General features: G+C 39.8%; 2 protein-coding genes, 1 non-coding gene and 2 pseudogenes across 3 annotated transcripts; 3 read left to right on the top strand and 2 right to left on the bottom strand.

Moving 5' to 3' along the window:
• The first annotated feature begins 3107 nt into the window (after window positions 1–3107).
• Window positions 3108–4056, top strand: LOC139009854 (olfactory receptor 7A10-like; annotated as a pseudogene).
• Window positions 4057–23254: 19198 nt separating this feature from the next.
• Window positions 23255–24183, top strand: LOC139009853 (olfactory receptor 7A5-like; annotated as a pseudogene).
• Window positions 24184–37510: 13327 nt separating this feature from the next.
• LOC139011835 (U6 spliceosomal RNA) lies at window positions 37511–37617 on the top strand. Its single transcript, XR_011471665.1, has one exon. It is a non-coding gene; the product is annotated as a U6 spliceosomal RNA (small nuclear RNA).
• Window positions 37618–45071: 7454 nt separating this feature from the next.
• LOC139011472 (olfactory receptor 7A5-like) lies at window positions 45072–48701 on the bottom strand. Its single transcript, XM_070417003.1, has 2 exons — window positions 47786–48701; window positions 45072–45127 (listed from the first exon to the last, which is right to left on the bottom strand). The coding sequence occupies exons 1-2, from the start codon at window positions 48699–48701 to the stop codon at window positions 45072–45074; spliced, it is 972 nt and encodes a 323-aa protein (XP_070273104.1).
• A 16148-nt stretch (window positions 48702–64849) lies between these two features.
• On the bottom strand, window positions 64850–65773 carry LOC139009852 (olfactory receptor 7A5-like). The gene has a single exon (XM_070413968.1). It carries the CDS (start codon window positions 65771–65773, stop codon window positions 64850–64852), a length of 924 nt encoding a protein of 307 aa, XP_070270069.1.
• Between the last annotated feature and the right edge of the window lie 6316 nt (window positions 65774–72089).

Below are 72089 nucleotides of genomic sequence, written 5' to 3'. Positions count from 1 at the left end.
TATTTCAATAGATTTATTTTCTTACTAGTGAGTTTTTTGCTTTATTTGAAATGGTTTTTCCCACCTGTAAATTTTATATGTAGTTTCTGATGTTCATAACAAATCTATTGGTTATTCTTACCCTGAGTGTATATTCTCTGATATTTTCAGATGTCTGAGGGTGAGGACCAATTTCATATTCTTTCAGATTGATAGCCACTTATGTCAGCTCTCATATCACAATTCAATCTTTGTCAACTAAATTGATGTGTAACCTTCCCATATGGTAAATGTTCATATACATGAAGACTTAATTCCAGATTAATGAAAAGAACTGTAAGTCAGCACCTTCTCAGAGCATTATGCTCTTTTATTTATTTATTTATTTAATTTATTTTTTAAAATATATATTTTATTGATTTTTTACAGAGAGGAAGGGAGAGGGATAGAGAGTTAGAAACATCAATGAGAGAGAAACATCGATCAGCCGCCTCCTGCACACCTCTTACTGGGGATGTGCCCACAACCAAGGTACATGCCCTTGACCAGAATCGAACCTGGGACCTTTCAGTCCGCAGGCTGACGCTCTATCCACTGAGCCAAACCGGCTACGGCCATTATGCTCTTTTAGATCAAAGTCTTTACAATTTGATGGTTAGCCCATACTGATATTATTAAATTATTGTCATTTTATATCATGTTTCAGTTAGTATTTAATCCTCCATTTCATTTTGCTTACTATTGTTGTTTTAAAACTACTCATTTTAACCTGGTTACATTATCTCTTCATCATTTTTTCATTTTATCACTTCACATTTTTTAATTCTTTTTTATGTAAGGGCACGTCTAACCACTTACCTTTGTGAAAAATTTATGTGAACAAAGCAGGTGTAATTTCTGCTCTTTTGGGTCATTCCATAAAACAACAAAGACATAAAACAATGAAATAAATGTGTTGAAAATAATGTCCTCAGGAAGAAACATATAAAGAAAGCTATTCCATATAAATAGGTAGAATTGTCATGATGTGGGCAGGATTTGTGAAGCATGGTCTGGGGAGGTTTTTGCATGTTGGATGAAGACCTGAACCAAGAACAGAGTGGTGCACCCCGGGTGTGTCAAAAAAAAGCTGAAAACTCAAAGCCCCCAAATAAGATAGAATTGGTGCCACATAAGGAAAGGGATAAGGGGGCTAACCTCACCCACTATTGGGCCACATAAAAACAAATTGGTCAAATGACTATGAAAAAGGTACAGAAAACAAATCTTTTACTGCATTTATTTGCCAGAACCAAGACGATTTTCTTCCTCACAGTATCTTGGGGATCACCTGAGCTCATTAAATCTCTATTCCTGCTCAACCAATTCATTACCCTCCCCCATACTCTCCTATCCATTCATTGAATAGATTTCTTTATGTTTTATTAAATACAGGGCATAAAATGTCCATCAAATATGGAACCTCAAATTCATATGTTCATGGAAGGCTTAAGAATTGGAATATCCAGAAACATTTCTACATCTGACAGGTGAAAGATCACTGATCAGGTCAACTTGTGTTCTATCCATTCCTAGCATCATCAGGATGGCTAGGGCTGAGACAGACATGGTGGTGGTGGTGGTGGTGGTGGTGGTGGTGGTGGTAGTGGTGGTGGTGGTGGTGGAGGCGGAGTGTGTGTGTGTGATTTGTAGATGTGAGCTGTCCTCAGACCAGGGGTAGGTGCACTCATACACTCCAAGGTGGTTCTTACAATATGGGACTCAAACTCAATCAAGAGCAGGTATTAAGGAGGGGATCTTTTCCCATTCACTGGACACCTTTGCAACAAGAATAATAGAGCATAAGAGGCCGAGGGGATGAGGAAGTCCCTGTGCCTGAGGTATCAGCAGTGGCAGAGAGGCCACCTCACTCCTCAACGTGTCTGCCACCACTTCTCATCACTCCCCCTCATGCTCATTCACTTTCTAACCTGGCTTCACTTTTTCTGAACATGTGAAAGAAGCACCTTCCTCGGGACCTTTTCACTGGCCAGTCCCACTGCAGGGCTCACACTTTCCCACATCTACTTATATATCTCTTCCTCTCTTGAGTTAAAAAATTTTTGTTTATTGGCTCAATAAACAAAAAAAATGTTTATTGAGCCAAATGCCAGCCACAAAAGTACCAGGTGATTGGGCATGAAGTCTAAACCACCAGCAGCAGAGCCAGGTAGAAAAGTCATGTCCACTGACCTGGAGTTGAGGGCTCTTTACACTTTATGTTTTGGGAAAGAACGAGGTACTTTTTTTTTTTTAAAGAATTTACATCGACTACTGAAAGCTGTGGGGCAGCAGGAGAAGGTAAAGTGGGCAGTTCTAGGACAGGTACCAAGGAAGAAATATTTACTACTTTTAATTGGTTGCAGGCAATAGTCTTGAAATCTCATGCAGTGAAGGATGCAGGGGCATCTAGTGGTCACTACAGAAGTTGATTCACGTTCCAACATACATTCAAGAATGTGAGTAGTCTTTTGTAAGTGGGCCACAGCTTTTAGCTGGTTGATTACTATAGTTTTTCTCACACTCTCTAGCCCCAGTGTATTTAATTTAGTACAACTCAGAATGTTCCCCTTTTCACTTATTTGAAGTCTGTTCAAATGTCACCTTGTTTGCAGATCTACCTACAGACCCATGAAAAACAGAACTCCCTACTCATTCTCTCCTTTAGACGTACTTTCCTTCTCTTCATACCACTGCCACCATCTAAAGTAATTTATCATTTTTTGTTCCTTCTACATTCATTCCCTCATTGGATTGTAGAGACTTTTGTTCTTCAGCACCCTATTCTCACAACCTGGACAGTGCCTAAACATGGTCAGCACTCAATTTACATTCTTGAGAAACATGAAGAAATTCTCAATAAAACTGTAGAATACATGATCCCCTCAGATGTACAGGTGATTGGGACAAACACTCCATATCAGGGGGGTCATTGTATATCCCCAACAGAGGACTATATACACAAAATAATAAAATTAATGTCTGGTCTACAAAATATGAATTGTAGCATTTCAAGTATGTGAGCAATGCAACACTGTGTGAAATTTATTCAAATTATTTTAATTTTTCTTGGTAGTCACCTCCAACACATGGAACCAGTGAATTTTACACAAATTTCAAAATTTATTCTTCTGGGATTTTCAGAGAAACCAGAACTTCAACCCCTTATATTTGGGGTTTTCCTCTCCATGTACCTGATCACTGTGTTGGGAAACCTGCTCATCATCCTGGCCGTCAGCTCAGACTCCCACCTCCACACGCCCATGTACTTCTTCCTCTCCAACTTGTCCTTGCTAGACATCTGGCTTACCTCCACCATCATCCCGAAGATGCTTGTGAACATCCAGACACAGAGCAAAGTCATCACCTATGCAGGCTGCATCACACAAATGTATTTTTTCATACTTTTTGCTGGGTTGGATGTTTTCCTCTTGACTGTGATGGCCTATGACCGGTTTGTGGCCATCTGCCACCCCCTGCACTACACGGTCATCATGAACCCTCGGCTCTGTGGACTGTTGGTTCTGATATGCTGGATCTTGAGTGTCCTGCATTCCTTCCTACATTCCTTAATGGCATTACGACTGTCCTTCTGCATGGACGTGGAAATCCCTCACTTTTTCTGTGAACTCAATCAGTTGATCAAACTTGCCTGTTCTGACACCTTTCTTAATAACATGGTGATATATTTTGCAGCTGTCCTGCTTGTTAGTAGTCCTTTCGCTGGGATCCTTTACTCATATTCTAAGATAGTGTCCTGCATACATGGAATGTCATCAGCTCAGGGGAAGTACAAAGCATTTTCTACTTGTGCGTCTCATCTCTCAATTGTCTCCTTATTTTATGGTACGCTCCTAGGAGTGTACCTCAGCTCTGCTGCAACCCACAGCTCACATTCAGGTGCCATAGCCTCGATGATGTACACCGTGGTCACACCCATGCTGAACCCCTTCATCTACAGTCTCAGGAACAAAGACATCAAACAGGCTCTGAAAACATTCTTTGTGAAGGAAACTCCAAACTGGTCATTTGTCCTAAGACTGCAGATGTGCCCATGTTTGCAGAGTCAGACAGTGTGATGATTGTCAGACTATGGAAGCAGAACTTGCTCTTTCCTTTTATTTCCTGGAATTTCTATTTCTTTGACCTCATCTTCTCTATTCAATTTATGTAACTCAATTAAGTTCTCTGCTCTCTTATATATTCAGCAATTCTTCTCTTTGTTGTTTTTCTCTTTTCTTAAATTTATTTCCATCATGGATCAGATGTATTTGGAAAATTTCATTTACCAAATGAAACAATATGGATATTTCTTAAATTACATATATCTTAACAAATATAGATATTTTTTACTAAAATAATCATCCTGAATTGCACTATTCCTATGGAAAAAAATACTCTTAATGACCAAGGCAATTTTATACAATTTGAAAAGAGAGGAAAATCTGAGACAGGTGTTTTTCACTTTTATGACTGATAGTTTTTGGTATTTACTATCTTAACTGCTCTTCCTGATAATGTAGACTCTAACATAAAAGTGTGTTTAATAGCGGGTCCCTGGGTTTTATTCTCCTTGTTAAGATTCTGTTTGTTTTTTTTCATTTAGTGTCTCCAAGAGGGACTCTTCAGTGAAAGACAAATTTTAATAAATAGTTGACTTATTACCACCTTAAAGTCAGAGATGCATTTCAATACGATGAACCAAATTTTTAAATCACACACTGTTTTACTTTGAAAATATTTATTCTTCATGCTGTACATCTATTCATTGGAGTATGGAGGAATGATGCTTATTTGTAAGGGGGGTTATACGTATAATGGAAAATTGGTGTTTTCTATGTTTTATTCAATTATCTTTATGTTTCTGTTTGAAAACTTTCAGAGCTGTCTATAATGTGACTTTTTTTATTAAATAATACAGATTCTCCCCTTCTAAAGGTTCCATAAGCATGAAGGGGATGGTGAATGATCATTATCAGCCACATCTACTAATTCTCCCTATTATGCACACGATTTTATTCATTTTTAACGATTAAAGAATTACTGAAGAGAGAAATGGCATTATCATGGGATTTTTTTTCATTTAAAAAAAACTTTATTGTTGAAAGTATTACATATGTCCCCTTTTTTCTCCACTTGACCCGTGATAGCCTGCCATGGCCCCCCCCACTCCCACCCTGGGACTTCACCACCCTATTGTCTATGTCCATGGGTTATGCCTATATGCATACAAGTTCCTTAGTTGATCTCTTCCCACTCACCTACCGTACCTTTGAGATTCAGCAATCTGTTCCATACTTCTACATCTCTGGATCTATTTTGTTCATCAGTTAACTTTGTTCATTAGATTGCACATATGAGTTAGATCATGTGATACTTGTCTTTTTCTGACTGGCTTATTTCACTTAGCATAATACTCTTCAGTCCCTCCAATGCTGTATCAAAGGGTAAGGTACCCTTCTTTTTCACTGCTGCATAGTATTCCACGGTGCAAATGTATCACAGCTTTTTATTCACTCATCGACTGATGGGTACTTGGACTGTTTCCAGACCTTAGCTTTTGTAAATTGTACTGCTATGAACAAACGGGTGCATACATTCTTTCTTATTTGTGTTTCTGGTTTCTTAGGATATATTCCTAGAAGTGAGGTCACTGGGTCAAGTAACAGTTCCACATTTAATTTTTTAAGGAAACTCTATACTGTTTTCCATAATGCCTGCACCAGTCTGCATTCCCACCAGCAGTGTACTAGGGTTCGCTTTTCTCCACATCCTCACCAGCACTTGTCATTCGTTGATTTACAGATGCCATTCTGACAGGTATGACATGGTACCACATTATCATTTTAATTTGCATCCATCTGATGATTAGTGACTTTGAGCATTTTTTCATATGTCTCTTGGCTATCTGTATGTCCACTTTGGAGAAGGGTCTATTTAGGTCCTTTGCTCATTTTTAAATTGGATTGTTTGTCTTCCTTTTGTTAACATGTATGAATCCCTTATTATTTGGATATTAACTGTTTATCAGATGTATCACTGCCAAATATGTTCTCCCATACAGTGGGCTCCCTTTTCATTTTATGATGGTTTCTTTTGCTGTACAGAAGCTTTTTATTTTGATGTGGTCCCATTTGTTTATTTTCTTCTTAGTTTCCTTTGCCTGGCCTAGGAGATACATCCGTAAACATATTGCTATGAGAGATATCTGAGATTTTGCTGCCTATGGTTTCTTCTAAGATTTTTATGGTTTCACATGTTACATTTAAGTCTTTTATCCATTTTGAGTTTATTTTTGTGTATGGTTTAAGTTGGTGGTCTAGTGTTATTTTTTGGCATGTAGTTGTCCAATTTTCTCAATGACATTTATTGAAGAGACTGTCTTGACTCCATTGTATACTCATGCCTCCTTTGTCAAATATTAATTGAGGATAATGGTTTGGGTCAATTTCTGGGTGCTCTGTTCTGTTCCATTGATCTATATGTCTGTTCTTGTCCCAGTACCATGCTGTTTTTATTACACTGGCTTTGTATTATAACTTGATATCTGGTACTGTGATCCCTCCAACTTTGGTTTTCTTTCTTAAGATTGCTGCTATTTGGGGTCTTTTTTGGTTCCATATAAATTTTTGGAGTATTTTTTCTAGGTCTGTGAAATATGCCGTTGGTATTTTAATAGGGATTGCATTGAATCTATAGATTGCTTTGGGTAGTATGGAACTTTAATAATTTTTATTCTACCCATCCATGAACACAGTATGTTCTTCCTCTTATTTATATCTTCCTCTATCTCTTTTTTGTAGTTTTCCAAGTACAAGTGTCTTATCTCCTTGGTTAAGTTTATTCCTAACTATCTTAATTTTTTTGCTGCTACAGTAAATGGGATTGTTTGTTTAGTTTATTTTTCTGACAATTCATTTTTGACATGTAAAAATGCCATGAATTTCTGGGTGTTAATTTAGTATCCTGCTACATTGCGAAATTCATTTATTAAATCTTGTTGATTTTTGGTGGTCTTTGGAGTTTTCTACGTACAATACCATGTCATCTGCAAATAATGATAATTTTACTTCCCCCTTTCCAGTTTGGATGCCTTTTGTTTTCTTCTTGTCTTATTGCTGTGGCTAGGACTTTCAACATTATGTTGAATAAGAGTAGTAAAGCAGGCATCCCTGTCTTGTTCCTGTTCTAGGGGAAGTGGTTTTAGTTTCTGTCCATTGAGTATGATGTTGGCTATAGGTTTTTCATATATGGCCTTTATTATGTTGAGGTATGATCCCTCTAATCCCACTTTGCTGAGAGGTTTTATTTTCAGGGTTTTTTTTTTTTTTTTTTCAAGAGAAATGATTTTAAATATAATAATGTTAAATGTAATAAAGATTAATATCTCAAGAAAAACAATTTTAAATATGATAATATTACATGCAATAAACACCAATTATTCAAGAAAAATGATCTTACATGTATTAATATTACATGCAATAAACATTAATATTTCAAGAATAAGAGGATTTTAAGTATAATAATATTACCAAAACTATATTAACATAGTATGATATCACAAAAGTTGTAGGAAATATTAAAAATCTGCAAATAACAAGATTACTTCTATTATATTCTATTATATATATTTTTCCTTCTGGCTCTATTTTTTGTTCATCAGTTTATGTTGTTCATTATATTCCACATATGATATTTATCTTTCTCTGACTAGGTTATTCCATCCCTTCACTTTCATCCTGTGTGTGTCTTTTGTTCTGAAATCATTCTCTTGTAGACAGCATATAGTTGGGTCATGTTTTTGTATCCATTCAGCTACCCTATACCTTTTAATTGGAGCATTTAATCCATTTACATTTAGGGTTGTTATTGAGAGGTACTTATTGATAGCCATTTTAATTCTGTATGGCTAGGTTTCTCTCTCTGTTTCTTCTTCTCAGCAATCCCTTTAACATTTCTTCTAATACTGGCTTAGTGGTGATGAACTCCTTTAGCCTTTTAATTTATTTTTATTTTTTTTTGGTCTGGGAAGCCCTTTATTTTGAATGATAGTCTTGCTGCATATAGTAATCTTGGTCTCAGATCCCTGCTTTCCATTACCTTGAGTACTTCATTCCATTCCCTTCTGGCCTGTAGAGTTTCTGATGAGAAATCAGGTGTCAGCCTTATGGGAACTCCTTTGTAGGTAACAGTTTTCTCTTGCTGCCTTTAAGATTCTCTCTTGTCTTTAATTTTTGGCATTTTAATAATGATGTGTCCTGGGCATGGGTATTTTGGGGTTCTTCTTGTTTAGGGTTCTCTGTGCCTTCTAAACTTGTGTGATTTTTCCTTTACCAGGTTAGGGAAGTTTTCTACCATTATTTCTTCAAACACTTTCTCTATTCTTTTCTCCCTTTATGCCTCTTCTGGCACACCTGCTGTTCTAATATTGTTACGTTGCACATTGTCCCACAGCTCCTTTAAGTTGTCCTCCTGTTTTTTACTCATTTCTTTCTTTTTGCTTCTCTAATTGAGTGATATTTTCATCTCTGTCTTCTAATTTACTGATTTGATCCTCAGCTTCCCCTAATCTGCGGCGTATTCCTTCCAATGTGTTCTTTATTTGTGTTATGTCATTCTTTATCTCAGACTGTTCTTTTTTCATAGCTACTATATCAGTTTTCATACTGTTTAGCATTTTTAACATCAGAACTCTGTTTCAGATAAATTTCTTATGTCTGCTTCATTTATCTCTTCTTCTGGAGAATTTGCTAGTTCTGTCATTTGGAGGTTGTTTCTTTATTTCCTCATTTTGTTTGTCTGGATTTGTGACTATGTTTTAGGTAGATCCTCTGCACCTCTCAATCTCTAGTGCAGGACAGTGTTAAAGGCTGTTTCTGACTAATTGGATCAGGCAAAGACTCAAAGCCTCCAGAGACCACCTCTGTCTACAGACTAATAGGATTCTGACTTGAATTGCTCCAAGGCAATTGTCCTCAGGTGTGGCAAAAGTTTTTTCAACAGGTGGGGCAGGTGCTTTTGCCTGGAGTCTAATTGTTACTTTTAATCTCTTAAGTGGCCTTAGGGAAAGGTGCTTTTCAATAGGGTGTGTTGATTGTCTTCCCCCAGGCAAGGCAGATGTCTATGTGGGAAAGATGTCCTCCTCTGTGTAAGGAAATGACTCAGCCCAGGAAACTTGGGGTGTCTGCCTTCTGAGCTCCCCCAAGTCCCCAGTCCTGGGTTCTGCTCTAATAGCTCCAGTTCTCTTCACCCTCCCTCTGCCAGAGCACAAGGTGTGTGGCTCCACAGAGAATTTTTGTGCATTGTCCCTTTAAGAGGGTGCCCAAACTTTCAGGTGCCACTCCCTGGCAGACAGCACCCCACTGCTTTTCACAGCTAGATGCTATGTGGGTACCCTCCTCAGTTTGGTGCTCTCTGCTGGGAAACCCAGCTTCAGGATTAGATCCCAGAGTTCTCAGTGGCACCTCCCTCTCCACAGCTGCAATCAATATCTCTTTGGGACTTCAGTTGGCATCTATGGGTGCCCAGCCAGCCCTTTCGCCCCTCCACCCCTCCTACCAGTCTCTATGCCATCTCCACCTTTGGTCCTTGTTTATCAGTGTTCTCTCCTGTGAGTTTTCCATTGATTATTCAGGAAGCCTTTCCATATTTCAGTTGTAATTTCAGCTTGTTCTTGGGAACATGTCCCTGCAGCATCCTCCTACTCTGCCACCATTTTTAATGTCCTCTGAGAGGTTTTATAGAAAAAAAAAGGTGCTGAATTTTATCTAATGCTTTTCTTTCATCTATTGATATGATCATGTGACTTTTGTCTTTCAATTTGTTTATGTGATGTATGTATCATGTTTATTGATTTGTGAATACTGTACCAGTCTTGCATCCCTGGAATAAATCCCACTTGGTCATGGTGTATGACCTTTTTAATATATTGCTGGATCCAATTTGCTAATATTTTGTTAAGGATTTTAACATCTATGTTCATCAGTGATATTGTAGTGCCTTTATTTGGTTTTCAAATTAGGGTAATGCTGGCCTCATAAAAAGAACTTAGAAGTGTTTCTTCTCCTTGGAATTTTTGTAATAGTTTGAGGAATATAGATGTTAGTTCTTTGAATGTTTGGTAAAACTCCCCTGTGAAGTCCAGACCATAGCTTTTGTTTGCTGAGAGGTTTTTTTAAATTTTTTATTACTTCTACTTCAACAGTTATTATTGACCTATTTGAGGTTTCTGAGTCTTCCTGATTCAGTTTTGGAATATTGTATTTTTGTAGGTATTTGCCCATTTCATTCACATTGTCTGGCATATTGGTGTATAGTTGTTCATAGTGTTTTCTTATAATCCTTTGTATTTCTGTGGTGTCAACAGTTACTTCACCACTTACTTTTCAGATTTTATTGGTTTGGGTCCTGTCTCTTTGTTTCCTGATGAGTCTGTTTAATGGTTCATCAATTTTGTTTATCTTTTCTAAGAACTAGCGCTTGGCTTCATTGATCTTTTGTATATTTGTAGTATCTATGCCATTTATTTTTGCTCTAATCTTTATTATTTTCTTCATTCTACTTACTCTGGGATTTTCTTGTTGTTCTATTTCTAGTTCTTTAAGTTGTAGGGTTAAATAGTTTATTGTGTATTTTTCTTGGTTTTTGAGGTAGGCCAGTTGTGCTATGAACGGAACTCAGGAGTTTTGCTATGTCCCAGAGATTTGGGGTTATTGTGTGTTCTTTTTTATTTGTTTCCAGGAAATTTTTAATATCTTTCTTGATCTCATTGATAATCTTCATTGATTAATAACATGCTATTTAGCCTCCATGTGCTTGAATGTTTTGGGGTGTTTTTACTGTACTGGATTTCAAATTTTATTCCACTGTGATCTGAGAAGATGCTTGATATGATTTCAATCTTCTTGAACTTGTAAAGACTTGTTTTGTGTCCTAACATGCGGTCTATCTTTGTAAATGATCCATATGAACTTGAGAAAATGTGTATTCTGCAGATTTGGGGTGAAATGTCCTATAAATGTCAATGAAGTCCATTTGATCCAGTGCGCCCTTTAGAATCACTGTGTCCTTGTTAATTTTTTGTCTTAAAGATCTATCCAGTGAATTCAGTGGGGTGTTAAACTCCCCTACTATGACTGTTGTTGATCTCTCCCTTGAAGTCCTTTAAAAGTTTTTTTAAATATATTTAGGTGCTTCTATATTGGATCAATATATGTTTACCAGGGTTATATCCTATTGTTGTATCAATCCAGCTAGTATTATGTGGTGACCTTTGTTGTCTCTTGTGATGGCTTTCATTTTGAAGTCTGTTTTGTCAGTGATGAGTATGGCTACTCCAGTTTTTTTTCTTTTCCATTGGCATGGAAAATTTTTTCTCATTCCATCACTCTCATTCTGTGTGAGTCTTTGGTTCTGATGTTCATCTCTTGTAGACAGCATATATTTGGGTCATGTTTTTGTATCTATTGAGCTACTCCATGTCTCTTGGTTGGAGCACTTAATCCATTTACATTTAAGGTTATTATTGATAGGTACTTATTTATGGCCATTTTAATTCTTTATGCCTATGCTTCTCTTTCTCTCTATTCCTTCTTCTCATTACAGCAGTTCCTTTAGCATTTCTTTAGTGCTGACTTGGTGGTGACAATCTCTTTTAGCCTTTTTTTTTTTGTCTAGGAAATTTTATTTCACCATCTATTTCAAAAGATAGCCTTGCTGGATGTAGTAATCTTGCTTTGAGACCCTTTCTTTTCATTAGCTTAAATACTTTATGACAATCCCTTCTGGCCTGTAGAGTTTCTGAAAAATCAAACAACAGCCTTATGAGAGCACCTTTGTAGGTATAAAATTGCTTTTCTCTTGCTGCCTTTGAGATTCTTTCTTTGTCTTTAATTTTTGGCATTTTCATTATGATAATGATGTTGGCCTTTTGGGTTCTTTTTGATTGGGACTCTCTGTGCATCCTTAACATATGTGCCTTTTTCCTTCACCAAGTTAGGGAAGCTTTCTGTCATTATTTCTTCAAACACATTCTATATTACTTGCTCACTTTCTCCTTCTTCTGGCACTCCTATTATGTGACTATTGTTACATTTTATGTTGTCCTACAGGTCCCTTAAGCTGTCCTTCTGTTTTTTAATAGTTTTTTTTCTTTTTGGTTTTCTGGTTAAATGATTTGCTCTGCCCTGTCTTCTAATTCACTGATCATCCTCAGCTTCCTCTAATCTGCTTGTATTCTTTCCACTGTGTTCTTTATTAATGCTGTGTCATTATTCATAGTTACTACATCTTCTCTCAAGCTGTTGAGCATCTTTGCCATCATTACTCTGAACGCTATGTCTGATAAATTTCTTACCTTCATTTCCTGTAGCTCTTCTGAATAATTCTCTTATTCTTCCATTTGAGGCTTATTATTATTATTATTATTTATTATTATTATTATTATTTTGTATCCCAATTTTGGCTGCCAGTTTTGGTTTGTGATTATATTAGGTAGATCTGCTATGTCTCCCAATCTCTAGTGCAGTATAGTGTGAGACACTGTTTCTGACTGGCCCTGCATACCCTGTTTGGAGCTATCAGCAATCCACCACTTGTGGTTCCCTCTGCATTGGCTTGGTGCCTTTGGAAAGAAGTGCACTGAGGTCTACATTTTGTAGCCCTATGCCCCTGAATTATATCAGACAAAGATTCAAAGCCTCCAGAGACCCACCTCTCTCTGCAGTCTGATTGCATTGTCTTTTTAAAAAATATATTTTATTGATTTTTTACAGAGAGGAAGAGAAGGGGATAGAGAGTTAGAAACATGGATGAGAGAGAAACATCCATCAGCTGCCTCCTGCACAACCACTACTGGGGATGTGCCCGCAACCAAGGTACATGCCCTTGACCAGAATCGAACCTGGGACCTTTCAGTCCACAGGCCAACGCTCTATCCACTGAGCCAAACCAGTTACAGCTGATTGCATTGTCTTGATTAGCCTCAAGCTATCATCAAAGGGGGTGGGGTGGGACAAGAGGTTTTTCAAGAGGGGGGGGGGGGCAATTGCTTCTGCCTTCAGGCTGATTATTATTCTCAGTCTCTTATTGGGCCTCAGAAACTCCACATGGTGGAGCAAGGTGTTTTACAATCAGGCGGGGCAATTGCCTCCCCCAGGCAAAACTGCCTGGATAGCAAAGATCTGCAGGAGAAAGATGTCCTCTCAGTGTGAAAGAATGATTCAGCATAGAAAATAAGGGTATCTGCCTTTGGAGGTCTAATCCCAGAGTTCCCAAACTTGGCTTCTGCTTGCACAGGTCCAGTCAGCTCTGCCCTCCCTCTGCCGGAACCCAAGGTGAGTGGCAGCACACAAAATTTTGTGTGTTGGCCCTTTAGGAGGGTGCCTGCATTTCCAGCCACTTCTCCATGGCAAACAGTAACCCTGCTGCTTTTCACAGCCAGATGTTATATAGGCACCTTTCTCAGTTCTGGTGCTCTGGACTGGGGGGCACAGCTTGGGGTTTAGACCCCAGAGTTCTCAGTGGGAACTTCCCACAGTTGAGCTATTCCTCTGGACCTTCAGCTGCTATCTGTGGGAGCAGACCAGCCCTTTTGCACATTCACACTTGAATCAGTCTCTAAGCAGTCTCTACTTTCTGTTCTTGGTTATTAGGTTCTCTCCAGCTAGTCTTCAGTTGATTATTCAGGGTGGTTTTTCTGTATTTTAGTTATAATCCAAGTTTGGACCTGGGAGTATGTATGGTAGTGTCCATAACTAGGATATTGACATGGACAGAGTCAAAATATCAAACTTTTTTCGCATTCTTGCTTAGTCATGTAAATCAGAGTCACTAGTTTTCCGACACAAAATAAATGTTCTTTCCACCTCTCCTGGTTACAGGAAAATGAATCCCAATGAGGGTTTTTAAATACAGTTGTCTGACATAAACTAAAAACCACAGTAACTATGAATGACATCTTAAAAAAATGATAACATATGCCAGATATAATCAGCAGCATATTATTACTGTCCTAACACCTATTCACTTTAATTATTGTATCAGTAGTATGACAAGCTGCATGACAAGCCATCCAACAAAAAGTTATTTAATATAATTCCATTATTATCAAGTGAGATTGTGTGATTGGGAGTTGTTCTGAGCTCTGCCCACATCTTTATGTGTCTATAGTCAGCTGTGAGTCTCTACATGTTTTTCTAAGGCTTATTCATAAGGTTGTGTGTGGCCATGGTGTTTTTCTCCCTTGAAAGAATATATGATCACTTTACCCTAATGTTATATTTATGTTTATCTTCTATTTTATGTTTTTTTTGTACTAAATGTGAATTGCTTTATCTTATTTCTATTCTTCCTGTATCCATGACACTTTGCTTTCTTCCCAGGTAGAAGAGATTCCTTCTATAATTTCTCAGTGTGAATCAGCTATATGATCTCTGTATCCTGGCTTTTTTTTTCTTCTATGTAGTTTATTGAAGTATAATTACATAAAATAAACTAAACATGATTAAAATGTACAATTTGGAGTATAAAAGCCATATAAAAATAGCAGTCCATACCTCAGGTTTCCATCTGTATATAAGTCAAGAAAAAGCACAATAAACTTTAATGGCTTCTTAATGTAATTATTAAACATTTAATCTATCTAAGCCTCAATTTCCTTATATCTGAAGTTAATGTGGGTTAGTAAACATAACTTCAGATGAATGAGATATGTGGATATATTTTGATGAGCACAAATAAAATGTTCAAAGTTAAAGTCTGTGTATGTATGTGTGTTTATTCATATACATAATTATTTCAAAGTAACGTACACACTTATATGGACACAAACACAGATTCATTTGTAATCTCATGTTTTATGTTGAAAAGAAACTTAAGAGGAAGTGGAAGAGTATAGAAATAAAAAGAAAGAATCTTAGAATTCATATAAAATGAAAAGATGTAGAAATTTAGACATGAAGATTTCAAGTAAATGATAGACACGAACTTAAATGATGAATTACTTTTCCTATGTTAATGCTTCAAAAACATTAAAATCTGAAGCACATTTACATTTATACTATAAGAAATTCTCTACCAGATAAAGAGGCAGAATATCTCCAACTGATTATAAGTTACTTCTACTTAAGGGGGATTACAACACAAGGTTCCTTTACCTAGAGGATACTAAATGAATGAATTCAGTCAGACATGTATGTAATCTCAGTCTTCTGAACAAAATTTCATTGGATAAATGTTTATATTTACTTTTCAATGCCAATGTAAAATTTCCACCTTAGAGATTTAAAACAAACACATTTATGCTGTTACAATTCATGAGGTCAGAAACAGGAAATAGGTCTCATTGGGCTAAAATGAAGATATTTGCAAGGCTAAGTTTCTTCTGGAGGCTACAGAGAAGAATCTACTTATTTTCTTATTCCATATTTAGATTATAGTGAAAATAATCTAAATATATTTCCTATAATTCACAAATATTTCACAGTGAGGGACTAAATGACAGCTTCGACTTGTGATATAATGTGGAAATGCCAAATTATTTTTCCTAATATTGTCATGAAGCCCAGTTGTAATGTTCAAAGTTTACATTAAAGGAATTTAGTTCTCCCCTTTGATGAAAAGAAAAGTAGCAATTTTATGTAAATATCGTGGATCTCTGTCCTTACCACAAGTCAATATTTGGAGATTTAAGTTTTCTAATCCACACAAGAAATATCTTAAATCAGGGTTGGGATAATGTGCTGGCAGGTTAGTCCTCTGAAAGCCAACAGATTTTGTGAGGTCGAGCTAGTAGACATGGATTCACTTGCCTTCTAAGCTGGTCTTTTGGGAACATAGAATCTTCAGAAAAACTTTCCATCCTGTCCAGATCCACAGGGAAATCATATAATTAGGAGTTGGAGTAACAAGGGAGAAATGTACCTAATGAGCAGCTATAAGGAGCTGTAAATATTTCCTCATCTCCAGTCTTTCATCATGTGTAACTTTGAGCTGCATGGGACCTGGTTGTTGCTTTTGGAGTCCCACGTTTGTCTAAGAGACCTGTGCTTGCCTCCTTCCTGCTGTCTTGTCTGGGCAGAGAGCTTCAGTCTCCATCATCAACCATCCAGGAGGTTGGACATTCCCATCAGACAATCCCCTCAGAGTTTCCAATCAGGTGAGTCCAGAGGTCAAGTAGGTACAACAGGAAAGGATCAGAAAGGGTCAAAACCAAGCACATTTATCTGAGGTCTCTTGACAGCCATCAGCCTATGGTTGCTGATTTGCATGATTAACTAATTAATGATTAATCAGTGATGCTACAAGGAGAAATGAACTCTGCATTCAGCAACACATTGGTAATTTATGACAATTAACTGATGGAAGCCCAATTAGAGGTGGCAATGGGGGGCATAAAGTATTTCAAATAAAAGTAGAAAGTATACAATGAGTATTGCAATTAAAGGGAGTAGGAAGGTATACTGCTAGGTATGGAGGGACGTCCAGTAAAGTGAGGGCAGTTCTTCTTTACTTTTATCATGGGCTCTATTCCACTACATTTCCATATGATGAGAAAGATATTTTCCAATATATTTCTTGCAAATATTATCTTGCAACAGTAGTTCATGAGACATACATTCACACTATCTTCTTTCACTCTGGCATTCAATTCACATGAAAAAGAATTTATTTGATAAGTGCAAGGAGGTATGCTAAATAGCTTAACTTGGCAATTACTTCATTACCCGTGACATGAATATATTTGTGGGTTAGTTATTCATTTGTTTTGTCTATTATAAATTGTCTGTACAAGTCTTGACATTGTATAGTGGGACCAGCATGTTTTTTTTCCTGTTTTTGATTGCATTCTTCTAAACAAGGAATTGGACATTTCTTTCACCTGCTTCATTGTTTGTCATTGAGTACTTTCATACATGTATATGCGTGGAATTGTGAGGGTTATTGATATTGTGGGCTCAAATTTGTCACTCAGTCATATTGTATTCTCTCCATTGCTTTTTTATTTTTTGCTTTGCTTACTGAAAATAAGTTCAGCTTATTACTTTTATATTCTTCACATGTGAATCTTTGCTATCAATGAAAATGAGTTAATGTTATTCTATGACAAAGAATATATGTCGGCAAACTGCGGCTTGCGAGTCATATGCGGGTCTTTGGCCCCTTGAATGTGGCTCTTCCACAAAATACCACGTGCGAGCACGTACTTACAGTGGGATTGAAACTTCGTAGCCCATGCACAGAATTCGGTATATTGTGGAAGAGCCACACTCAAGGGGGCAAAGAGCCGCATGTGGCTCGTGAGCCGCGGTTTGCTGAGCCGCAGTTTTTCGACCACTGTTCTATGTACTTAGTGTTAGTATATCATCCTATACACATATTACCAACTTGTTTCACATCTCCGTTATTCCTTATTGTTCTTTTTGGCCTTTGTGGTTAGCTCTATAGTGTAAATTTATATCATCTTCTTCCGTCCTCTGGACGGTATTTTCTTTCGTATTTACTAAAGAGTACCTTTACCTTCCATTAGCATATTTGAATCCAATATCTTTATATAAGAAGAAATTATAACTTAGATGCTGCTTTCTTCCCAAATTTAAAAAAAAACCCTTCTATGCTATTCTTTTATTTTGAAGTTATTGGAAATTTAATCCAGAATTAGGGATCCATGTTGATACTAACTTATTGTGTCCTGTCTTTATATAAATTAATTTGATTCTCTCTTAATTTTGTTTCACACGGTGGTTTTGTAACCACTACACTTCAACTAATTTCATTCCTACTGATAATCTGTATTCCATAAATTCTTAATTTTTAAAAAAACTTGTCATTTCTGCTTTGAATACATACACATTCATGTACATTTGTACAAATGCAGAAATAGCAACCTGTGTCCATTAGAAAATTTATTTCTATGTTGAACAGTATTTTTTTCCATGTGCCCACTCTTCCTTATTACTCAACTATACCTTATGGTCTTCCCTCTGATCAACTAGTGTGATGCCAATTCATTATTACCATGCTTACATAATATTTTATGATGTGGCTGTGCTATTTACACTTGGAAGCCTTCCATATACATTCTCAATGAATTGCTATTATAACAGTTATACAAAGATATTTTGGAATTGTTACATTAAAATTCTGGTTCTCTAACAGCTAGGCAGTGTTTTTCCCCAGGGGATATTGAGCAATATGCAGAGACATTTTGGTCTGTCACATGGAAAGTGTAGGTAGAGTCTAGGGATGCACAGGAGAGACCACACCACAGACAATGATCTGGCTCAGAATGTCAATAGCACAGAGATTGAGAAACCATGACTTAAAGAATATACGTACTTGTAATGTTTATAGCTGTCTTCAGGTTGGTTTCCCCATGTTGTAACACTTTACTGTTCTGCTGGAAAAGAAAATAGAGTACCCCTTAGCTACCTGTTGGAAGTTCTAACCCTGGTCAATGTGACACCTTCTTATGTTTTTCCCCAGGCTAACTGATGTGAAAGAATTTTTTTATTATTTTCTGAGCTTTATCTGAGTTTGATTAAAAATTCATATATTTAATGGTCCTGTTAATTTGAATATTATTTTTTATGTCGATTAGCCTTTGATTGTCAGCTTTTTACATGATTTCTAAAGATTATTATGTTGGGAGAGGTAGAAGATAGTAACAGAGAGATAAATGGCAATGGAAGGGGATTTGACTTGGGATGATGAACACACAATGCCATATACATATGATGTATTATAGAATTGTACACCTGAAACCTATATAATTTTCCTAACCAATGTCAACCTAACAAATTCTATGAAATTTGATATAAAAATTAGAATTATCATAAATATAAATTATTATTATTTTTTTTTAATTAAATCTTTATTGTTCAGATTATTACATTTGTTCCTCTTTTTTCCCCCCATAACTCCCCTCCTTCCAGCTCCCACCCCACCCTCCACCCTCACTCCCCACCCACTGTGTTCATCCATAGGTGCATGATTTTTGTCCAGTCACTTCCCGCATCTCCCACACCCCTTTTTCCCCCAAGAATAGTCAGTCTATTCCCTTTCTATGTCCCTGATTCTATTATAATCACCAGTTCATTCTGTACATCAGGTTATTTATTCACTTGATTCTTAGATTCATTTGTTGATAGATGCATGTTTGTTGTTCATAATTTGTATCTTTACCTTTTTCTTCTTCTTCCTCTTCTTAAAGGATACCTTTCAGCATTTCATATAATACTGGTTTGGCGGTGATGAACTCCTTTAGCTTTTCCTTATCTGTGAAGCTCTTTATCTGACCTTCAATTCTGAATGATAGCTTTGCTGGATAAAGTAATCTTGGTTGTAGGTTCTTGGTATTCAGCACTTTGAATATTTCTTGCCATTCCCTTCTGGCCTGCAAAGTTTCTGTTGAGAAATCAGCTGACAGTCGTATGGGTATTCCCTTGTAGGTAATTGAGCCTCTTTCTCTTGCTGCTTTTAAGATTTTCTCTTTGTCTTTTGCTCTTGGCATTTTAATGATGATGTGTCTTGGTGTGGTCCTCTTTGGATTCCTTTTGTTTGGGGTTCTCTGCGCTTCTTGGACCTGTAAGTCCATTTCTTTCACCAGGTGGGGGAAGTTTTCTGCCATTATTTCTTGAAATAGGTTTTCAATATCTTGCTGTCTCTCATCTTCTGGCACTCCAATGACTCTGATATTAGACCGCTTAAAGCTGTCCCAGAGGCTCCTTACACTATCTTCACACTTTCGGATTCTTTTTTCATTTTGCTTTTCCAATTGGGTGTTTTTTGTCGAATCTTTGGTTTGATTATTGTACTCCTCTGGTCTGCTATTGGGTATAATATTCTTTATTTCAGTCCGTGTATGCTTACTTTCTAATTTCTTTATCGTAGCATCGAGGGTCTCATTAGTTTTCGTGAGGCTCTGCACAAATTTATGGCAAGCCCTCAAAATTGCGATTCTTAGCTCCATATCCTCCATTTCTGTCATGTTTTTTTGTCTCCGCATCTTTTATGCTTTCTTGGTGCACCCCCTTGTGGTCTCTGTGCGCAGTCTTGTTCTAGCCAAGCCTTAATTGTTGTAGTTAACACTAGAGGGGTTTGACCACCAGGCCGGCTGGCTGTGGAAATCAGCTGTGTGGAAAACGTCTGCCTTCTGGGGAGGTGCTAATCCAGCCTTTGCCTGAGGCAATCGGCAAATGGCTGTGCGCAGGTTTTGGGCGGGGCGGGATCAACAGGGCGGGCGGAGGGAGCAGTTATGGCCACGCTCAGTCCCGTTCCCAGAGGCTCTGCTTCTCAGAACCCCGGCAGCCGCTGCAAACCTCGGAGAGAAAGCTGCCCTCAGGTCCCAACTGATGCCGGATAATCCCGCTTCTCCCGTTTGAGTCTGGGTCCCTAGAGACTCGCCCGGATCTGGAGCCCAGAGTCTGAGACTCACTCCCGGCAGAAAACGACAACCGCGCCCTCAGCCACCAGCCCGCTTTGCGCGCGCACCTCGGTACCTTTGTATTTTCCACACTGCGCCGCCTCTGAGCCTCGATTTGCTGTTCTCTTTCCTTCTAGTTGTAGAGTCTCTCTTCAGCCAGCCTTCCTGTGGTTCTGGGTGATGTCCGTTCAGTCTTTTAGTTGTATTTTTGAAATGGTTGTTTGCGGCAGCGGTCTCCGGTGTTTACCTACGCCGCCATCTTGGTCTCTCCATAAATATAAATTATTAATTCTCCATGGACTATGGGGGATGTTTTGCTCATAAAAATGTTTTATTTTTATTTAGTTAAACATGTCTGTCTTATTATTTCTGAGTCTCCTGACTTAATTATAATGGTTTGGCCCACCGATACATGTTAATATGCAGTTTTCTATCATTTCACCTGAATTGGTTATACTTAACAGTGAGTAGGTAATTTCTCTGAATTTTTGTAAAGTGACTGAGGTAGGGGAACAACTTCACTTTCTTCTAGGTCAATATTTTTCCAGCTTTTATTAAACAATTCGGTCATTCCAAATATACTGGAATGTAACTTACCATGGGTTCAATGTATTTATATACTGACACCTAATTCCTGATTCATTCAATAAATAATAATGGAGCATCTGCTGTTTGCCACAATTTCTAGAAACATTATAGATTTTGTTCTATGTTTATGCCATTGCCAATTTTAATTACTAATCTATGTTGGTAACCCTAAATTATTGCTACTTATTACATCTTGTTTTGGTTAGTTTTTGATGGTCCACTCAATTTTCTTTAATACAGTTGCTTGGAATTTACTCTGTTTAACCAGGTTTCATTCTCCCTCTCATTCCTTTCATTTAATAACTTCACATTTACTTAAAGGTTTGCCTATATAAGTGCACATATATTCACAAACATTTGTGAAAATACAAAGGTGAACAAACAGGTGAAGCCTTGCTTGTCTGGTACTGGCACTGTGATGGCAAAGACAAATTACAATGAAATAAATGTTTGCATGACAATGTGTCCAGGCATAAATCATATGAAAAAAGTTACTCAGTGTAGAAGGATGGCTCCTCATGGCCTGTGCAGGATTTATTGATCATGTCCTGGGAGGCCTTTTCATGTTGTATGCAGACCAGAACCAGAATTAAACTGTGCTCATTGGTTTGTCAAAAATGAGATCAAAACCCAAAGTCCAAGAAAAACAGAGATGCCACATAAGATAAATGAGAAAGGGGCTTCTCTCATCTGCGATCAACCGTACAAAAACTGATTCATCAGATAAATGTAGAAGAGGCAAAACCAGTCATCTCTGCTTGATGTTAAAATTTTTTAATCTGTGTTGTTTTTGTATATTTTCTTTTGCAAGTTATTGTTTTCTTTTTGGTCATTTTTCACTTGGGGTCGTCACACCACATGTCTATAACTACCTTTGCCTTTTGGGAAAATTTATTTTTTCTACTTTCTTATTATTGTTTGACCTCAAAAGGGTGTAATTAAGTTTGGCAAGCAGCCAGAATCCAAAGATTTTTCTTCTTCATTCTCACTCAGGGACCACCAGAGCTAATTAGATCTCTTTTCTTCCTCAAGTTCATTTGATTGCTCTCTTTCTCCCTATGTTTTTTTTTTTTTTAACGTACTTAAGTATAGGACAGAAAAAGGACATGGCAATAGGAAACCCCAGGCTTATTTGCTTAAGGGAGACCTAATGTAAGAATATATAAGTAATATTTCTAAATTCTTTTTGGAAAAGACACTTAATCTGGACACTTTGACTTTTATCTTCTCATAACCTTCACAGTGTGAGGGTGAGAAGGACATGAAAATAACACAATGAAGAGGCCATGGTGGGCTGTGTTGTGTATGTGGGTATCTCTCTCTGTGTGTGTGTGTGTGTGTGTGTGTGTGTGTGCGTGTGCACGCACGTGCCCTATAAACTGAGAGCAGTCCTCAGAGCAGAGGTGCCTGGACTGATATATTCCAATGTGACTAACAATCAAGGGAAGGTAACAAGGAGGAGGTCCTTTAAAATTCATGGTACTCTTTTGCAACCAGATTAATAAAGTGCAAAATTTACACTTTGTGCACAAGGCATTCTCTGTGACTTGAAGTTTCAACACCAAGACACAGGCTTCCTTATTTCTCAATATTCTCTGATATCATCTCTGATCCTGCTCTGATGTGCTCATTTCATTTGACACACTGGATCATTTTGATCCCTGATTTTCTAAACAATTTTCTTCCTCAGGGCCTTCATTGGCTCTCCCTTCAGCTTGGCAAACAGTTCTACCTCCATCTCCTAGTTAGCAGTCTTTGAGGTATTTGTTTAAGTGTCATTTGTTGGCAAGCCTTGGCTAACCTCTATACTCTATCCATTTGATGTGGTTTACTTTTTTTATAGGGGCTGCACCATTGAATATGTTTTGTTAATATATATTTGATTATATTCTGAACCGTTAGTGTGTAGAGACATTGTTTTTCAGCATCCCATACCCTGAACGGTGCCTAAATAATGGTCCATAGTCACTCTATATCCCTCAAATGCATGAAAGAGATCCTCAATAAAACAGCAATATACATTATGTTGGAAGAACAGGTTGATGGTAGAAAAAGAAATTCTAATGACAAATACCAATAAAGATACCATAATGGGGACAAGACCACACCAACAATGGAAATTATTTTCCTGATTCTAAAGTATATATGTCATTTATTCTCAATTACTAATGCTGGCTAATGTGATAATTAGTTATTCATTTTTTTCTATTTTCTGGTAGTCAACTGGAAAACATGGAACCAGGCAATGGTACACAAATTTCAGAATTTCTTCTTCTGGGAATTTCACAGGCACTGGAACTACAGTCCCTCATATATGGGCTTTTCCTCTCCATGTACCTGGTCACTGTGTTCGGAAACCTGCTCATCATCTGGCCATCAGCTCAGACTCCCACCTCCACACGCCCATGTACTTCTTCCTCTCCAACCTGTCCTTGGTAGACATCTGTTTTACCTCCACCACCATCCCAAAGATGCTGGTGAACATCCAGACTCAGAGCAAAGTCATCACCTATGAAGGCTGCATCACACAGATGTATTTTTTCATACTCTTTGCAGTGTTGGACAATTTTATTCTGACCGTGATGGCCTATGACAGGTTTGTGGCCATCTGCCACCCCCTGCACTACATGGTCATCATGAACCCTTGGCTCTGTGGACTGCTGGTTCTGGTGTCCTGGATCATGTGTGCACTGAATTCCTTGTTAGAAAGCTTAATGGTGTTGCGACTGTCTTTCTGCTCAGACTTGGAAATCCCCCACTTTTTCTGTGAACTCAATCAGGTGGTCCAACTTGCCTGCTCTGACACCTTTCTTAACAACATTATAATGTATTTTTCAGCTGGACTGCTAGGTGTTGGTCCCCTTGCTGGGATCCTTTACTCTTACTCCAAGATCATTTCCTCCATACGAGGAATCCCTTCAGCTCATGGGAAGTATAAAGCATTTTCTACCTGTGCATCTCACCTCTCAGTTGTCTCCTTATTTTATAGTACGAGCCTAGGAGTGTATCTCAGCTCTGCTGCTTCCCAAAATGCACACTTAAGTGCAACAGCCTCGGTGATGTACACTGTGGTCACACCCATGGTGAACCCCTTTATGTACAGTCTGAGGAACAAGGACATAAAGAGGGCCCTGGAAAGATTCCTTGGCAGATAAGCTTTTCAAGGGCCAATTGTATTAGGCTGAAGAATTACCCAGGAATGCAGGGTGCAAATCCTCAGAGCCAGAAGTCTGACACAAATAAAACCAATATTTCAACCATAGGTATTTGGAAATTCTCATTTATGTCATGGGTTAACATGAATTAGTTTAGAGTAATTTATTCCCTTATGACATACTAGTATCTTATTATAAGTAATTTTTCTATTGTTTTCCTAAAAGAATAGTTATGAATTATATTAACCCTATGGACAAAATTATACTTGGCTACTAAGGTCATTTGCATAATTTCATTTTAGAGGTAACTCTGAGACCACAGTTTTCACTTCTATTTCATCATTATTTTCTGTAGATGCTCTTCTTGATAATGTAGAATTTAACATGTAACCTTTGCTGCTCTTCTTGATAATGTAGACTTTAACATACTAGCATGTTTTATAGCTTGTCTCCTGGTTTTATAGTCTTCATTCTATTATTCAGCTCTGTGTCCACATGCCTATTATAGCCACTGGCAAAAATTGCCTATCAAACACATTTTTTTTTTTTCTGGAAGAGTCTACAAGGAAATATACATTTTAATAAGTAGATTGATCTAATATGGTTAGAGTCAGAGATGACTGTAAATGTGATGAATAAATAATAGCCATACAATTTTTTACTGTACAAAAATGTTTTTCATGGGCCACATCTACTCAATCAAGTGTGAAATATGCTTTCCATTTGTAAGGCTTCTTATTCACTGGAGTGAAATATTAGATGGATTATCATGAATTTTTTTCTGAACTATTTCATTATTTCTGCTTGAAAACTTTCTTTTTCATTGAAATTTTTAAAGTGAGAGGGAGAGAGAGAGAGAGAGGAGAGAAAAACATCTATATGAGAGAGAAACATTGATCAATGGTCTTCCATAAGCATTCAAACAGGGAATCAAACCCACCACCTTGACATGTGCTCTGACTGAGAATAGAACCACCAACATTTCGGTGCATTGGACAATGGTCAACCAACTGAGCCATACAGGCCAGGGTTCCTTGAAAACTTTAAATGTGCTCCCTACTAATGTGACTCCTTTAATATCTCCCCTTTTCTAAATGTTTTCAAATCCACCAAAGTGAAAGTGAGTGAACAATCTCAATATCATACAATATATATCTCCTTTACACTTGGAAATATCTTCAATCTTTATGATCAAAGGATGAATCACACAGGAGATAAAATTCTGCCTACTCATGTGAATAAGACCCACAAAATTTCTGCACAAACATGCATGTCCTTCCACCCTGTCCTGACTACCTGGAAGTGGTCACTTTTATAGTTATCTAAAGTATATTGGAATAACAGAATGATTGTGAATGCTGTCTTCAAATATCAGTAGAAGTGCCCAAAGTAAGAAGTAGCAGATTATTAAAATTTCCCTCAGTTCTGTTCTCTTTGACTATAGTTTCAATTCACTATCTATGTATATAAAAGCCCAGTGACCCAAATGGTAGAATGACTGGAAAGACCGATTGCTATGATGTGCACTGCGGTAGCCAACCGGCCAGATCTGGGCCCAATAAGCCTTCTCCCAACCTCCTACTGCCCTTCCCCCAGCCAGCCCCGCCCTCAATTGGGTCCCCCACAACCCAATGTGGGCGGAGCTGGTTGGCCAACCTCCCAGGGTCCCTCTTCCTCTAGCCAACTGGCCCCCTGATAGGCCTGAATTGCTAACCAGCCCGAGGGACCCCCACCCGTGCACAAATTTCTGCACTGGACCTCTAGTTGCTATATAACAAGCCATCCTAAAGGTAAATGGTTTAATACAATTCCTTTATTTTGCAATGGGTTTGTGTAGTGGAGAGATGTTCTGATCTCTGCTGGTCTCCTCATGAATCGGTAGTCAGATATAGGTCATCTGGAGAGCCTCTGCAGACCTTGGCTGGGCTTTCTAATGCATTAGGGGCTTACCTATTACTGTGACTGATTTAGGGAAGACTTGGCTGGAATACATGAGCTCTGTCTGCAAGTCCTCTCCTTCTCTAAAAGGCCCACTTGGATTTGTTCACATGGTTGAGGGCAGGGTTTTGAAAGAGAGCAGCAGAAATGCACCAAGTCCTGGTAAAGCACGCTGTCACTTCCACCATATTATATTGGCCCAAACAAATAAAAAATCTTAAGTCCAGCCCAGATTCAAACATGGAGAAAAAGACTACTCTTCTGGAATTCACAGTCACATTGCCAAAGAGAGAAAACAAAAATTGGGGCCATCTCTGGAAAGTGTCTATCACTTGCGTATATTTTACTTCAGAAAAATTTTATTTCTGCCACCGCCCTGAATGGCTGAATGATCTTAGAGAAGAGAGTGAGAATAAATATATGTTTAATGAGCATATGTGGAAATTCTATACTAGAAGGTCAAGCCCTCCAACTACAAACATGCCCCCTCTGCCACTTGCCTCCTGCTTACCATTTCTAGGCTGAAGAAAAATAAAATTTTTTCCTTCCAGATATCTAGAATCCAGGGACTTAACTCATTGATTAACAGAGCTAGAGACCTATTTGCTTTCTTGATAATATATTTTGGCACCCTAATGTAGACATTGCTTTTATTTTTATTGACCTTCTCTTAACATATTCACAATGATTTCCAATCTGATATTTGTATTTGTTGGGCATGAGGGTCCTGATGGAAGGACATAGCACTTGAAATGCACATACAACAGAGAAATTGTTAAAGAGGAGAGGGAGTTGCTAACGTTATGCTCAGTGAGAGAAGCCAGTCACAAAAAGACATATATAGCATGGTTTCACCTACAAGACATATCTAAAGTAGTCAAATTCATAGAAACGTAAAACAGAATGGTTATTGAAGGACCTGGGAGAAGGGAGACTGTGGAGTTAGAGTTTAGTGGGTGGAGAGTTTCAGTTTTGCAAGAAAACGAAAAAGTTTTGGAGGTTGATTGGACAAGCATGTGCATGTAATTAACACTACTGAACTGCATACTTAAAATAGTTACAATGTTGCCCTAACTGGTTTGGCTCAGTGGATAGAGCATCGGCCTGTGGACTGAAGGGTCCTGGGTTCGATTCCGGTCAAGGGCATATACCTTGGTTGTGGGCACATCCCCAGTAGGGAGTGTGCAGGAGGCAGCTGATTGAGGTTTCTCTCTCTTTGATGTTTCTAATTCTCTATCCCTCTTCCTTCCACTCTGTAAAAAAATCAATAAAATATATTAAAAAAATAGTTACAATGTTAAATTTGTTATGTGTTTTTTACCACTTAAAATCCTATATAATGAAGAGCTAACATGCAAATGGTCATCACACCCTCACACCATAATGCCATAATGGCTCAGACACTCAACACTGGGGAGAGAGGAATGGGGACCAGCCAGGCACAAATGAGCTTGTGAGAGAGGAATGGGGACCAGCCAGGTTGCAGACCAGGAGAGGGACAAGCTGCCCACCCTGTGGTCTCAGGCGCCAGAGGCTGCATCTGCACCTGTGGCCTGGGAGAGGGACAAGCCATCTACCCATAGTCCCTTGTGGCTGCAGCCAGCCTGCACGAAGCTGGCCCGGGTCCTGGGTGCCTGCAGCTGGCCAGAAGGAGGGAAGCCTGGCTCCTGGTTGCCTGTGACCTGCCAGAAAGGGAATCCTGGGTCCCGGGTGTGGGATGAGGCAGAGGTGGTTATGGGTAATCAGGCCAGCAGGGGAGAAGTTAGGGGCAATCAGGCTAATAGGGGAGCAGTTAGGGGTGATCAGGCAGGCAGGCAGAGGTGGTTAGGGGAGATCAGGCAGGCAGGCAGAGGGGTTAGGGGTGATCAGGCAGGCAAGAGGTTAGGAGCTCTCGATCCCGTATTGCAAGAGGTAGTCGGACATCCCCCAAGGGGTCCTGGATTGGAGAGGGTGCAGGCTGGGCTGAGGGACAAACCCCCCCCCTCGCATTAATTTCGTGCATCAGGCCTCTAGTTTCTAATAAAAGGAAGGAAATTCTCACACATGCTACAACATGGATGAGCCTTAAGGACATTATGCTGAGTGAAATTAACCAGTCATAAAAGGACAAATACCATGTAACTTCACTTTTATGAGGTCCTCAGAGGAGTCAAACTCATAGAGACCAAAAGTAGAATTGTGGGTGCCATGGGCTGGGGGAGGAGGATGAGGAATGAATGTTTAATGGGGGCCAACTTCCAGTTTGTGAAGATGAGAAAGATCTGGAGATGAATGATGGTGATGATTGAATATGAATGTACTTAATGTCACTAAACTGTCAATTTAAAAAGTGGTGAACATGGTAACTTTTACGTTATGTGTATTTTACCACATTAGAAAAAAATAATCTAATGCAAGATGACAGGAGGATCTACACACTGTTTTCTTTTCTTTTTTGTCCAGACAATAGCCAGCTAATAAGAAAAATATCTAATGCTTTAAAGCCCTAATATTTGGGGTTTGCTTGTTACTAGAGCATAACTGAGACCACCATGACTCAGATGTGAAAGATGACACTTGAGTCTACTCCAGTGTGTGCTGATGCCCTCATCAATGAACCCCAGGGCTGGTACCAGGATGAGAAGTGAGGCACTTGCCTCAGGGACAAAATTTAAGGGGGCACCAAAGAACTCAAGAGTCAAGACGACTATTGTTTGAATGCAGTGATTTAAAAAATCAAAATTAATGCAAGATATTCATGGTGATTGAAATAGCAAAATGTTAAATTTAGATGGGATCACTGGGAATAACCCTCCATCACTTTTGGTGGATCAGTACCCCAGCTCCCTCACTTCTCAGTTGTGTGTCCTACACTTCCTCAGAGGTCCCTAAAGAGACTGAGCTCCATGTACTCACCATAGAAATGAGCTCATCCAAACTCTCAGTATTTGCTATCTACACCTCCCTATCTCACATCCCTTCTTTTCTAAGCATGCTTTCTAAGATTCTTTTCTAATGAATTACCTGCACTCAATCTTTGTCTCAGACTCTGCATTCAGGGGTGGCCAGCCCAGGGCAGGTGTCTATTACAATTTCATTTTAACGGGGCAAACATTATAACTTCTGATTCACCTCCTAATCACTGAACAAATCTGTTGTGTTAGTGATTTACTGCTGTGCAACAAATTGCCCCAAACATAAGGGCCTAAACTAACAGCAAATAGTTACATTCTCACAGTTTTTGTGGGTCAGGAATGAGGTATGGCCTCTCTGGGTTTCTTGCTCCAGGGTTTCTGATGGGCCGCAGTGTCAGCTGAGGGCTTGATGAGGGAAGGGTCCACTCCTCTCCAACCTGTTCTTGGCAGACATCTGTTTCACCTCTACCGCCATCCCAAAGATTACATATTTCTTCTACTTAAGGAGGGATTACAATGCAAAATGCTTTCACCCAGAGGCTAAATGAATGAATTAGGACATTTAATCTCAGTTTCCTGAACAAAATTTCATTGGATAAATTTCTGTATTCACTTTTTAATGCTAATGTAAATTACCAACAAAGTGATTTAAAACAAACACATTTAAGCTCTTACATTTCCTAAGGTCAGAAACAGGAAATGGGGTCTCAGTGAGCTAAACACAATTCACATGTAACAGATTTTATTTCATAAGTAAAAATTGGTATCATAAATACTTTTACTTTGCAATTATTTCATTACCTGTGACCTAAATATATTTGTACATTATTCATTTGTTTTCACTGTTGTAAATTGTCTGTACAAGTCTTGTCATTTGTATTGGGGGTCGGAGTGTTTTTATTCCTGTTTTTGATTTCATTCTTCTAAACAAGGAATTGGAGTTTTTTCCATCAACTTTGTTGCCATTGAGTAACTTCATGTATATATATGTGGAGAATTGTGAGTGTTTATTAATAGTGTGGGCTCTAGTGTATCACTCAGACATATTGTATTTTCTCTATTGCTTTTTTTATTTACTCTTCTTAATGAAAAAAATTCAGCTATTACTTTTATATTCTTTACTTGTGAATCCTTGCTATAAAACAAAAATGAAAGTGAATTTTCTTCTATGTACATAGTACTAATAAATCATCCTACACACATATTGCCAACTTGTTTTACATCTTCATTATTCCTTACTAGAGGCTCAGTGCACAAAAATTTGTGCACTCGGGGCAGGGGTGGTGGGGGGGTCCCTCAGCCTCGCCTGTGCCCTCTCGCATTCTGGGACCCGTTGGGGGCTGACCACTTGCTGGTTTAGGCCTGCTCCCTCGGGAATTAGGCCTAAGCTGGCAGTCAGACAGCACTCTGGCAGCCCGGGAGCCCTTGGGGGATGTTCACTTGCCAGCAGGGAGCAGGCCTAAGCTGCAGTTGGACATCCTTAGTGCTGCTGAGAAGGCAGGAGAGGCTCCCCCCACCACCGCTGTACTGGCAGCTGTCAGCCTGGCTTGTGGCTGAGCAGAGGTCCCCCTGTGGGAGCACCCTGACCACCAGGGGGCAGCTCCTGCATTGAGCGTCTGGCCCCTGGTGGTCAGTGTGTGTCATAGTGACCAGTCATTCCCAGTCTTTCTGCTGTTAGGGTCAGTTTGCATATTACCCTTTTATTATATAGGATAGAGGCCTGGTGCACGGGTGGGGGCTGGCTGGTTTGCCCTGAAGTGTGTCCTGGATCAGGATGGGGGTCCCATTGGGGTGCCTGGCCAGCCTGGGTGAGGGCCTGATGGGTGTTTGCAGGATGGTCACACCCCATTCAGGGTGGGGGTCCCCACTGGGGTGCCTGGTCAGCCTGGGTTAGGGGCTGATGGCTGTTTGCAGCTGGCCACACCCCATTCAGGGTAGGGGTCCCCACTGGGGTGCCTGGCCAGCCTGGGTTAGGAGCTGATGGCTGTTTTCAGGCTGGTCACACCCCCTTTAGGGTTGGGGGTTCCCACTGGGGTGCCTGGCCAGTCTGGGTGAGGGGCTGAGAGCCGTTTTCAGGTTGGCCAAGCCCCGGGGAGATGGAAGCTCCCAGCCTCTCCTTTTTTTCTTTTTTTAAATTCTGGGATTTATTTACCTTCTATAATTGAAACTTTGTTGCCTTCAGTGGAGCTCAGAGCCAACAGGAAGCTTGGCTTCCTGCATCATTGGGGCAAACAAGCATCCTGCTTGCTCCAGCTCCGTGGCTGCCGGCCGCCATCTTGGTTGGGTTAATTTGCATATTGTCGATCTGATTGGCTGGTGGGCGTGGCTTAAGGTGTAGCGAAGGTAAGGTCAATTTGCATCTTTGTCTTTTATTAATGTAGATTGCTCTTTTCGGCCTTTTGTGGTTAGCTGTATTTCCAAAATTTGCATCATCTACTGTCCTCTGGAAAACAATCTATTTTATATTTGATTAAAGGTTACCTTTAACTTACATTAGCAAATTGAATCCATATCTATCTATATATATACAACCCTAATATGCAAATAGTGTAACAACCGAACAACTGGTTGCTATGATGAGCATTGACCACCAGGAGGTGTGAGCAGGACATGGCAGGTATCGGCTGCAGCTGGATGGCGGAGCAGATGAGTGGGGGCACCAGATCAAGGCGGAGCACCAGTCACTGTCATCAGGATAAGCCTCTGGTGGTTACTGAAAATTCTTTGCTCCCTCACGCCATGGTCCTGCCTGGTGCTTGCACCTGCTGCTGGTGCCAGCGCCAGCCCTGCTCGCACCCACTGCTGGCCCTGGAGCCGGCCCAATCGCTCAGCACCATCAGCGGGTGTGAGCTGTGGCGGTGGGAGCGGGGCTGCTGGCAGAGAGGGGATCAGGGGCCACAGCGGGAGGAGCCAGGCAGGGGCATAGAAGATGGGCTGAGACCCGCCCCTGTGCCCACCTCAGCTTTGCAGCCCATAGTTCCTTTGAAGGTGAACGAATTTGTGCATTGGGCCCCTAGTATCTTTATATAAGTAGAAATTATAACTTAGACTCTGCTTTCTCCCTGATATTAAAAAGCTCTTCTAGAACATTATTTTATTTCTAAGTTTTTCAAAATTTAATCTGGAATTAGTGGCTCATATTTATATTATTAAGTTATTAGTATTTCCTACAATTGTTTTGTAACCACTATACTTAACCTAATTTTATTCCTACTGATAATCTTTATTCCATAAGTTCTTAGTTTTTTAAAACACTTCTCTTCCTATGTTATGTACACATACACACTCATATGCTTTTGTTTGTACAAATGTATAAATAGCAACCTGTGCTCATCAGAAATTTGTTGGGGTCCAACCCCAACAGGTCCAGGGGTCCCCAAAGGTGTGGACAGAGTCAGCGAAGAAGGAATGACACGAAGACAGTGTTCAGTTGATCAGCAGCCTAGCCAGGATCTCTAGCCAGGAACTCCAGCCAAGTTCTGGTCAGGATCTCCAGCAAAGTTCTGGCCAAGTTCTGGTCTCAGGTTCTGGTTAGGATCCCCAGCCAGGTTCTGTGTAGGTTCTCTTGCCATGTTCTCTCATTAGGTTCTTCATCCAGCTTCTCCAGGTTCTCCAGCCAGGTTCAGTCACCAGGTTCTAGTCAGGTTCTCTTGCCATGTTCTATCCAGGTTCTATCTCTAGGTTCTGTCCAGGTTCTCCTCAGGATCTGATGTTTATTGTCTTGTTACATCTATATTTATACCAGTCGATTTTAATCCTGTCAATTTCTATTGCAAAGGTTAGGGTGTTTCTTATCTCCACTCCAGGGAGTAAAGATTATGTAGCTTAAGCGTGATTGTTTGTAGTTAAAGTGATTAACTACCCGCCTGGCACTTAGTTAAGGGATTTTATTCCCTCCCTAACTTCAGGGAAAAATCCCTACCTGGGGAAACAACCTTTCTCGGAGAGGTGACCTTGGTTGAAACACATAGCACTAAGGGGAGCAAACATATTAAGAACAGTATGCTACATACGCCAGGTCCCTTGGAACATATGCTGTGCAGATGTTTCTTCCCTGCAGTGACTGTGTCAAGCAGCAAGGATGGACCGGCTTCTGGCAGAAATTCTCTTCATGTGTTATACAGTCTTTTTTTCTGTGTCCACTCTTCCTTATTACTCAAAAATACCTCATGATCTTCCCCCCAAACAACTAGTGTGATGCCAAGTATTTATTACCATGTGCACATAATATTTTAGGATGTGGCTATGCTATTCACACATTGAAAGCTTTCCATATACTTTCTTAATAAGGGTATCCCAAAATTCATGCAAGATTTGAATTTAATTGTGCTCGCTATCGCAACATGATAATCCAGTTGATCCAGTTTTTTGTGCCTAAATTGCAAGATATGGATGTGGACAACATGTGGTTTCAACAAGACGGTGCCACATGCCATACAGCCCGAGAAACAATTCAATTACTGCATGCATCATTTCCTGGTCGTGTAATTTCCCGTTTTGGTGATCAGAATTGGCTGCCCAGATCATGCGATTTAATGCCGTTGGACTTTTTTCTTTGAGGTTTTTTGAAGTCTAAGTTTTATGTCAACAAGCCCAGGACCACCCATGCCTTGAAGGAGGAAATTGAGTGCTGTATCAACGAAATTCAGCCACATTTATGCAAAACTGTCATGGAAAATTTCAACAAAAGAGTGTGTATGTGCCAGCAAAGCGGTGGAGGTCATTTACCCGATATGCTATTCCATACATAACCCTATACTGTATACTTTATGAATAAATAAAAAAAATTTACAATTTTTAATTATAAACCCGTGTTTTCTATCAAAATTATTTGTTGCGTGAATTTTGGGATACCCTTTATATTGCTATATAACAATTATACAAAAATGTTTTGAGATTGTTACATTAAAATTCTGGTTCTCCACTAGAGGCAGTATTGTTACCCCAAGGCACGATGAGCAATGTCCAGAGACATTTTTCCCTGTCACATGGGAGGTGCAGGTAGAGCCCAGAGATGCCCTAAACATCCTGCAATGCACAGGAGAGACCACACCACAGGCAATGATCTGGCCCAAAATGTCAATAGCACAGAGATTGAGAAACATGACTGAAAGAATATATGAACTTGTAATGTTTACAGCTGTCTTCAGATTGGTTTCCCCATGTTGTAACACTTTACAGTTCTGCCAGAAATGAAAATAGAGTACCCCTTAGCTACCTGTTTATAAGTTCCAACCCTGGTCAATGTGACACCTTTTTAAACTTTCCCCAGGCTGACAGATGTGAAAGAGTTTTTTTTGTTTTCTGAACTTTTTCTGAGTTTGATCAAAGATTAATATGTTTGAAGGTCTTGTTACTTAGAATTTAATTTTTCTATGCCTATTATTTTTTCATTATCAGCTTTTTAAATGATTTTTAAACATTATTATGGTAGGGGAGGTAAAAGAGGGAAAAGGGGCATAAATGGTCATGGAAGGAGACTTGACATGGGGTGCTGAACACAGAATGCAATATACATAAGATGTTTTATGGAATTGTGCACCTGAAACCTATTTAATTTTGTTTATCAATGTCACTCCAATAAATTCAACAAAATTTTTAAAATAACATAAAAATTTATATAAATTATTATTTCTCAATTGACTTTGGGTGTTGCTTTAGCCATAAAAATATTTTACATTTTGTTTAGTTAAATATGTCCATCTTATTACTTCTGAGTCTCCTGGCATAATTAGGATGATTTGGCATATCCATAAATATTAATATGTCATTTTTTATATATTCACCTAAAAAGGATTGGTTACACTTAGAGTGAGTAGGTAATTTCTCTGAGTTTTTTGTGTGTTGACTAAGGTAGTAGATCATTTTCATTTTCTTCCAAGTCTATATTTATTTTTCCAGCTTTTTTTTTTTTTAGCAATTCAATGTTTCCAAATATATTGAAATGCAACCTTCCCATGTGTTCAATGTACTGATATACTAATAAATACAGACCTAACTCCTGATTCATCCAACAAATAATAACAGCATCTGCTGTTTGCCACAATTTCTAGGAACATTGAAGACTATCTTAGGTTTATGCTTTTGCCAATATAATTACTAATCCATGTTGGTATCACTAAATTATTGCCATTTTGCACCTTGTTTCTATTATTTTTTTAAGAGTTCCAAGTAATTTTATTTTTTAATGGTGCATAGCTGATAAAACTCTTAAATGTTACCTATGATAAACCCTTTTTCATTAAATACTCCCCATTTAGTCAGGAACAGCATCAAAATGTTCATCATGTGGATCAGCAATGTTATAAAAGCTGGCTCTTTTAAACAGTAGCTCAAACAGAAAGGGTTCTTTAACTTTAGTTTTATTTCATTCTTCTTCTTCTTACGATAAAACCCCACTCCTATCTGTGTTTCACTAACCAAAATCTGCAAGATGGGGTAAATATATAAATACATCTGCAATGGATTTCTATTTCTGCTTGATCTTCTTAAAAATGCAGAACTTCCAGTGAAAGCAAAATTAAACAAAATATACATACCCATTCAGCAAACATCAAAACAGAAAAATATTCAAGAAGTAGAAAATTCAAACTTCTCGAGCATCTCTTCAGAGTATTTTGCCTTCAGTTAGTACACTAAGGACCATTAAATTACAGGGAGCATCTCACTGCGATGAAAATGTGGTCCTAAAAATGTAGTTTAAAAAAGATGGTACAGCTGTGGTAATCCCATGCTCAGTCACTAATACAGAACAGTTCATGTAAATGGTAGACTGACTGGAAAAGTATATGTAACTGATGTGCAAAGGTTTCTCTGAACTACACCAGGTTTTATGTGGCACCCTCCCTGCTTGCTAAAAATAAGAACCACATCACAAATATATGTGGCCATGAAGCCACATGCCGTTGAACTGTTCATCTTATATATTTCATTCAAATGAAAAAAATCTAACTAGGTATGAACTTACTGACTTAATTTGAGAAAGCTGCAAGCAGCCTTTCATTAAGTCTAAGAAAGAGTATATATTTGAATGATAAAACTATGAGAAAAGAATATAAAAATGGGGGGGAAGCAGTATCAACTCAAGAGAGTCTTTGGGAATTTTCCTCAAGTAAATGTTAACTCTAGCAAGGATACAAACCTTCAAAGACAATAAATTAAGTAATGAGAAACAGCCTCAATTTGATATCTGTATAATGCTAAGATGTGTGCACTGTTTTCTTTAAAAGACTTAAGTACAGATAACAGCTGGTAACTCAAACTCCTCCATAGCTCTTTGTCCATAAGCAGGGAGCATTTAAGGGTAAGTCTTAAAGAAGTGTTGTACTATATATATGGGAGAAAACACGCCAGGAACTGATACTTTTATCTTAGCAAAGGATCCCGATCAAATTTTCAACCCTGAGTCTGAATCTCAAGCATGTTAAACCTGATGTACATATATATTTAAGGCTTAATCCTATAGTTCTTATATTCAGAAGCAATAACATTGTGAATATTGTTAATGCATTTCATTATTCATGTGTTACATGACACTGATGAGGAGTCATTATGATCTGGGCAATTATTTTCCTGAAGACCACCACTCCCAAGTCAGGAAAGGTATTCTTATATAGGGAAAAACACATGAAGTTTCCAGATTGTTTCACAATACATTTCATTAAGAACTGTACTGTATGATAATATTGATTTTTAAAAAATCCTTTTTTCCCCCTTCAGTTAAGAGTGATGGTGATTATTTTCTTAACACTGGTTTTCTTATGAGACAGATACTTTCTTATGACTATATTCACTTGAATGAAGAAACAAAAGACAACTCCCTGAATTTTCCAGTGTTTGATCATAGTATGCCTCATCAAATGGTTGCTTCAGTGGTCTCAAGTCTAGAATTCAGAACTGCTGCCCTATCCTGTAAATTTATTTAGGACAAGGCCAACAAATAAGCTGTAATTTACATGTTTAAATTCATAGGGTTGGCCATGGGATAATGATATGTCTACATAAAGATCTAGATCCTTGGAATCAGAGGAGACTGTGGGAGTAACACTAAAGATGCAAAAGCCATAAACAGAGAATTAACTTTCCTTATTGGTTTGGCTACCTGGTGTTCAAAGAATGTATATAAATATTTAAAATAGCACTCTTTAGAAATTAGATCCAAAAACCAGGAAGAAAAATGTGTTTTGAGGTACTTTTCTGTTTCATTCCACAAATTTTCTATACTTGTTATAGAAGACAAAGGCAGAAAGGAGGAAATGAGGATATTAAACAAAAAAAGTGAATAGCAAATGCAATATTTTTTAAATAGGGACTTAACCTCAATGGAAAGATTTCCATTTTTCTCCCACTATAGAGCTAGTCATCCAGAAAGGTGCTTAAAGTATGTCTGCATATTTAATATTAAAAATAAATAAAAGCCAGGTTCTGATTCAGGCAATGACTTAAGAACCTAAGGAAAGAAAATGAAGAAATTTCAAGATTAAAAAAAATCGAGAGTGCTCACTTTGGTAATACATATACTGCAAATGGAACGATACAGAGAGGATTGGCATGGCCCCCGTGCAAGGAGGACATGCAAACTTGCGACACACTCCATAGTTTTTAAAATAAACTAGTTTTTAAAAATCAATGTTTGACTTTGTGCCAAGAGCACAGTGCTAGTAATTTTTCCTTTGAAGACAGCTGCAAGTAAGTGAATTGGAGCATCTTGTTTGGGCCTGCTGCCTCCGCCACCACCACCCCAACTGCAGCCTCGGCGGCCCATCCTGCAGAGGGGGCCTTCTATTCATTTTTTATTGAATTCAGTTGCTTGGAAATCACTTCTGTTTGACCAGGTTTCATTCTTCCTGTCATTCCGTTCATTTCATAACTTCACATTTATGGAAATGTGTTCCTACATAAGTGCACATATAGTCACTTTTGTGAAAGTACAAAGGTGAACAAACAGGTGAAGCCCTGTTTGTTTGGATCTGGCACTGTGATGGTGAAGACAGAGTACAATGAAATAAAGGTTTGCATGACAATGTGCTCAGGCTTAAATCATATGAAGAAAGTCACTCAGTGTAGAAGGATGGACTGTTGTCACATGTGCAGGATTTATTGATCATGTCCTGGAGGCCTTTGCACATTGGATGAAGACCAGAACCAGAATTAGACTGAGCCCATTGATTTGTCAAAAGGAGATCAAAACTTAAAGTTGAAGAAAAACAAAGATGCTACATAAGAAAAGTGAGAAAGTGGGCTTTTCTCATCTGCCATCCACCACATAAAAACCAACTGGTCAAAAATATGTGGAAGAGGCACAGGAAAAGAATGGTCTTCTACTGCTTGATGTTAAAAATACTCAACCTGTGTTGTTTTTGTATATTTCCTTTTGTGAGTTATTGGTTTATTTTTTGGTCAGTTTTCATTTGGGATAGTCAATCTGTAAGGTGTTTCACACCATCTACTTACAACTACGTTAGTTTCATGGACAATTTTATTTATTCTTCTCTGTTCATTTTGCTTAGTCTCAAGAGGGTTACTTGGAAAGCAGCCAGAATCCAAAGAAGACTTTTCTTCCTCATTGTCTCTCAGGGACCAACTGAGCTAATTGGATCTCTTTTCTTCCTCATGTACATTTTATTGCTCTCTTGCTTCTAATGTTTATTTAAACAATTTTTATGTTTCTTTAAATACAGGGCAGAAAAAATGGACATAGCAATATGAAACCCCAAGCTTATGTGTCCATGGGAGGCTTATGATAGGAATTTCTGGGTACTTTTCTAAGATTCTTGATCTGGACAGCTTGACTTGTGTCTACTCATAGCCTGCATAGTGTGGGAGTGAGTGAGAAGGACATGGAAATAACACACATGAGGAGGCCATGGTGTGTGTGTGTGTATGTGTGTGTGTGTGTTTGCCATGTAAACTGAGAGCAGTCCTCAGAGCAGGGTTGCCTAGACTGGTATATTCCAAGGTGACTTTAATATCAAGATAAGGTATTAAGGAGGTGATCCTTTGCAATTCACAGAATGCTTTTGCAACCAGATTACTTAGTGCAAGATTTACATAGTGTGCACAAGGCACTCTCCGTGATTTGAAGTTTCAACAGCAACACACAGCCACCTTGTTTCTTAATATTCTCTGATACCATCTCTCCTCCTGCTCTGACTTGCTCATTTCCCTTGACACACTGGCTCATGTTGTGTCTTGATTTTTTGAAACAATCATATTCCTCAGGGCCCTTACACTGGCTGATCCTTCTGCCTAGAAAACATTTCCCCCTCAGTTTCCAATTTAGTCTTCTTTGAAGTGTCTATTAAAGACTCACCTGTGGCAAGTCTTGGCCAAACACCATCCTATAAAATAAAAGCCTAATGTGCTGGAACTTGTACCTGGCTTTGCCACAAGAGAATCATGCCCTCTCATTAGTCCCAGGCTTGAACTTGTCCATCCACTCTCCAAAGAATTACTTTAGCATAATTTATTCTCTTATGACATATTCCTAGTAATTTTTCTATTGTTTCCCTGAATATATGGTCATGAATTATATTTCCCCTATGGAAAAAATCTGCACTTGGCTACTTAGGTCACTTGCATAATTTTATTGTAGAGGAAAATCTGAGACCACAGTTTTCACTTATATGTTCATCATTATTTTCTATAACACAACCTTTACTACTCTTTTTGATAATGTAGACTTCAACATGCTAGTATGTTTTACAGCTGGTCTCCTAGTTTTATATTCTTCATTCTTCTGTTCAGCTGTGTGTCCACATGCCTACCATATCCACCGTCAAAAACCGACTATCAAAAAAGAATCTACATGGAAATATATATTTTAATAAATAGACTGATCTTATTTGGTTAGAGTTAGAGATGACCTTAAATATAATGAAACAAAAACAGCCATAAAATTTATTACTATACAAAAATTTTAGACATCAATTCCAAACTGTGCAATATGGTCTTTACCCAGTGGCTTCGTTGGTTGGAGTGTCTAATCCTGTACCAAAAATGCTGTGGGCTCAATACTTTGTCAGGGCATATATCTAGGTTGCAGGTTACATTCTCCAGGCATGGTGCATACTAGAGGCAATCAACCAATGTTTTTCTTTCGCATTGGTGTTCTCTCTCTCCCATTCTCTCTCTCTTTATTCATTGTTTCTCTTTAAAACATCGATTAAAAATAAAGTATAAAATATGAGGTCCATGTGTAAGGGTCCTTATTTATTTGAGTGAAGAATAGTGTGAAGTGTTTTATGTTCATTTTTTTTCTGAGTTATTTTCCTGTGTCTGTTTGAAAAATTTCAATGTGATCCCTACAAATGTGCCTCATTCTAGTGCTTTAAATGAAATATCTATCCTTTTCTAAACTTTTTTTCAAACCCACTGAAGGGACAGTAAGTGAACAATCTCAATATCATACAATACATATATCTGCTTTATACTCAGGAATATATACTATCTTTATGATCAAAGGATGAATCACACAGGAGTTAAAATTCTGCCCAGTCATGTGAATAAACATCACAAAATTTCCTGCACAAACATGCATGTCCTTCTACCCTGTCATGATTACCTGGAAGGGAATTGCAATGGAGGTACTTCTATACAGTTATCTGAAATGTATTTGAATAACAGAATGATAGTGAATGCTGTCCTCTAATATCCAAATGCCAAAAGTAAGAAGTAGCAGATTACTATAATTTCCCTCAGTTCTTTTGCTTTGATTATAGGATCAATTCACTATTGCTGTATAGTAAGCCATCTTAAATGCAAATTATTTAATACAATTCCTTTATTTTCCAATGGGTTTGTGTAATGAGGAGGTGTTCTGATCCCTGCTGGTCTTCTCCTGAGTATGTAGTCAGCTATGGGTCAGCTATGGATCAGCTGAGATGTCTCTGCTGACCTTGGCTGGGCTTTCTAATGTATTAGGGGCTCAGCTATGGTGACTGATCTAGGGGGGCTTGGCTGAAATAAATGAGCTCTGTCCGCCTGTCCTCCTCTTCTCTGGAAGGTCCCTGGATTTGTTCACGTGGCTCAGCCAGGGTTCTGAGCAAGAGCAGTGGAAATGCACCAAGGCCTGGTAAAGCTCACTGTTACTTCCACCATATTTATTTGACCAGAACAACTAAAAAAATCCTAAGGCCAACCCAGATTCAAAGGTGGAGAAGAAGACTACAGCTCTGGTTGGGAGGAGCTTACAGTCACATTGCCAAAGACATGGAAACAGACAAAGAATGGGGCCACATCTGCAAATAGACTACTGGGTAAATTTTAATTCAGTTAAGCTTTATTTCTTCATCTGCCCTCAACAGCTCAATGATCTTAGAGAAGAGAGAGAGAGAGAGTAAAAATTTTTTTAAATGACCAGATGTGCAAGTTCTACTCTAGAGGGTCAGGCCGTTCCAAATATAAGCATCACCCCTCTGCAGCTTGTCTCCCACTTATCATTTCTAGGCTTAAAAAGTAAAACTTTTTCCTTCCAGATATCTAGAGTCCATGGAATTAACTCATTGATTAACAGAGCTAGAGAGCTGTTGCTTTCTTGATACTATCTTTTTTGTCATCCTCATGTAGACATTGCTTCTCTTTTAATTGCACTAATCTTAACATCTTCAAAATGATTTCCAATGTGATACTTGTATTTGTTGGGGACGGGGTCCGGATGGAAGGAGATGGCATTGACGTGCACATGCAATAGAGAAATGATTATTTGAGAGAAGAGAGTTGCTGATATTATGCTGAGTGAAAGAAGCCAGTCACAAAAGGACAAATACTGCATTATTTCCCTTATATGACATATCTGAAGTAATTAAATTAATAGAAACAGAAAATACAATGGTGGTTGTCAGGCATGGAAGGAGGAGGATGGGGAGTTAGTGTGTAGTGGGTGTAGGGTTTCAGTTTTGCAAGAACATGAAAAAAAGGTTTAGGGGTTGGTTGCACAACAATACGAATTTACTTAACACTACTGACATGCATACTTAAAAATGGTTACAATGGTAATTTTTTGTTTACTACTTTAAATTTTTTTAATATAATTAAATTTTGATACATGATACAACATGGATGACCCCTAAGGACATTATGCTGAGTGAAATAAACCAGTCATAAAAAGATAAATACTGTGTGACTCCACTTTTATGAGGTCCCTAGAGGAGTCAAACTCATAGAGACAGGAAGTAGAATGGTGGTGCCTTGGGCTGGGGGAGGAGGAGGAGGAATGAATATTTAATGGGGAGCAGTTCCAATTTGTGAAGATAAGAAAGTCTGGAGATAAATGGTGATGATGGTTGTATGTAAATGTACTTAATGCACTGAACTGTCAATTTAAATAATGGTTAGATGGTAACTTTTATGTTACCTGTATTTCACCACATTAAGGAAAAATCCAGCCCTAGCTGGATTGGCTTAGTGGATAGAGCTTCTGCCTGTGGACTGAAGGGTCTTAGGTTCTATTCAAGTCAAGGGCACATGCCCGGGTGCAGACTCCATCCCCAGTAGGGGTTGTGCAGGTCTCAGCCTATCAATGATTCTCTCTCATCATTGATGTTTCTATCTTTCTCCCCTCTCCCCTCCTCTCTGAAATCAATAAAAATATATTTATAAAACCAAAAAAGAAAAAAACCCATGGCAGGAGACCTAGAATGGCCACACACTGTTTCCTTTTCCTTTGTGTGCAAACAGTAGCAAGGTAAGAAGGAAAATCTCTGATGCATTAAACCATGGAGATTTGGGGTTTACTTGTTACTAGAGCAGAACTGAGCCCACCCTGACTCAGATGTGGCAGCTGACACTTGAGTCCTCTCCCATGTGTGCTGATGCCCTCATCCATGATCCCCAGGGCTGGGAGAAGGGTGAGAAGTGAAACAAAATTCAAGGGGTGCCAAGGAAATCATGTAGTCAAGATGACTATTATTTAAATGAAGTGTTTTTAAAAAATCAAAATTAATGCAAAACATTCATGATGATTTAAATATCAAAATGTTAAATTAAGATGGGGTCTGTAATAGCAATGTGCCAAGACATTGTAGAACTGAGGCCACGGGAACAATTAATCTTTGTGCCTCATTCGTATCACTGTAGTCCCTGCTCTGGTGAACACTCGGGATGCTCTGCCTGGGGCTTTCTGTGGCCCATGTGGCTGCAGGACAGAATTGATAAGGAGTTTGCATCCCTGGGAATGACCCTCCATCGCTTTTGGTGGATCAGTACCCCAGCTCCCTCACTCCTCAAGGATGTGTCCTACGCACTCTCAGAGGTCCCTGGAGGGACTGAGCCCCAGGTGCCCACCACAGAAATGTGCTCATTCAAAATCAGTATTTACTGCCTACATCTCACGTCCCTTCTCCTCTACTCATGCTTTGTAAGATGCACTTCCAATGACGGACCTGCACTTAATCCTTTTCTGAGGCTCTGCAGTTTGGGGAAGACAGCCCAAAGCAGATGTCTATTACAATTTTATTTCAACCTGGCAAACACTATTACTCCTGACTCACCACTGAATCTCTGGCCAAATCTGTTGTGTTAGTGATTTATTGCTGTGCAAACAAATTGCCCCAAATGTAAGGGCCTAAAATAACAGCAAATACTTATGATCTCAAAGTTTTTGAGGGTAAGGAATGAGGTATGGTTTCTCTACTTTCTTTGCTTCAGGGTTACTAATGGGCCAGAGTGTCATCTGAGGGCTTGAAGCGGGAAGGATCATTCCCAAGTCCATTCAGGTGTTGTTGGCAGGATTCAGTTCCCCTCTGGCTGTTCAGTAGGCAGCTCTCAGTTCCTCACCACATGGGTCTCTCCACAGGGCAGCTCATAATGTGGCAGCTGGTTTTTACCAGAGTGAGACATAGAGAAAGGGGTGGGGGTGGAAGGGAAGAAGAGAGAGACACACACACAGAGAGCACATGCCATGGGAACAAGATGGAAATCTCAATCTTTGTAACCAAATATTGAAAGTGACATCTCACCACCTTTGTCTTAATCTACTGTTAGAAGTGAGTCATGAGGCCTGCCCACACTCAAGAAGAGTGCATTACACATGGATACCAGGAATCATGGGGGCTGTCTTGGAGTCTGTCCTCTGATTTTCCCATTCTTTGTATATGGTTCCACCAGAAGCTCAGTTGTTCAGGCCCCAATTGGGGGTATCATTCTGTCCATAAGGCATTCCAAATGGCCCTTCTACTATCACCTCCTTCCTTCATCCCCTCTTGGCCTTTCTTCTCTTCTTGGGATCTCAGTTCCATCTTTATACTCTTTTTTCCCTCTGCCTGGAACTCTCTCACCCCAGACATCTGCATGGCTCCTCCTTCATGGTCTTTCATGGGCTGCTGTACAGGTATTGCCCTGGGCTGAAATCTCATCTGAAGGCTGGATCAGGGAAGGACCCACTTCATTCCAGCTCTAACTTTAACATGAACTCTTTCAATATGCATTCCTGACCCACTATATACTCCTGTGCCATAAATAATTAACTTAGAGGGCTTGAACCTTCCAAAGGAAGGTCTGTCTGCATGATGCCCTTGCCTTGCTCCTGGGAGGTCATCTTTAAGGATCTGGAGTATCTTGTCTGATAACAGTGTTTGCATACCTTAGACTTTAGACACACCAGAGAGTCATGCTCACAATGTGACTCATAGTGGAGGCCTTGAGTCACCATGCACTATTAGCTTGTCCTCTAAATAGGCTGATGTCAGTCACATGAGTGTTCAGCCAAGCCCAAGTGAACAACTCCCAGTAAAAACCCTGGACATCAAAGCTCAGGTGAGTTTCCCTGAAATACTCAGTGCAGGTTGTCACAAATCATTGCTGGGAGAGTTGACAGGTCAGACTGCACTGGGAAAAGACACCTGGAAGCTCATTCCTGCTATCCCCTGAATCCCACCCATGTGTCTTTTTCTTTGTGATTTTAATCTGTATCCTTTCCCTGTAATAAATTGTGACCAGGAGTATAACAGCTTTTCTAGGTTATGAGTCTGAGTGAATCATTCACCCCCAACTAGAATTCACCCAGTCCTCCTCTTTTGAGATCTTGATCGCCCTTGTCACTGAATGGTATATTCTTGCTCATTTGCTATTTCCTGTCTCTCTCATCTGGGCAGAATTGAAAGCTGGAACCTTGTCTACAATTTCATGAGAGCAGAAGACCAGAGTAGTCAGGGGTCAGGTCCTAACTCTGCCACTGTCTGGTGGTGTGACGCTGGGTGAGCAATCTCCCCTGCCTGTGCTCCAGTCTCCCTATCTAGACACAGGAACAGGAACACAAGTTCCTCCTTCATCCACCATCGGGAGATGGATGGGCTGATTTATTAAGGCCCAGAAAGGCCTCTAAAAGCACTTGCTTCCAAGTATTTGTCTCTAGACACATAACCTAGAAAAGCAGTAACTAGAGCAGGCGACAGTGCTCAGTTAAGGACAAATGAGTTAAGATGACCCCTCTGAGGCCTTTGACATGGAGAGACAGGAGGGACCCAGAGATGCCCAGATGGTGGAAAGGAGGACAGGAAAAGTGCCAGGAAAAGCTGGACATTTGCCCTGTGGCTCTGGTCCCACACAGGTCCTACTGCAGATATTTGAGACTCCCTGGGTATCCAGGCTCATGTGGCTACTGGAAAGGAGGTCCCGGGGAGTGGCAGAGCTGTGTAGGAAGGAGGGGGTGAGGAAAACTAAACGCTATAATCATGACTCCTAGGAGGAAATGTGCAGGAAGAACCGAACCGGGAGATGGAGGGTCAGAGCAGCTGGAGCCATGGCGGGGGTGGGCGCCAGAGGGCCAATACTTGGAAGGCTGTCCTGGGAAACAGCCATTCTGGGCTGGCTTGGAAGGATGCCTCCTTCCCTCCTGGATGCCCTGGAGATTCTGCTGGGCTTCTAGACACAGCCCTACCCACCCCCGAGGGAGGAATGTGCCCCATCCCTACCCCTGCTTCCAGCCTCTTCCACATAAGGCTTTCATGGCTGCTCATGCCATATATTCAGCACAAAAAAATCAGAAGCACATGGTCTGAGTCTCCAGGAAGCAGTAGTTCTGGAAACAAGACTAAAAGGAAGAGAACAGAGCCAGAGGGGAAGTACTGGGATGTGGACTTGAGAGGCAACGAGAGAAGGTGCCCAGTTTTGAGCAGGCTCTGCCCCTCATGATATCCAAATCACCGGAGCTCTCACATCAGGGCCAGGCCTTGGCTGAGGATGAAGCCACTGTGGACCCATGTGGGCACCTCCCTCTGACTCAGTGGGCCTCAATGTTTTTTCTAGTGGCCCAGGTGCTCAAGTGAAAACCCTAGAGTCATCTGTATGTCTATCTCTGTGGCTCTCCTCCCACCCCCAAACCCCAGAATCAGCAAACCCTGAGGGTTCTACTTCAAACTCCATCCAGAACCCACCCACTTTTCACCTCCTCCATGGCCTTACCCTGGACCAGCCCCAATGTCTTCTACTTAGAACAGTTCAGTCACTTCTTCCCTGACCTTTCAGCTCCACTCCACTCCACCCCCCACCCCCCACGACACACACACACACACAGGCTGTTTCCACAACAGTGACCAGAGGACAACCTCTGCTCCCACCACACTTAAAAGAAAAGTCAGAGACCTGCTTGTGACCCACAAGGCTCTACAAGTTCTGCCTTTTCCCTCCCTGCCATCATCTTCTCCCACTGTCCCCTCAATATTTTCTCTAGCCCCACTGGCTTCCTACTATTCCTGTCATTATTGCTTATGTTGAGTCATGGACACACACACACACACATACACACACACACACTTGAAATTCTGTACATTTGTGTGTGTGTGCATGTGCATGTGCATTTGTACTGTCATATTCACAGATTCGATATTTGAGAACTCACCTACCTGCAAACATTTATTTTTAACCCAAAATCAATACTGGTGAGAACTCCGTGGTCATTCTCAGGCATGCACAGAGAAGAGAACAATCTGAATTGCTTACTGGCCACTTCTAATCTGAAGTCCAACAAGGCAAGACTCTGCTTTCTTGTTTCAGCTCTGATACCATAATGTGTAGTTTTCATAGTCTATGTAGTGCCACATGTTTCACAGTTTTGTTCTTCTTGTTGGTGATTTCACTGTTGATATTGGCCCCCACATATAGCACTGAAACCTGTCTAGAGTCTCTAAGTGCAAGAAAGCTGTGATGTGACTTATGGAGAAAATATGTGTGAGATAAACTTCATTCAGACATATATTGTATGATACGGAGAGTGCTCACTCATTGTCTCTTTGGTAGATTTGGAAAACTTTAGAAAAGGGGAAATATTTAACTTGGAGCCCTTGAAGGAGTCACATTTGTAGGGAGTACATTGAAAGATTTTCAGCCTAAATAGGAAAATTATTAAGAAAAAGTGCATAAAACTGTCCAGGTAATTTTTCACCCCAATGAATAAAGGCCCTTACACACAGACATCATATCCACTCTTTAATGATTAGATGTGCACCATGAAGACTATGGTCTCAGATTTTCCTCTACATTAAAATTATGTAAATACCTTGGTACTCAAATGTAGTTTTGTCCATAGGAGTAGTAGAATTCATGACTGTTCTTTCAGGGAAACAATAGAAATATTCCCTTGAATGATATATGTCAGAAGAGAATAAATTATGCTAAAGGAATTAATGTTAACCCATGAGTTAAGAATTTTCCATTATGTATGGTCCAAAGATTGGCTTTATTTGTGTCAGAAAAATGGGCTCTGAGGCTTTCAATCCTTCATTCATGGTAACTTCTTCAGACTAGTACAGTTGGCCCTTGAAAAGCTTCCCTGCCAAGGAATCTTTCCAGGGCCCTCTTTATGTCATTGTTCCTCAGACTGTAGATGAAGGGGTTCAGCATGGGTGTTGCCACAGTGTACATCACCGAGGCTGTTGCACTTGAGTGTGAGCTCTGGGAAGCAGCAGAGCTGAGATACACTCCTAGGCCCGTACCATAAAATAAGGAGACAACTGAGAGGTGAGAAGCACAGGTAGAAAATGCTTTATACTTCCCCTGAGCTGAAGGGATTCTACATATGGAGGAAAGTATCTTAGAGTAAGAGTAAAGGATCCCAGCAAGGGGACCAACACCTAGCAGTCCAGCTGTAAAATACGTTATAATGTTGTTAAGAAAGGTGTCAGAACAGGCAAGTTGGAGCACCTGATTGAGTTCACAGAAATAGTGGGGGATTTCCAAGTCTGAGCAGAAGGACAGACGCAGCACCATTAAACTATGTAGCAAGGAAATCAGGACACTCATGATCCATGACACCAGAACCAGCAGGCCACAGAGCCGGGGGTTCATAATAACCATGTAGTGCAGGGGGTGGCAGATGGCCACAAACCTGTCATAGGCCATCACGGTCAGAATAAAGTTGTCCAAATCTGCAAAGAGCATGAAAAAATACATCTGGGTGATGCAGCCTTCATAGGTGATGGCTTTGCTCTGCGTCTGGATGTTCCATAGCATCTTTGGGACGGTGGTGGAGGTGAAACAGATGTCTACCAAGGACAGGTTGGAGAGGAAGAAGTACATGGGTGTGTGGAGGTGGGAGTCTGAGCTGACGGCCAGGATGATGAGCAAGTTTCCCAACACAGTGATCAGGTACATGGAGAGGAAAAGCCCAAATATGAGGGATTGTAGCTCCAGTGCCTGTGAAAGTCCCAGAAGAAGAAATTCTGAAATTTGTGTACCATTGCCTGGTTCCATGTGTTGGAGGTGACTACTAGAAAATAGAAAAAAATGAATAACTAATTTTCATATTAGCAAGCATTAGTAACTGAGCATAAATGACATATTTATATTTTAGAATCAGAAAATAATTTCTTATTTGGTGTATTTTCTGGTTTCCATTAATTCATCTCGGTTGCAATTTCTCATTAGAAATTTCTTTTTTACTGTCAATCAATTCTTCAAACGTAATGTATATTGCTGTTTTATTGAGGATATATTTCATTCACTTGAGGTAAATATAGGGTGTCTAAAAAAATGTGTGCCAACAGTTTGAGTAATAATAAAAGCAGTTTTTATTAAAATGAATTTTATTTTTGATATTGAGCTGTCAGCTGGTACAGTGTATATACATTTTGGGGGGACACCCTGTATGTTGACTATAGACCATGCTTCAGGCACTGTTCAAAATATGGGATGCTGAAAAATAAAAGTTTCTATAAACTAATGATGGAGAATGAATTTAATCAAATAAAAATAATAATATCCCATATGCAGTGTTGAAGATGCAATAAATAAAAGTAAATCACATTCAATAGAGAGAGTGCATAGAGGGTGTTCTTTTTATAGAGTTTAGGCAAGACTTGCCAACAGGTGACAGTTAAACAGACACCTCAATGAAGAACAGGCACTAGACTAAGGGGGAAGTTCTTTCCAGGCAAAAGGAACAGCCAGTGCAAAGGCCCTGAGAAGATGGTTGTTTTAGAAAATCAGGGCTCCAAACGACCCAGTGTATCCAGGGAATGAGCAAGAAAGAGCAGGGTGAGGGATGGTGTCAGAGAATATTCAGAAACAAGGTAGCCTGCATGTTGCTGTTGAAACTTCAAGTCATAGAGGGTGCCTTGTACGCACTATGTAAATCTTGCACTTTATTAATCTGGTTGCCAAATCATTCAGTGAATTGAAAAGGATCTCCTCCTTATTACCTTCTCTTGATATTAGAGTCACATCGGAATAAATGAGTTCAAGCACCTCTGCTCTGAGGACTGCTCTCAATTTACAAGGCAAACACACACACACACACACACACACACACACACACACACACACACCAATGCACCAGGGTCCTTTCATCTATGTTACTTCCTTGTCTTTCTCCCTCACTCCCACACTATGGAGGCTATGAGTAGATGCAAGTCAAACTGTCCATATCAAGTATTTTTTAAAAAAGAACTTAGATATAGTACTTAGATATTCCTATTGTATGCCTTCCATGGGCAAATACACTTTGGGGTTCATATTGCTATGCACATTTTCTATTCTGTATTTAAAGAAACATAAACAATAGGTTAAATAAACATAGCAGGAGAGAGAGCAAGAACAAAAGAGATCTAATGAGCTCAGCTGGTCCCTGAGAGATGATGAGGAAGCAAAATCTTCTTTGGATTCTAGCAGCTTTCCAACCCTAATAACACCCTCTTGAGGCCAAGCAAAAATAATCAAGAAGAAAAGATAAATTTCTCCAAAAGACACAGGTAGTTATAAATATATGGTATGAAACACCTTACAGATTGACTATGCAAAGTAAAAAATTACTAAAAAATAAACCAATACTCACAAAAGGAAATATACAAAAACAACACAGGTTGAATATTTATAACATCAAGCAGTGGAAGACTAATTTTTCCTGTGCCTCTTCTATATTTACTTGACCAGTTGGTTTTTACACAGTTAATGGCAGATGAGACAAGCCCTTTTCTCACTTTTCCTATGTGGCATCATTGTTTTTCTTGGACTTTGGGTTTTGATCTCATTTTTTACAAATCAAGGGCACAATCTAATTCTGATTCTGATATTCTCCCAACATGCAAAGGCCTCCCAGGACGTGAGCAATACATGCTGCACACGCCATGAAGAGCCATCCTTCTACACTGAATAACTTTGTTCATACAATTTAAAGCTGAGCATGTTGTCCTGCAAACATTTGTTTCATTGTACTCTGTCTTCACCATCACAGTGCCAGATGCAAAGAAACTTCACCTGTTTTATTCACCTTTTTCTTTTCACAAGTGTTTGTGAATATACATGCATTTATTTAGGATCACATTTAAGTAAATGTGAAGTTATGAAATGAAAGGAATGACAGGGAGCATGAAACCTGGTTAAACAAAGTGATTTCAAAGCAGTGTCTAAGTTATAATTTCTTCTTTTTTTTCTTTTAATATTTATTGTTGAAAGTATTACACAGGTCCTCCTTTTCCCCCATTAAACTCTTACAGCACACCCATCCTCCCTCCCACCACCACGAGGCCCCATTGCCTATGTCCATGGGTTATGCATATATACATACATGTTTATTGGTTGATCTTCCCTCAGATACAAAGATACCTGAATTCAAATATGCTATGGAAGGTAAAGGTAATCTGTAGTCCAATATAAAAAAAGAATGCCTTCCAGAAGATAGTAGAAGATGATGCAAATTTTGGAAATACAGCTAATGACAAAGGCCAACAAGAACAATAAGGAATAACAGAGATGTGAAACAACTAGGCCATATCTGTGTAGAGTGATATGTTAGTACCAACTACTCAGAACATTCACTTTCATTCTTGTTTTATAGTAAGGATTCCAAAGTGAAGAATATAAAATTATCAGCTGAATTTTTCTCCTTAAGAAAAGTGAAAAATAAAAAGAACAACGAAGAGAATACAGTATGACTGAGTGATAGATTTGAGCCCACACTACTAATAAACACTCACAATTCCCCACATATACACACATGAAGGTACTCAATGACAACAAAGTGAATGAGGAAAACCCTCCAATTCCTTGTTTAGGAGAATGCAATGAAAAACAGGAGTAAAAACATTCTGACCCCACTATACAAATGTCAAGACTTGTACAGACAATTTACAAAAGAAAAGCAAATGAATAACTAACCCAGAAATATATTCAGGTCACAGGTAATGAAGTAATTGCAAAGTTAAGCTATTTAGCATACCTCCTTTCACTTATCAAATAAATTCTTTTTCATGTGAATTGAATACCCAGAGTGAAAGGATATATTGTGAAATGCATGTTTTATGAACTACTGTTGCAAGGTAATATTTACAAGAAATATATTGGATCTGGATCTGATGAGCGGGCAAAATCTTCTTTGGATTCTAGTAGCTTTCCAACCCTAATTACACCCCCTTGAGGCCAAGCAAAAATAATCAAGGAGAAAAAATCAATTTCTCCAAAAGTCAGAGGTAGTTATAAATATATGGTATGAAACGCTTTACAGATTGACTACCCCAAGTGAAAAATTACCAAAAAATAAACCAATAGCTCACAAAAGAAAATGTACAAAAAACAACACATGTTGAATATTTATAACATCAAGCAGTAGAAGACAAGTTTTTCCTGGGCCCTTCTATATTTATTTGACCAGTTAAAACCAACTGGTTGATGGCAGATGAAACAAGCCTCTTTCTCACTTTTCTTATGTGGCATCATTATTTCTCTTGGACTTTGGGTTTTGAACTAATTTTTGACAAATAATGGGTGTAGCCTAATTCTGTCTCATTCAACATGCAAAGGCCTCCCAGGACAAGATCTCTAAACCCTGCACACGCCATGAGGAGCCATCTTTCTACACTGAGTGACTTCCTTCCTATGATTTATGCCTGAGCACATTGTCATACAAACATTCATTTCATCGTACTCTGACTTCACCATCACAGTGCCAGATCCAGACAAGCAGGGCTTCACCTGTTTTGTTCACCTTTGTATTTTCACTAATGTGTGTGAATATATGTGCACTTATATAGGCAAACCTTTAAGTAAATGTGAAGTTATAAAATGAAAGGCATGACAGGGAGAATGAAACCTGTTTAAACAGAGTGGTTTTAAACCAACTGATATCAAATAAAGAAAATTGAGTGGAACATCAAAAATTAATGGAAACAAGATGGAAAAACAACAATAATTTAGTGATACCAACATGGATTAGTAATTAAATTTGCAATGGCATACACATAGAAGATAATCTATAATGTTTCTAGAAATTGTGGCAAATGGCAGGTGCTCAGTTATTATTTGTTGAGTGAATAAGGAATTAGGACTCTGTATATAAGTACATTGAGCCCATGTAAGGTTGCATTTCAATATATTTGAAAAGATTGAATTGCTGATTGAAAGCTGGAAAAATAAATATCATCCTGTAAGAAAATGAAGTTGAGCCCCTCAATCATGTTACAAAAAAACAGATGTATTGTCTACTCACTATAGGAGTAACCAATCTCTCTTAGGTTAACAGATAGAAAACTACATATCAATATTTATGGGTGGGCCATACCATCATACTTATGTCAAGAGACTCAGAAGTAATAAGACAGACATATTTAATTTAAAAAATGTAAAACTTTTCTTTGGCAAATACATACCCAAAAATCAATTGACTAATATTAATTTTTATTTAATTTACTTCACTTCTGTTTTAAGATTTTCATTGAATTTATTATGTTGACATTGGTTAATAAAATTATATAGGTTTCAGGTGTACAATTCTATAATACATCATATGTATATTGTATTGTGTGTTCAGCACCCCACGTCAAGTCTCCTTCCATCACCATTTAGGCCCATTTTATCCTCCTCAACCTCCCCCACCATAATACTTTAAAAAAAATTATTTAAAAGGCTGATAATGAAAGAATAATCAGCGTATTAAAATAATGTTCAAATTATCAAAACCATCAAACATATGAATGTTTGATCAAATTCAGGAAAAGTCCAGAAGACAAGAAAAAAAACTTTTCATACCTCTTAGGTTGGGAAAAAACTAAAATGTCACATTGACTGGGGTTGGAACTTTCAAGCAGGTAGCAAAGGGGTACTCGTTTTTCTTTTCTGGAAGAACTGTAAAGCGTTACAACATTGGGAAACCAATCTGAAGACACCTATTACAAGTACATATATTCTGTAAGTCATGGTTTCTCAGTCTCTGCACTACTGACATTCTGGGCCAGATCATTGCCTGTGTTGTAGTCTCTCCTGTGCATTTCAGGATGTTTAGAGCATCCCTGGACTGTACCTACACTTTCCATGTGACAGGGAAAAACGTCTCTGGATATTGCTGAATGTCCCCTGGGAGAACAATACTGCTGCTGGTGGAGAACCAGAGTCCTAACGTAACAATCTCAGAATATTTTTGTATAATTGTTATAATAACAATGTATTGAGAAAGAATATGGAATAGCATAGCCACATAAAAAATATTATGTGCACATAGTAATAATGAATTGGTATTACATTAGTTGAGTGGAAGGAAGACCATAAGATGTTGTTGGTAATAAGGAAGAGTGGACACAGAAAAAAAGAGTGTACAACACATAAAGAGAATTTCTGATGGGCACTGGTTGCTATTTATGAATTTACATAAAAGCATATGAGTATGTATATGTGCATAATATAGAAAGAGAAGTTTTTTAAAAACTAAGACTATAGAATACTGATTATCAGCAGGAATTAAATTAGGTTATGCATAGTGGCTATGAAATAATTGCATAAAAACATTAAGTGAAAATCATATTAATCTATATAAAGATAGAAAACAATAATAACTTAACATCAACATGGGCCACTAATTCCAGATTAAATTTCCAAAAACTTGGAAATAGAAGAATATTATAGAATGGCTTTTAAAATTGGGGGAAAAGTGTCTAAGTTATAATTTCTTCTTATATAAAGATATTAGATTCAAATATGCTAATAGAAAGTAAAGCTAATCTTTAGTCAAATACAAAGGAGAATGCCTTCCAGAGGACAGTAGAAGATGATGCAAATTTTGGAAATAGAGGTTATGGCAAAAGGTCAAGAGGAACAATAAGGGATAATGGAGATGTAAAACAAGTTGGTTATATGGGTGAAGGGTGATTTATTAGCACTAAGTATACAGAAGAACATTCACTTTCATTTTGTTGAGAGCAAGGATTCACAAGTGAAAAGTATACAAGTAGCAGCTGAATTTTTTTTTCATTAAGAAAGGTGAAAAATAAGAAGAAACTGAGAGAATACAATTTGACTGAGTAGTAGATTTGAGCCCACACTATTAATAAACACTCAAAATTCCCCACATATACACACATGAAGGTACTCAATGACAACAAATTTGGTAGAAAAGACTACAATTCCTTGTTTAGAAGAAAGCAATAAACACAGGAATGAAAACACTCTGGCCCCACTACACAAATGTCAGGACTTGTACAGATAATTTACAATAGACAAAACAAATGAATAATTACCCCACAAATGTATTCAGGTCACAAGTGATGAAGTAATTGCAAAGTTAAACTATTTAGCATACCTCTTTTTACTTATCAAATAAATTCTACTTCATGTGGATTGAATAACCAGACTGAAAGAAGACAGTGTGAAATGTATGTCTCATGAACTACTGTTGCAAGTTAATATTTACAAGAAATATACTGAATCTGGATTTTTCTCTTCAATATGGAAACGTCGTGGAATAAACCCCATGATAAAAATAAAGAATCGTCCTCACTTTACTGGACATCACTCCATAGCTAAAACTCGATTTTCCTACTCCCTTTAGTTACAAAACTCATTGTATAGGTTCCACTTTTACTTAAAATACTTGATGTCTACCATTGCCGCCTCTAATTGGGCTTCCACCTGTTAATTGTCAACAATTCACCATATGTTGCTGAGTTTAATGTTCACTTCTCCTTTCAGCATCATAAACTAATCACTAATTAGTTAATCAGACAAAAAACCATAGGCTGATGGCTATCAAGACACCTTAGGTAAATGTTCTTGGCTTGTATTCTCTCTGACCCTTTCTGGTAGTACTTGCCAGATCTTTGGACTCACCTGATTGGGAAATCTTAGGGGACGGCCTTTGTGTGAAATTCCAACCTCCTGCATGGTTGATGATGGAGACAAAAGCTCTCTGTCCAGATAAGACAGCAGGAAGGAGGCAAGCATAGGTCTCCTTAGGATTCCAAAAGCAACAAGCAGGTCCCATCCAGCCCAAGGTCACACACACTGAGAGACTAGAGATGAGGAGGTATTTACAGCTCCCTATGTCTGCTAATTAGGTACATTGCTGTCTTGTTATTTCAACCTCTAATCACATGATTTCCCTGTGGGTTGAGACAGAAGGGAATGTTTTCTTGGAGATTCTGTGTTCCCAAAAGACAAGTTTAAATGTCCAGGGAATCCCAGTTTTTTACTAGTTCTTCCTTATAAAATCTGTTGATTTTCAGGGGACTAACATTTCAGCATCTTATCCCAACCTTGACTTAAAATGTTTCCAAATTTAAGACTGAGAATCTAGCCTGGACTAGAAAACTTAAATCTCAATATACTGACTTGTTTTTGGAACACAGGCCCTGATAGCTACATAAAATTCTATTTTTCTTTTCAACAAGGGGGGAACCTAAGTTCCTTTGATATAAACTTTGCATTGCACACTGGGCTTCATGACACATTAGACGAAAACAATTTGGCATTTCAAACTTATATCACAAGTTAAGAGCTGTCATGTAGTCCCTCACTATGAAATATTTGTTAATCATCAGAAACATATATATTTTTTGCACTCTAATGTAAGTTTGGAATAGGAAAGTAAATAGACTCTTCCCTGTAGCCTCCAGAAGAAACCTAGCCCTGCTAACATCTTGATATTAGCCCACTGAGACCCATTTCCTGTTTCTGACCTCAGGAATTGTAAGAGCATAAACATGTTTGTTTTAAATCACTCATGATATTTTTACACTAGCATTAAAAATTGAATACAGACATTTATCCAATGAAATTTTTGTTCAGGAAAATGAAATTAAAGTCCCAATTCATTCATTGTCCCTGGGTAAAGGCATTTTGAGTTGTAATCACTCTTAGGTACAAGAAATTTATAATCAGTATGGAGATGTTCAGGCTCTTCAGCTGGTAGAGGATTTCTTATCGAATAAATATAAATGTGCTTCAGGTTTTAATTCCTTTGATGCATTAACACATGAAAGGTAATTCGTCATTTAAGTTCATGTCTACCATTTACTTTAAACCTTCATGTCTAAATTTCTATATCTTTTCAATTCTATGCTCTTCAACTTTCTCAAAAGTTTACTTTATACATAAAATATACTATATAATAAAAGCCTAATATGCAAATCGACCAAACGGCAGAACAACTGGTTGCTATGATGCGCACTGACCACTGGGGGGCAGACGCTCAATGCAGGAGCTGCTCCTGGTGGTCAGTGCGCTCCCACAGGGAGAGTGCTGCTCAGCCAGAAGCCGGGCTCATAGCTGGTGAATGCAGCAGCAGTGTCAGGAGCCTCTCCCACCTCCGCAGGTAGTACGGAGTGAGGGATCCCAGACTGCGGGAGCCTCAGACTGTGAGAGGGATGTCTGACTGCAGGCTTAGGCTCAATCTCTGAACCTAAGCTGGCAGATTCACATCCCCCGAGGTGTTCCTTTCTTTGAGAGGGCACAGGCTAGGCTGAGGGGACACCCCTCCCCCGCCATGCACACTTTTCGTGCACTGGGCCTCTAGTCCTATCTAATAAAAGACAAGAAGGGTAATTAACCGTACTTCCACTACTCCTCCCATTGGCTAATCAGGGCAATATGCAAATTAACCGCCAACAAAGATGGCGGTTAATTTGCATACACAGGCTCCAAACAGTGGAGCGAAGCCAAACATCCCCAAAGCCGCCGAGCATCAAGGAGTCACCGTTCCTGGATCAGCAGAGCCGCAAGGCCTCCTGGCCCCTGGATCAGCAGATTCGCGAGGCCTCCCGGCCCCTGAAGCAGTGTGACAGGGGGCGGTGCCCCAACCCCCTGATGGGCCCTGCTCTGTGCCTGATAGGGGGCGGTGTCACAACCTCCTGATCACCCCTGCCCTGAGCATGACAGGGGGCTGCACCCCAACCCCCATATTGGCCCTGCTCTGTGGGTGACAGGAGGAGGTGCCCCAATCCCCCCCCCCCATCGGCCCTGCTCTGTGCGTGACAGGGGGCAGCACCCCACCCCTCCGATTGGTCCTGCTCTGTGTGTGACAGGAGGCGGCGCCCCAACCTCCTGATTGTCTGGCTCTGTGTGTGACGGGGGTGGCGCCTCAACCCCCAATCCGCCCTGCTCTGTGGATGACAGGGAGTGGCGCCACAACCTCCCCATTGGCCCTGCCTTGAGTGTGACAGGAGGCGGTGCCCCAACCCCCCAATCGGCCCTACCCTGAGCGTGACTGAGGTGGCACCGCAACTCCTGATCTGCCCTGCTCTGTGCATGACAGGGGCAGCACCCCAACTCCCCAATCGGCCCTGCTCTGAGCCCGACCAGAGGCTGTGGGGCAGGCACCTAGGAATCCCTGCCCTCTGCCACCCAGAAGCGGGCCTAAGCCAGCAGGTTGTTATCCCCTGAGGGGTCCCAGACTGTGAGAGGGCACAAGTGGGGCTGAGGGACACCCCCCCTCTGCCAGTGCACAAATTTTTGTGCACTGGGCCTCTAGTATATTTAATAATTACATTAAGAAGCCATTAAAGTTTATTGTGCACTTTCTTGACTTATACTCAAATTGAAACACACGGTATGGACTGTAATTTTTGTATGGCTTGTATTCATCAAATTGTACATATTAATCATGTTCAGTTTATAGTATGTAATTCTACTTCAATAAATTATTTAGAAGATAAAATGTCTAGGATGTAGAGTTGAGATAGCTGAGTAGTCACATTGAGAAATGGCAGGAGGTATCTCTTCTACCTGAACAAAAAGCAAATTCTCATGACTATAGGAAAAGTAGAAATAAACCAAAGCAATTCACATTCGGTGTTTTGTTTTGTTTTTCCCTTAAAAATATAATATGAAAACCTGGTATAGAAACAGGGTAAACTGATCAGATATTGCTTCAAGGGAGATGAGCACCATGGTCACACACAACATCATGAATAAGCCTTAGAAATACATGTAGAAACTCACAGCTGACAATAGACTCATAAGGAGATGGGCAGAATTCAGAACAACTCCTACGTCAAAACAAAAAGCTACTGGACAGTAAAAGAAAGCATCAACAAAATGGAAAGGGAGCCTACTGTATGGGAGAACATATCTGGCAATGATACATCTGGTAAGGGATTAATATCCAAAATATATGAGGAACATATGCAGCTTAACAAAATGAATATAATCCAATTAAAAAATGGGCAAAGGGGAAGAATCCAAGATGGCGGCTGACAGGATGGCAGTGAGGGAGAGAGTGTGAGTGAGGGAATGAAAGGGGTGTGTATGGACGTGTGGGGTGTATGTGTGTGTGAGGGACAGTTATATTCCACAGGACTTTTGGGGGCTGGCAGACCAGGCTCCCCTCACCAGGCAGCCTCTGCTACCACTGCGATCTCTCCCGGGGAAGCCGGCTCTGCTACAGAGGCCACACCATCTTGAAGGGGAGAGATGCTGTGAGCGGGAACCCTGCCTCACCTCCACCCGGGGAACCCTTGGACGCCACCAGGAACCCTACAGCCACACCAGCCAGGGACCTGCTGCCTCGGCTGTCAACCTACAAACGCTGAGATTCCAACCTCCCTGGCTGTGGGCTCCTAATAAGTTTTGCCAGCGCGGGAGACAAAGTGGTGACTGAATAGGTGGATATGTCCTGTGCCTTCTCACAGAATAGATAGAAGAAATAAATAAATCAAATAACATCCACCCAGAATTGGTGAATTAAACACAGCTGGTGATGCAATCCATGGATGGAAAGGACAGGGGAAACCTGGAGAATGGTAGGATTGGGGATCTGGGCTGGAGAGAGAGACTTGTGACCACTGGGGCCGGAGGGTCAGAAGGAAACTGCGTTACACCAAGTCTGCATCCCTAATTATTAATCCCTTACCAGATGTATCATTGCCAAATATGTTCTTCCATACAGTAACACTCGACTGTGGAAGGGGGTCCAAAGGGCTGCTGGAAGTCGGGGAATCTAGATCTAAGTCCACAGCCATTGGGAGGCAGTGCCCAGAAAGGCAGACTGAAATTCTGCACTGGCCACGCAGTGTGGGGGGGAGAGATACACATAGCAGTGTGGTTGTTATGTCTTTATATTTTCCTTTTTTTTTTACTCACTAAATCAAGTACATAGGATCTTTAAAATACAAACACTCACCAAGGCTGTGGTGCAGGTGGAGGTTCAGTTTTGAGGAGGCCAGGGAGCAAGACAGGGAGAGGTGACCAGGAATCCAGCTCTGGGACAGTCTGGTCCATTGAACCCTAAACAGCCATTTTTCTCCTGAAGACCCAGCCCCTCCTAGCAGTGCAGCTGTACCCAGCCTCGAGCTCTGCAGGAAAACAAGGAATATGAATACCCCCAGGGAGCCCTCAGTATCTGGGTTGAGTGGCCATTTGTTCCTGGAAACTAATACAGTAACACCCCCCACCTAGAACCTGTGTCAGAAATAGACACTTCTGTAAATACACCGAAAAGCAAGCAGACAAACCAAGTGGGCAGATTGGTCCCGCCTGCCTGAAACCAAGGCTGTGAAGACAGACACAGAGGAGCGGTGGATTGCTGGGAACTTCAACTTGGTGCTGATAACCTAACAGGAAACTGAGAAGTGGCAGACAGAACAGTAGAGAGAGGTCTTAAACCAACCGCCCTGGGACATTAAAACTCAGCTAAAGAGAATGACACTTCTCTACTTCACTTTTTTATTTTTTATCTTCTACTTAAGAAAGAAAAGGGAAAAATTGTTTTTGTTATTTTATTTATTTATTAACATTTTATTATTTTTTGGATTAGTGTTTTTCATTTTATTTTTATTTTTTAATCATTATTTTACTTTATCTCATTTTTTTCAGTTTGCCAACATTTTCTTCCTCACTTCTCGTTTTTTCTTCTTTTTTCTCTTCTCCTATTTCTGCTTTAGTTTTTCTCTCTCCTGTCTTTTACCTCTTGTTAAAAATTGATCTTCTTTATCTGATTTATTGATGCATTACTATTATAGTAGTCCTGTTGGCTTACTCATATATCTAATTTCCTCTTCCCTGTTCCAAGTCCACACACCCTTCTCTTTTCTTTTTCTCTGCTAGCCATTTTTTTATACTTTTGTTTTTCCTCTCCTCTCGCTCTCTTCTTCTCCTAATTGCTTAATTTGATCCATTCACCAAACTCAAGCCTATTTACTCTCTACTCTATTCTCCTTTTCCAAAAATAGATGAATATACAGCTAGATAGATTAAAGAAAGGGAAAATTTTTCTTTTTCTTTATATTTTTTAATTTTTATTATTTATTCATTTATTTATTTTTAGTTTTTTTTCTTCCAACTTTTTTTCTTATCCACTCATTCTCTTTCTCCCTCCTCTATATTGAACTTTGGCGATTCCCACATTCATTCAATTTCTTTGCCTTACTTTCTGGAAATAACCTCTACCTCTTCAGATTCAGTTTTCCCTCTTTTTTCTGGGAGTTTGTTGTTTGCATTTTTTTGTTTACTTGTTTGTTTTGTGGAGTATTCTCCCCATATATGGATATTTTTCTCCTCCTCTTTTTTCTTCTTTACTTTTCTCTCTTACCTTTTTTTCCTTTTCTCAATATTATTTTTGCCCTCTTTTCTCTCCCCTAATTCTCTTTTCTGTGGTGGTCAACTTTATTTGGGCTTATTGGTATCATGAATATATTCATGTTTTATACCCTCTATGTTGTGTCTTTTTGAGTTGTATTTTGTGCCTTTAAGTCAACACGGTAGAGAGTGAGCCACATAACCAGACACCCTGAGAGGAGTGAACATGGAGAGACAAAGAAACAGCCCCCATACAAAAGAAAAGAAGGAATCACTGGAAAATAAAGTAAAGGAAATGGAGGAAGCAATTTGTCAGAGAAGGAATTCAGAGCAATGGTCATAAGGATGCTGAAAAGGATGGAAGACAAATTCAACAACATGTGTAAGAATCAAGAACAACATGTGTAAGAATCAAGAGGAAATGAAGAAGAACCAAGAAGAAAAGAAGAATGACATCGCTGCAATAAAGAACATAATAGAAAGCATCAACAGTAGACTAGAAAAAGCTGAGGACCACATCAGTGAGCTAGAATACAAGGTAGGAAAAACTACACAAGCAGAGCAGCAACTGGAAAAAAAACTTAAAAACAGGAGGAGAACCTAAGGAAGCTTTGGGACAATGTGAAATGAAACAACATACTCACAATAGGTGTTCCAGAAGGAGAGGAAACTGAGCAAGGAATAGAAAGCCTGTTTGAAGAAATAATGTCAGAAAACTTCCCTGATATTGGGAAGCAAAAACTCACACAAGCCTAAGAGGCTCACAGAGTCCCAAACAAGAAAAAACCTAAAAGACCGAAAACAAGACACATTAAAATTAAATTGCCAAACACCAATGACAAAGTAAGAATCTTAAAGGCTGCCAGAGAGAGACAGAAAGTTACCTATAAGGAATCCCCATCAGACTATCAACTGATTTCTCAACAGAAATACATCAGGCCAGAAGGGAATGGAATGAAATATACAAAGTGATGCAAAGCAAGGGTTTGAATCCAAGAATACTATATCCAGCAAGGCTATCATTCAAAATGGAAGGTGAAATCAGGAGCTTCACAGACAAAAAGAACTAAGGTAGTTTATTACCACCAAACCAGCAATGCAAGAAATGCTAAAGGGACTGCTGTAGAAAGAAGAAATAGGAAGAAAAGAAGGAACACAGGAAGAATATAAATGGCTACAAACAAGTACCTATCAATAATAACTTTAAATATAAATCGATTAAATGCCCCAATCAAAATACATAGGATAGCTGAATGGATAAGAAAACATGACCCATATATGTGCTGTATATAGGAGACCGACCTCAGAACAAAGGACTCATATAAACTGATAGTGCAGAGATGGAAAAAGAAATGTTGGGTGAATGGAAATGAAAAAAATAAGAAGCTGGGGTAGCAATACTTACATTTGACAAATTAGGCCTCAAAGTGAAGGCCATAATAAGAGACAAGGAAGGCCACTGAATAACCACAGCTATCCTGAGAAAGAAGAACAAAGTTGGAGGGATCACAATACCAGATATCAAGCTGTTATCAGACAGTGTATGTTAAAGTCTACATTATCAAGAATAGCAGTAAAGGTAGTGCTATAGAAAATAATGATAGCTCAGCCAGCATGGCTCAGTGGTTGAGCATCGACCTGTACACCAGGAGGTCACAGTTCAATTTTGGTGGGGGCATGTGCCCGGGTTGCAGTCTCGATCCTTGTGTGGGGTGTGCTAGAGGCAAGTGGTGTTTCTATCACATCATTGATGTTTTCTATCTTTTCATCTGCCTTCCAATCTCTGAAATCAATAAAAATATATTTTTTTAAAAAGAAAAGAATTATGACAAAGGCACTGTTCTCAAAATTGCCTGGTACTGCCACAAGAACAGACATATAGACCAATAGAATAGAATAGAGAACCCAGAAATCGTCCCAAACCACTATGCCCAATTAATATTTCACAAAGGAGGCAAGAGCATACAATGGAGTCAATAAAGTCTCTTCAATAAATGGTGTTAGGAAAATTGGATTAATACATGCAAAAAAAATGAAACTAGACCACCAACTTACACCATACACAAAAATAAACTCAAAATGGATAAAGGACTTAAACCTAAGACGGGAAACCATGAAAATATTAGAGGAATCCACAGGCAGCAAAATCTGAGACGTATGCCGAAACAATTTCTTCACAGATACACCTCCTAGGGCAATAGAAACTAAAGAAAAAATAAACAAATGGGACTACATCAAAATAAAAAGCTTTTGCACAGCAAAAGAAACCATCAACAAAACAAGAAAGCCCACTGCATGGGAAATATATTTGCCAAGGTTATCACTGATAAGGGTTTAATCTCCAATATTTACAGGGAACTCATACAACTTAACAAAAGGAAGATAAACAACCCAATCAAAAAATGGGCAATGGACCTAAATAGATATTTTTCGAAAGAAGACATAATGAATGCCAAGAAACATATGAAAACATGCTCAAAGTCACTAATCATGTGAGAGATTCAAATCAAAATGACAGTAAGGTACCATCTCACACCTGTCAGATTGGCTATCATCAACAAATCAACAAAGGACAAGTGCTGGCAAGTATGCGGAGAAAAAGGTAGCCTTGTGCACTGCTGTTGGGAATGCAGACTGGTGCAGCTACTGTGGAGAACAGTATGGAGTTTCCTCAAAAAACTAAAAATAGAACTCCCATTTGATTCAGTGATCCCACTTCTAGGAATATATCCCAAGAAACTAGAAACACCAATCAGAAAGGATATATGCACCCCTATGTTCATATCAGCATAATTTACCATAGCTAAGATTTGGAAACAGCCTAAGTGCCCATCAGCAGATGAGTGGATTAAAAAACTGTGGTACATCTATACAATAGAATACTATGCTGTAGTAAAAAAAGAAGGAATTCCTAACATTTACAACAGCATGGATGGAACTGGAGAGCATTATGCTAAGCGAAATATGCCAGTCAGAGAAAGATAAATATCACATGATCTCACTCATTTATGGAATATAATGAACAATATAAACTGATGAACAAAAACAGATCCAGAGACAGAGAAGCATCGATCAGACCATCAAACCTCAGAGGGAAAGTAGGAGAGGGTGCGGGTAAGGGGGAGAGATCAACCAAAGGACTTGTATGCATGCATATAAGTCTAACCAATGGACACAGACACCAGAGGTTTGAGGGCATGAGTGGAGGGGTAGGGGGGGCAATTGGGGTATAAGGACACATGTAATACCTTAATCAAAAAGAAAAAAAATTATTTAAAAATAAAGAAAAAGAATAATGAAAATATAACTAAACTGTGGTCTCAGATTTTGCTTTAAATAAAATTATGCAAATGACCTTAGTGTCCAATTATAATTTTGTCCACAGGAGTAGTATAATTCATGACTATTTTTTCAGGAAAACAATAGGAAAATTACTTGGAATTAAAAGTGTTATAAAATATTGAATTATGCTAAAGTAATTCATGTTAACCTATGAGATAAAAAAGAATTTCCAGTTACATATGGTTCAAATATTGGATGAATTTGTGTCAGAACCTCTGGCCCTGAGGATTTGAACCCTGCATTCCCGGGCAATTGTTCAGCCTAGTACAGTTGGCCCTTGAAAAAACTTACTTGCCAAGGAATCTTTGCAGGGCCCTCTTTATGTCCTTGTTCCTCAGACAGTAGATGAAGGGGTTCAGCATGGGTGTGACCACGGTGTACATCACCGAGGCAGTTGCACTTGATTGTGAGCTCTGGGAAGCAGCAGAGCTGAGATACACTCCTAGGCTAGTACCATAAAATAAGGAGACAACTGAGAGGTGAGATGCACAGGTAGAAAATGCTTTATACTTCCCCTGTGCTGAAGGGATTCCACGTATGGAGGAAAGTATCTTAGAGTAAGAGTAAAGGATCCCAGCAAGGGGACCAACATCTAGCAGCCCAGCTGAAAAATACATTATAATGTTGTTAAGCAAGGTGTCAGAACAGGCAAGTTGGACCACCTGACTGAGTTCACAGAAAAAGTGGGGGATTTCCAAGTCTGAGCAGAAGGACAGCCTCAACACCATTAAGCTATGTAGCAAGGAATTTAGGACACTCATGATCCACGACACCAGAACCAGCAGTCCACAGAGCCAGGGGTTCATGATGACCATGTAGTGCAGGGGGTGGCAGATGGCCACAAACCGGTCATAGGCCATTAGAGTCAGGATAAAGTTGTCCAACGTAGCAAAAAGTATGAAATAATACATCTGTGTGATGCAGCCTTCATAGGTGATGACGTTGTTCTGTGTTTGGATGTTCCACAGCATCTTTGGGATGGTGGTGGAGGTGAAACAGATGTCTACCAAGGACAGGTTGGAGAGGAAGAAGTACATGGGTGTGTGGAGGTGGGAGTCTGAGCTGACGGCCAGGATGATGAGCAGGTTTCCCAACACAATGATCAGGTACATGGAGAGGAAAAGCCCAAATATGAGGGACTGTTGTTCTAGTGTCTGTGAAAGTCCCAGAAGAAGAAATTCTGAAATTTGTGTACCATTGCCTGGTTCCATGTGTCATAGGTGACTACCAGAAAATAGAAAAAATGAAAACCAAATTTTCACATTAGCAAGCATTAGTAACTGAGAATAAATGACATATTTATGTTTTAGAATCAAGAAAATAATTTCCATTTTGATGTTTGACTTGGTCCCCATTATGGTATCTCTATTAGCATTTGTCATTAGAATGTCCTTTCCTACCATCTACCTGTTCTTAAAACATAATGTATATTGCTGTTTTATTGAGGATCTCTCTCATGTATTTGGGGAATATATATTAACTACAGACCATGTTCCTGGCACTTTTCAGACTATGGGATGCTGAAAAAAAGAAGTCCCTACAATCTAATCATGGAGAAAGAATATAATCAAATAAAATAATAAAACATATCCAATGGTGCAGCTGCTATAAAAAAAAGTAAGTCACATTAAATGGAGAGTGGAAAGAGGATGTTCTTTTTTATAGAGTTTAGCCAAGACTTGCCAAAAGATGACACTAAAACAGATACCTCAAAGATCACTAACTGGGAGACTGAAGCATAAGTGTTTGCCAGGCAAAAGGAACAGCAGTGCAAAGACCCTGAGGAAGATGATTGTTTAGAAAATCAGGGCTCAAAATGACCCAGAGTGTCAAGCAGAATGAGCACAGCAAAGCAGGATCAGAGATGTTGTCAGAGAATATTAAGAAAAATTGTAGAGCCCTAACCGGTTTGGCTCAGTGGATAGAGCGTTGGCCTGCAGACTGAAAGGTCCCAGGTTCGATTCTGGTCAAGGGCATGTACTTTGGTTGCGGGCACATCCCCAGTAGGAGGTGTGCAGGAGGCAGCTGATCAATGTTTCTCTCTCATCGATGTTTCTAACTCTCTATCCCTCTCCCTTCCTCTCTGTAAAAAATCAATAAAATATATTTTTTAAAAAGGGGAATTAATTAGCAGAGATATTTTAATATTGCTATTTGCCCTTTCTCTATAATAGAAGTTTGAGAGATGAAAGGAAATTAGTAAAATGTATATGAAAATAATATATAAATTTATTAATAAATAAACAGTAACAAGAGGATATAACAACAACAGAGGCATGATATAAAAATGACAAAAACATGATATGAAAACAACAAAAACATGATATAAAAATAACAGTGATGCAAACAATGACTGATAAAGTGATTAAACTTATTCTAATATCTCCCTGTACACCACATTAAGAGTGAAAACACTTTCAGAGTGCTTGACTAATTTCCCTTGTGATGAAGTACTTAGAACTTTAACTGTAACATCACATGCTCTTCAAACTTGAGAGAAAGCAACACATAACTGACCATGTGCAAAAATGGGTTCAGGTAGGAATATGCTTACTTTGTCTATAGTTTGTCCTTGTGATTTATTAATAGTCATCACAAATGCCGGCATCACGGGAAACCGTAGTCAAATCAATTTAAATGGGAGGCCAGTGTCAGATGGGGACAAATTAATTCTTGGAATCAGAACAGCCTCTCGCTCTGCAGATCCTGTTAATACTTCAGCTTCGATAATGATAATGTTAGGTCATAATCTTTTGATAATAAATCTGGTACCATTACAAAGACCCCATTTACTATTGAGATTTCTCAATAGCATGATGATTGCACCCACTTTCAATTTTAATTTATGACATGGCATTCCTGAAATTCAATGGGAAAATTTTCCTTTTCAGCATCATCTGTGGAATCAATGAAATCATCACTCAAATATGTGTGAAAATCTTCATCGAGTATATCTAAATTTTCTTCATTTAATTTTTGAATATGCTCATTTTTTGGACAAAGAATTGCATGTTTAGATATATTTTTAATATTATCTATAGCAGTGGTTCTCAACCTTGGCTGCACATTAGAATCACCTGGGAATCTTTTAAAATCCTGATTCCTGGGCCTCATCCTCTGGAAATTATTTCTTTGTTATGGGGTGGGGCCACAACATTAGTAACAAAGAAACAGAATTAAAACTTTATTGTGGGGAGCCGCTATAGTATTTGGACAGGTTCAAGCCTTGGACTGATGAGAGGGCACAGTCCTCTCATTGCCACGTGCAAGTCTCAGCTTGGAGGGCAGGGCCCGCCCAGCACAATTATAGCCAACAGCTGTAGTTGTAAGCTTGCACCTATGGTCCGAACACGTGGCCCCACGTGCCTGAGTGATGTAGGCTTGATAGAGTTCAGGTGCATGTAGTTGAGTAGGATTGAAACCCAGGAGAATGTTGTAAACATCTTGGTCACGCCCTTACTTTGCCTCATTGCATCTGCTATAAAATAAGGGCATGGCTGTGGACATGGTCGCTGTCTCTCAGAGAAGCAGCGTCTCACTGAGACCTGGCTTTCATTCTCTTGTCTGTCTTTTCTAAGCCTTTCAGCAGCCCCCACTCAGGTTCACCCCTGGCCATGCTGGCGCGGCACACTTTAGAAAGATCTGCCTCCATGTTCCCAGGGCAGGTTTCTGCCTCAAAGCCCACCCTTACAGGAAACAGCTCCGGGTAACAGCTTGGGCCAAGACAACCCCTGCAGGACTGACTTCCTTCTGCTTGGTCATGGCGGTTGTGGTTGTAATAAACACCACCCATCGTTTTTATATAAGTAGATTTTTTCATGTGAATACCCAGCATGAGAGAAGATACTGCAATGAATGTCTCACAAATTGCTGTTGCAAGGAACCAACTCCTTAACTGGTCAGGATCTTTTTTTTTTTTTATATTTTAATAATTTTTATTTCTTAAAGTATTACAAAGAGTATTACATATGTCTCCTTTTTTCCCCCCCTTGACATTCCCCCGGCCCCTACCCCCCGCCCCCCCCTGCCCCGTGTCTTGTGTCCATTGGTTACTCTTATATGCATGCATATAAGTCCTTCAGTTGGTCTCTTAATCCCCCCCCAACCCTCCCCAGGCTTCCCACTGTAGTTTAACATTCTGTTCAATGTTGCTCTGCTTCTGTATCTACCCCTGTTCATCAGTCCATACTGGTCCCCTTTATTTGTCCCAACCTGACTGGAGTAGTCTCAACTTCACCAGGGCCGTCTGAGCCTCACCAGGACCGTTTCAACCTCACCGGGGTCGTCCCTAACACACCGGGGCCATTTCAACCTGACCGGGGTTGTCCCTACCACACCGGGGCTGTTTCGACCTGACCTGGGTTGTCCCTACCAGACCGGGGTCGTCCCTACCTCACGGGGGCTGTTTCAACCTCACCGGGGTTGTCCCTACCACACCAGGGCCGTTTCAACCTGACCGGGGTTGTCCCTACCACACCGGGGCCGTTTCAACCTGACCGGGGTTGTCCCTACCACACCGGGGCCGTTTCGACCTGACCGGGGTCGTCCCTACCTCACGGGGGCCGTTTCAACCTCACCGGGGTTGTCCCTACCACCCCGGGGCCGTTTCGACCTGACCGGGGTCGTCCCTACCTCACGGGGGCCGTTTCAACCTGACCGGGGTTGTCCCTACCACACCGGGGCCGTTTCGACCTGGCCAGGGTCGTCCCTACCTCACGGGGGCTGTTTCAACCTCACCGGGGTTGTCCCTACCACACCGGGGCCGTTTCGACCTGACTGGGGTCGTCCCTACCTCACGGGGGCTGTTTCAACCTCACCGGGGTCGTCCCTACCACACCGGGGCCGTTTCGACCTGACCGGGGTTGTCCCTACCTCACGGGGGCCGTTTCAACCTCACCGGGGTCGTCCCTACCTCACGGGGGCCGTTTCAACCTCACCGGGGTTGTCCCTACCACACCGGGGCCGTTTCGACCTGACTGGGGTTGTCCCTACCTCACGGGGGCTGTTTCAACCTGGTCAGGATCTTTTCAATAAGTACACAACATGAGCAAATGCACACCATCTTTAAAATTTCATACAAACACTCTCACTCCACTGCACTGTTCTTCCCACCTAATTTTCTATTACCTTCTTCCCAAAAAACAAATCTCAGATATGTTTTCATTTTACTGCAATCATTTTATGCGTCTCACTCATTCCACAGTGTTCTCCACTGGACTCCCATTCCCAGCACTTAATTGTCAATTATGGTCCTTGTAGTGCAGATTCAAACACACACACATCTTTCTTATTCTATTAACTATTAATTACCAATTGGTTACTAACCAAGAATACAGACACAAAGATATCTTGTCTCTGAAATAGGCTGTTTGGACTCCTATGTGACTCCAGTAAAAGTTCTGAGGTTCCATCCTCTGTGACCCTCTCTTGATGTATCTGCTGGGCTCCCAGGCTCACCTGGATGGGTCTCTGAGAGGAAGGTCTCCGTGTGGAAGTCTGAATTGCTCCCTGAATGGTTGATGACGAGACTGAAGCTCTGCCCCACAGGAGACAGCAGGAAGGAGTGAAGCATCAGTCCCTGAACCAGCTTGGGAATCAAAAGCAGCAACCATTTCCTGCCCACCAGCATTGTACAAGCTGAGGACTACACAGGGGAGATATTTACAGCTCTCTCTATACCTGACCATCAGGCACATTTCTCCTGTGTAATTCCAACTTCTAAGCACATGATTTCCCTCTGGGCCCCTGGAATAGGCTAAAAGGACATTTTTTCCTAATGATTCTCTCATCCCAAGAGACCAGGTTGGAAGTCAAGTGAGCTGTTCTTATGACTCCTTCTCTTCAGCTCACCTGCTTTCCAGAGGTCTAACCTTACCCATCCTGACTTCAAGTTTTCTTCAAAGTCTGCTTTGGGGTGGGACACAGACCTTATATCTCTGGAAAATTGCTATTCTCCTCTTCAACCAGGCAGAATTGCATTCCTTTGATATGCAATACTGTGTACCTCCTTGTTTGGCTTCCTGACACATTTGTCAAAATAACTGGGGATTTTATACTTACATCACAAGTTAAGAGCTATCATTTAGTGCAGTGGTTCTCAACCTGTGGGTCACGACCCACCTTTGGGGGTCGAATGACCCTTTCATAAGGGTTGCCTAAGACCATCTGAAAACACATATTGAATATATAATTACATATTGTTTTGTGATTAATCACTATGCTTTAATTATGTTCAATTTGTAACAATGAAAATACACCCTGCATATCAGATATTTACATTACAATTCATAACAGTACCAAAATTACAGTTATGAAGTAGCAACAAAAATAATTTTATGGTTGGGGGTCACCACAACATTAGGAACTGTATTAAAGGGTCATGGAATTAGGAAGGTTGAGAACCACTGATTTAGTGCCTCATAAAATATTTATGAACTAGAGGGCTGGTGCACGAAAATCCGTGCACTCTATGGGGTACCTCAACCTGACCTGCATCCTATCACAGTCTGGGATCCCTTGGGGGATGTTCACCTGATGGCTTAGGCTAGGTCCCTTGGGGATCAGGCCTAAGCTGGCAGTGAGACATCCCTCTGGCAGCCTGGGAGCCCTCGGGGAATGTCCTACTGATGGCTTAAGCTGCAGTCAGACATCCTTAGTGCTGCCGAGGAGGCAGGAGAGGCTCTGCCACCTCCGCTGCACTCACAACCATCAGCCCAGCTTGTGACTGAATGGAGCTTCCCCTGTGGGAGTGCACTGACCACCAGGGTGAAGCTCCTGCATTGAGCATCTCTCCATGGTGGTCGGTGCGTGTCAAGCAAACAGTCATTCCCAGTTGTTCCACTCTTAGGGTCAATTTGCATGTTACCCTTTTATATATAGAATTATAAGTGTTACATTTATATATTAGATATTTTTATACTACATGACCTGAGCTTAGCATTTTATAGGAATTGTCTGGTTTAATTTTTAGAAAAGTCCATTCTATGAGGTAGTATTATTATGAACTCTCTTCCCCATTGCAGAAATGGGGCCTACAGGAGTTTTCTGATCTGCTCAAAACTCAAACTGATAAGAGATGGGGTTTTGATTGGAATTCTGTCAAGATGCTTCCAAAAGCTTTCACTGTGGGGCAGTGCTTTTCAACCAGAGGTTACTGTGCCTCAGGGGCTATTTGGCAATGTCTGAAGGATGCTGCTGAACAATACCCAACACACATAATTATCCTGCCTCAATTGCCAACATGAAAAGGAGAGAACCCCTAATTTAGACCAGCACTTCTCTAACTTCTCCAGCACTATCTCAAACACAATGAGATATCATCTCACACGTGTTAGAATGTCTATGTGCATTTGAGTCACCCAAGAGTCTAGTTTGAGTGCAGAATCTGAACTATCAGGTCCTGATGGGCTTGAGATTCTAAGAATCAATGTCCTGAGTTATGCTGGTGCTGCAGGTCCTGGTCTGAGGACCACTCTGAACAGCAATGCTGTGGCTCTGTGTTAGAGTCATAGTTGCATGTAATTTTGA

This window comes from Myotis yumanensis, unplaced genomic scaffold (genome assembly GCF_028538775.1).
Source record: "Myotis yumanensis isolate MYYU_CA2020_CCGP unplaced genomic scaffold, mMyoYum1.0.hap1 SCAF_5, whole genome shotgun sequence".
NCBI lineage: Eukaryota > Metazoa > Chordata > Mammalia > Chiroptera > Vespertilionidae > Myotis > Myotis yumanensis.
This window is presented reverse-complemented; position numbering and strand designations above follow the sequence as displayed.

Coding starts and splice junctions, on each gene's coding strand:
- LOC139011472 (XM_070417003.1), bottom strand. CDS start 48,701: ATGGAACCAGGCAATGGTACACAAATTTCAGAATTTCTTCTTCTGGGA. Junction 45,128..47,785: donor GGCCCTGGAAAGATTCCTTG/GCAGGGAAGCTT, acceptor ATGAAATTGTAG/ACAAGGTTCCAGCTTTCAAT.
- LOC139009852 (XM_070413968.1), bottom strand. CDS start 65,773: ATGGAACCAGGCAATGGTACACAAATTTCAGAATTTCTTCTTCTGGGA.